The sequence below is a fragment of the Lasioglossum baleicum genome, chromosome 19 (assembly GCF_051020765.1).
Source record: "Lasioglossum baleicum chromosome 19, iyLasBale1, whole genome shotgun sequence".
Lineage (NCBI taxonomy): Eukaryota > Metazoa > Arthropoda > Insecta > Hymenoptera > Halictidae > Lasioglossum > Lasioglossum baleicum.
Genome location: NC_134947.1, coordinates 1043891 through 1115979, shown reverse-complemented (window position 1 = coordinate 1115979; position 72089 = coordinate 1043891). Strand labels below are relative to the sequence as shown.

At 38.2% G+C, this 72089-nt stretch overlaps 2 protein-coding genes and 1 long non-coding RNA gene across 4 annotated transcripts; 2 read left to right on the top strand and 1 right to left on the bottom strand.

Moving 5' to 3' along the window:
* Positions 1-12042: 12042 nt before the first annotated feature.
* LOC143218561 (uncharacterized) lies at positions 12043-36880 on the top strand. The gene is made up of 4 exons (XM_076443793.1): positions 12043-12048; positions 34505-34805; positions 35435-35525; positions 35600-36880. Exons 1-3 carry the CDS (start codon positions 12043-12045, stop codon positions 35512-35514), a joined length of 387 nt encoding a protein of 128 aa, XP_076299908.1. The 3' UTR covers positions 35515-35525; positions 35600-36880.
* Positions 36881-43987: 7107 nt separating this feature from the next.
* LOC143218382 (uncharacterized) lies at positions 43988-46306 on the top strand. Of its 2 annotated transcripts, XM_076443517.1 has the most exons (4): positions 43988-44509; positions 45045-45121; positions 45735-45825; positions 45900-46306. In XM_076443517.1, exons 1-4 carry the CDS (start codon positions 44423-44425, stop codon positions 46008-46010), a joined length of 366 nt encoding a protein of 121 aa, XP_076299632.1. In that variant the 5' UTR covers positions 43988-44422; the 3' UTR covers positions 46011-46306. The 2 variants fall into 2 exon arrangements, 1 of the variants encoding a protein (XP_076299632.1); XR_013011034.1 differs by lacking the exons at positions 43988-44509; positions 45900-46306 and adding an exon at positions 44531-44858 and having other exon boundaries at positions 44955-45121; positions 45735-45807.
* Positions 46307-61962: 15656 nt separating this feature from the next.
* On the bottom strand, positions 61963-63703 carry LOC143218381 (uncharacterized). The gene is made up of 3 exons (XR_013011033.1): positions 63178-63703; positions 62255-62345; positions 61963-62180 (listed from the first exon to the last, which is right to left on the bottom strand). It is a non-coding gene; the product is annotated as an uncharacterized LOC143218381 (long non-coding RNA).
* Between the last annotated feature and the right edge of the window lie 8386 nt (positions 63704-72089).

The window sequence follows — 72089 nt, the reverse complement described above, 5'->3', positions numbered from 1 at the left end:
AGCTTGCCAAGAAAAACCCCTCTGACTAAAATTTCAGCCTTCTAGCTTGCCCGTGAGGGTAGTTACAGGGAAAAATAGATTTTGCGGTTTTCGGCGCATTTTCCGGTCTAAAATGCGTTCTAAGATTCTGAAAAAAATGTGACACATTCTGGATCCCAAGGCGCATTTTTGAGAATTTTTTCAGATTTTTTTGTTTCAAACTGTGGTCGTAAAAAATGAAAAACCTCAAAAAAATCGGAAAAATATTTTTTTCTCAAAAATATGAAAACATGCTATTTTGCTGTTTGGTTCCCTGATAAAGTACTATAACAGGCAATGTTGTCAATTTTTTTTAGATTTTTTGTTCGGCTGCATCATTGTCAAAAACAATAAAAACCGAATTTTTTCGACGTTTTTGCTGTGAGGAGGAAAGTTACACTTGTTGGCTTTACCGTGTGCGTATATTAAGTAATTTTTAGCGTTATTACACTGAAACAAGCAATTATTTTACCTAAAAAATGTGATTTGAGAGAAAGAAAAAATTGTATTCTGTGCGATATATACCAGAATGTTCGCAACGCTTACAACATCGCCGGTTGGCACCGCGGTTAAGGCGTCCGTCTACGGAGCGGATACTCTGGAGTTCGAATCCTGTCGATAGTGGTTTTTTTTTCCATACGTCAAACTTTATTTTTTCAATTTCTTATTATGTATATGGTTTACTCATACGAGTTTAACAATATTTTTTTAATGTTTTAAAAATATTTAAGTAACATTTTTAAGCAAAATACGTACAAAAATAGTTTTGGATCATAAAAAGTATTATAAAACTCCAGCATAATGCATGTACCGTCGACGGTCAACTCCGGTCTCAGTGCCTATAAAAACCTGGAGTTGACCGTTTTCCCTGGCCTTCCATCCGAACGGGAAAGGACAATATGACAGTACATAGCAGGTACAGAGGTAGTTAATTTTTACCACGTTTATATTAATTTATGATTCTGGTCGCGCAATAATCAGCTACAACATTTTTAACATTAAAAATCATGAATATAGTTTCTAGGCCTTTCGGAATTTGCAGAAACAGGTAAAATAGAAAGAAGTATATATAGCAGCTGTTCTTCCGAGTTGTCATTGTTAGCCAATTAGCTGCTGTTTACAGAATTATTTATTTCTCATAAAAGTAAATATTTGTATGGAGTTGATAGAAATAGACTTATCTTTTATAATTGTGGGCAGAATGCGGGATTTTATAGGCACTGAGAACAGAGTTGACCGTCGACGGTACATGCATTATGCTGGAGTTTTATAATACTTTTATGATCCAAAACTATTTTTGTATGTATTTTGCTTAAAAATGTTACTTAAATATTTTTAAAACATTAAAAAACATTGTTAAACTCGTATGAGTAAACCATATACATAATAAGAAATTGAAAAAATAAAGTTTGACGTATGGAAAAAAAAACCACTATCGACAGAATTCGAACTCCAGAGTATCCGCTCCGTAGTCGGACGCCTTAACCGCTGTTTGCTGTTTAAAAATTGTTTATTTCAGGCATAAGAATGTTTGACAATGGTTGAATACTAAAAAAATAAACGAAAAGTATCTTATTGCTAAATAAATTTCTAATTATTACTAATGTAAAGGCACATTAGAGGTCTACTTGTGACGGTTTTGTACGTCGAGGAGCAGTGTAGTGTCCGCTGGGAAGGCGGAGATCACCAAAGACAAGGTAGTGCACTGGACAGGGGTATTTCACAGTATAGAAATGTATTTCGAGGACTCAGTCTTTACACTCTTATTACAACACGCGTAATCCGTTCTCCGCCCGTCTCCACACACTGTCGCACTCGCCGCAGCGCTGCTGTCGTCCCGCTGACGACACACACATACACACGCACACACACACGCACACATGCAACCAAACCGCATACCCAACACTTCCCCCTGTAAAAGTGAAGCCTTGAGAGCGTATGCTATCCTGAGAAGTTTCCTGGACTTCCATACCGCTCCGGCGGTCGGACCAGGCGTTTCGGCCTGCCGCTGGAAAGCGTTGCTTTGTCTGAGCTTGTGGGGTCTTCAATCGCTGACTGGTTCCCTAACTTTTCATTGACAATGATTGGCGGAACCGCCTCTACAGAATTTTTCCCGAGATCGGTTGAAGGGTCTACATATTCGCGGTTCTTTAATACCAGCTGTTCGCAACTGGGTACGCTGTATTCGAAATCCTGCTCTTCGTTCTTTCCGAGGTTCGCGGAGTCAATTTGGTCAGCATGTCGCACCCACACTCTTCCGTCGTCCAGCTGAACCTCGTAATGTAATTTCCCGGTGATTCTGAGTATTTTTCCAGGAAGCCACTTCTTCGTGCCAACGTAATTTCTGGCTATAATTCTTTGATTCAAGCTAAACTTTTTTACATTCAAGTGTGCATTTACGCTAACTTCGTTATTGGATGTTTCGTTAAGCTTGAGCAAATCTAATCTACCTCTGGTCTTCCTCCTTAAGAATAATTCAGCTGGCGACTTCCCCGTTGTACTGTGCGGCATGCTTCTATATTGAGCTAAGATTTTTCGAAGATCGCTTTTTACATTTTTCCTGTCGTTTAACTTTTTTAAGGCGTTTTTGATCGTTTGGACAAATCGTTCTGCCTGGCCATTTGTGGCGGGATGAAATGGTGCGGAGAGCTTGTGTTCAATACCGTTGTTGTATAAAAATTTCTGAAAGGTTTCGGAAACAAACGTCCTGCCATTGTCGGACACCAGAGTTTTGGGTAATCCGAACTGCGCGAACATTTCTTCGCATTTTTCGACGGTCGTTCCCGCGAGCATGTTTTTAACTATATGAATCTCCGGCCATTTCGAAAATGCGTCCACTAAGAGAAAGAAGGTTTCGCCCATAAAGGGACCCGCGAAATCAACGTGAACTCTCTGAAAAGGCTCAGATGCCGGTTCCCAAGAATGCGTGAGGACCCTTGCTGGGTTGTTTCTCATTGACGAGCACGGCTCACACGACTTGGTGATGTTTTCAATGTCTTTGTCAATCTCTGGCCACCAGCAATGGCCCCTCGCCAATCCCTTCATTTTTACGATTCCGAAATGACCCACGTGAAGATCGTCCAGGACGCGTTTTCGCAACTTTTCCGGAATTACTATTCTATGTAGCCTAACTAGCAATCCATTTTCGACAGTAAATTCTCTAGGATCTATGTTCCAGGTGTCCTGGCTGCGTAATCTTTTTCCTTGACTAATGCAACTGATAACTTTTTGTAGTTTTTCGTCATTCTGTATATGTTCGCGTAAGTGAAAGGTGTCTATAGAGAGTATGTTTGCCGTTTCCGTATAGAAAACATCGACCACGTCGCAGTTTTCATCGCTCACAGCGAGAGGAAGTCTCGAAAGGCAATCGGCGTTACCGTTCTGCTCTGATCTACGATATTTGATGTCGTAGTTAAATCCGCGTAAAAATAATGCGTAATGTTGCATGCGCATGGCGCTGTAAGTTGGAAGAGTCTTATTTGGACTGAAAATTTGTACCAGTGGACGATTGTCCGAAATGAGTGTAAACTTGTGACCGTATAGGTACTGATGTAACTTTTTTATGGCGAAAACTATAGCGTAAGCTTCTCTATCGATCTGACTGTATTTTTGTTGGATTTTGTTCAAGGTTTGCGAGACGAACTGTATAGGGCGTTCTGAGCCATCCTCATAGCTGTGAGATAAAACTGCGCCAACACCAACTGGACTAGCGTCGGTCGCTAAGGTTAAAGGTCTTTTGGGATCGAAAAAAACTAAAAAATTATCCAGTGTGAACGCTCTTTTCGCGGCTTCAAAAGCGTTCTGACATTCGCTACACCATACAAACTCGACGTTATCTCTTAATAATTTGTACAGCGGATGTAGAATTTTACTGATATTTTTCATGAATCGATTGTAATAGGTAATCATGCCGATGAACGAACGTAATTCGCTGACGTTTTTGGGTGGCGGCATGTTTGTTACAGCTTCGAATTTTGCCGGATCTTTGTGGATGCCCTTAGCGTCGATGACAAAGCCACAATACTGAATTTTCTCTTCGAAGAAGCTACACTTGTTCCAATTGATTTTAATATTGTGTTCATTTAATTTTTTTAGCACCCGATCAATCAGATTTAAGAATTCCCTGCACGTAATTGCCGCCAGCCGTAGATCGTCTTGGAAAACTCTTACGCCGTTGACAGACCTGAATAGTTTGTACATGATTTCCTGCCAAATTGCGGGCGCTGGTGCAACACCGAACATTAAACGCCATACCCTATACAATCCGCGTTGTGTATTAATCGTAAGCAAGTCCGCTGTTGCCTTGTCTACAGGCAATTGTAAATAGGCCTGAGAGCAATCGATTTTTGCGAAGAACTTACAGCCAGCTAGATCCGCAAACAATTCATCGATTGTTGGTAATGGAAATTCGTTAACAAGAAGCTGTGGATTAATCGTGACACTGTAGTCTCCACAGATGCGGACAGTGCCATTCTTTTTTAACACCGGAACAATTGGAGTTGCGTACAGTGACGAGTCGACTCGCTCCACTACGCCTTCCTTTTCTAACAAATTTAAGGCTGTATCGACTAAAGGAGCGAGACGGAAAGGCACGCTACGAGCCTTAAAAAAAACGGGCTTGGCGTCAGGCTTTAATGTCAGCGATGCTCCCAGGCCCGTGATTGGCGACAGATCTTGCCGAATCACTTTCTTGTATTTCGAAGATAAATTTCTTAAGAACGTCTTTTTATCGAATTTAACGTTTTCATTTGTGTCCACCCCTAATACGGAAGAGAATAGACTTTGAACACCGTTTCTTTTCATAAAACGTCGGATCCACTCTCTGCCTAATAAGGGTGGACGGTCAACTTCAGTCAAATACAGATTTAGAATGAATTCCGTGCTCTCGTACAGAACCGAAACGGTGACATAGCCATAAACGCGTAGATTAGTTTTGCAAAAGGTTACCAATCGTAATGATGAACGTTGAAGGCGCAGCTCGGGGAACAACTGCTTGGCTTGCTGCATGTACATGAGCGTCACTGCGGCTCCGCTGTCTACCTCGAAGTCGACTCTCTTGCCGTTCACCAACAACTCCTTGAGGAATCTTTCCCTATCCAGGACTTGTTCCTGGTGATCTTTGACCTGGAGGATGTCGGCGATCTCCAAACCGTAGAGATCCTCGTCCAGCTGGTTGATTGACCTAGCGGCTTTGAAACACACCTTCTCTAGATGTCCGCGTTGCTGACACGCATTGCAGACAGTGTCTCTGGGCAACCTGCATGAATTTGCCTGATAACTGTTGTTCCCACACCTGTAACAGCGAGACCTTGCAGGATTGTAGTCGTTGTACTGTTGTGGACCTGGCTTGCTTGAGTTGGCTTTCTTTTGTCTTGAACTCCTGTACGTTTTCTTTTGTCCGTGTAAATAATTGACGGTCGCTGGAGCGGCGCCCTCTCTCAGCTGATCTCTCTCCCGTTCGCACGTTTCCATCATGATTGCGGTCTGTAAAGCCTTCTCAAACGTTAAATCCTTCGTTTCCAAGAGTCTTCCTTGAATGCGTTGGTTTCCCAGACCGTAAACGAACTGATTTCGTAATGCCTTTTGAAGAAATTCTCCAAAAGCGCAGTGAGCACTGAGTTTGTTTAATGCAGTAGCAAAGTCTTGCACCGACTCTCCATCCAACTGTTTTCTGCAATTGAACTTGAAATTCTCTGAGATCTCGAGTGCCTCGGGAGCGTATAATTCCTTCAACTTTGCAGTTAATTCGCCGTATTTCTTCTTTTCTACGTTTGCAGTACCAAACGTATCGCACAATGCGTTGTATGCGATCTCACCTATGTAGTGTAGTAGGTATTTGCATTTCAAGTTTTCATCCGTGACCTTCATTATACCCAAGGCCCCTTCCATTCTTTGTAACCAGCGGTCCCATTGTGACTCACCCGGTATGAAAGGATTTATTTGTAAATTTGCACTCGTAGTGGCCATATTTGCGATCACTCTAGGCTTGTCCTCGCTATCGCTGTCGGGCTCTTCCTTGCACTCCAGAATGTTTACGGATTTGATCTTGAGTAGTAAGAGTACGTAACACGCTCTAGATTTGCGTAATGTAGACACTGTGTATAACCTCTCGTGACGCAGTAGTCTCTGCGGCGCACGTGACGTTTTGAGGTTATGTACTTAACCTGTACTCTCCGCGTGGCTTAATTTTCGTAAAAATGTTTCCCACAAATATGGAGCTGAGCTACTTATTTAGTATTTTTGCGTCTGTTTCGCAAAACGTGCCTTGGCTTCAGTATAGGATGCAAGTAAAACGATTTCTTGCGAACAACGTGGCGTAGTGTAAATCGCGACCACGTGTCCGGTGTAATCCGACGAAAACTTCGATTCACTTCCAAATTCCTTAATCCTCGTCGCCACTGTAGTGTCCGCTGGGAAGGCGGAGATCACCAAAGACAAGGTAGTGCACTGGACAGGGGTATTTCACAGTATAGAAATGTATTTCGAGGACTCAGTCTTTACACTCTTATTACAACACGCGTAATCCGTTCTCCGCCCGTCTCCACACACTGTCGCACTCGCCGCAGCGCTGCTGTCGTCCCGCTGACGACACACACACACACACGCACACACACACGCACACATGCAACCAAACCGCATACCCAACAAGCAGTTTATCTGAACTCCTCGTATTAATTACTAGGTATCACAGTAATATAAAAATTCGGTTCACAGCCGTATTTATTTTAACTTGCACTTATATTGCTCCCGAAAAACGCCTTATAAAACTAGGAGCTTACTTTTGGATGATAGTACAGGGTGAATGGTATGGGCGGTGAGGTGATGTATATTTACAAGTGAGATATGGGTGAAATAATGATATGATGCTATTTACAGGTGAGATAGTGATGCAATGAGCCTATTTACAGAGCGAGGAGAAAAAGAAGAAAAAGAACAAGAGATCATATAATATAATATATCCTAACTATGTTATCATAATATATCTTAATTTATATTAGTCGCAGTTGCGCGCTATAAGTCTTTGGTTATTACATCGTCAGTCTTTATATATTACAATGTTTTATATATTATAAGTCCGATGTCTAACTTATCTTATCTTAATTTAATATAATTATGAACCTGAAGTGTGTGGGTAAATATAATTTTTGAAACTTAACATTTAATACTGTGTAGTTAATTGCACTTTGGTGTTCCATGTAGGAGAGAGTATGAGCTACGGTGGTTTATATCTGTCGGTTAACCACCAGAATTTCTTATAATCTAACTCTTTAGTTTCGTAGCGATCTCTATCAGGGATTGAAGTGCTGTATCGAAAGCCGTATTCGGTTGTGATTTCGCCATGCTCCGGAGGAGTGAATGTGATGGATTTCCTGGATCTATGTCGCGGTGTGTGGTACAATAGGGGGATTGCATTCTTGTTTTGGATGAAACCATGTTCCTCTAGGAAAATAAAGGCTTCTGGTGGCAAAAAACCGGTATTTATGGATTTTCTAATGTAATTTTCGTCTGAAAAAGTTATAGGGAAAATTAGGCTATTTTCTCTGATTTGTTTTGTGTTGGCAAAGTAATTTCTAGTTAATTTGATTATGAAGTTATCAATTCTATTGATGTTGGCTTTATTGTATAGTGTTTCGTTGTTAACGTATTTTTTATAATCAGAGTGAGCGGATCTGTATAAGCTGAGACATGCTCTGAGGCAGCGTCTTTCAAAGATGCGGATCAATTCCATAATGGAGGCGCTAATATTGTACCACATCTCGCAGCCATGGGTCAGGATGGGCCTGATTAATAGCTGGTAGCAAATTAGTTTTGCTTCCTTACTTAGTGTTCCCGATCGAAATAGTTTTGTGCAGGCGAAGAATACCTTCTTCGCTTTCTGCAATTGGGTTAGTGGATGAGAGTTTAGTAGAAATCTATTGTCAATTGTTAGTCCTAGATATTTTACCGAATCTTTGTGCGGAATTTTGGAGTTTGCGATTGCGTCACCAATCAAATTGAATGTTTTATAATTTTTCGTAACGTAGAGTCTAGCCGTGTGACAGGAGGGTCGGAAAAGGATGGTCTCGCACTTGTCGGTGTTGACTTTTAGTTTCCACGATTTGTAATATGTGAAAATGCTGTTGATTGCACTCTGTAGAACTTCTTGTATTTTGCATGGGTTTTTACCGGCGTAGTATAAAATAAGGTCGTCGGCATAGGTAATTATTGAGCAGCCTGTTCTCTCGGGCCCAAAGAGATTCGGGATATCGCTTGTGTATATGTTAAAAAGTGCGGGTGAATTTATGGTGCCTTGCTGAAGTCCGTTTTTTATTATAAATACTCTAGAGATGGAGTTCTTGTCGCTGACTACTCGGAATGATCGGTTTGTCACCATGTTTATAATTAATTTGATTACTAATAATGGGAATCCTTTTCGTCTAAGTTTGCAAGTCAAGCCATCCAGCCAAACGGTATCAAACGCTTTTTCTAAATCCACGAGACAGGCGCCTACACAGTCGTTATTGTTCAGGGTCCAGTTGACGTCGGAGGATAATTTGTTAATCGCATGTACTGTGGAATGATATTTTCTAAATCCATATTGGTTTTCCGGAATAATGTCTTTGTGTTCGCAAATATCTGTTATTATATCGTTAATGATTCTTTCATATACTTTTCCTATGTTCGGGAGTAAGCTGATTGGGCGGTAACTGTTTGGATTTGTAGGATCTTTACCTTTTTTAGCTATAGAAATTACCTTGGCGGCCTTCCATTCTTCCGGGAATACGCCGTAATTTAGCAAATTGTTGAAAAGGATTGTGTACGCCCATATGATATTATTTGGGATCTTTTTGAGTACATAATTAGAGAGTTGGTCATTTCCGGCCGATTTCTTGTTATTGAGGTATTTGAATTTGTTTTTAACTATTGAGTATTTTGTAAAATATGGTGTTGTCATTGATTCCGGTTGTTTCGGAGCTATAGACGGGTTTGTGTCACTGAAGGTGCAGATGGTTTTCGGTAGTGTGGTGGCAATTTCGCGTTCTGTTGTTGCAGCTTCTTTTTCGATTAAGGTTCTAAAGCTGGGATGGTTAAGTGCTTTGTTCTGGTCACTAGCAATAGAATAATGGGCTGCGAGTATGTCCGTTTTTTGGGTGTTGTCTTTGATGATTAGGTTGTTGCCGTCTTTGTCAAGTGAGCTTGGGTCTAGGCCGGCTGTGTTAATCAAGTCTGTTCTGTCTTGGTTAATTTTGAATTCTGGTAAACTCTGTTTCCCTTTATTGCGAAATAGTTTGTTTATTTCGGTGAACATGCGGTTTGGGTTTCTTGGACTGATAGCTTTGACACGATTAAGCCAGTAGTTGCTAACCTGCTTTCCTACCTCTTGTTTCAGTTTTTTTCTAGTGGCGGCGATCATATGTTGAATATTATGGATGGCATGTTGTGTGTAAGAGTTTGTGTTAATTATTTTACGTAATTTTCTTAATTGAGTCATTAGGTTGTGTTCTGTACGTTGAAGACTTTTGATTTTCCTATTAATATATTTGTCTGTCGAGTTTGTTGGTTTATGTTTTGGTGTGGCTCGATTGACAGCGTTCAAAATTTCATTCTGGATAATAGTCAACTGCTCGTGAATTTGGTCTAATGTAAGGTTGCAGTTTGGTTGTATGTCCAGTCGGAGTTTATTTAGGATTTTTTGGAACTTTTGTACGTTAAGTTTAGTCAGTATGTTGTTATTGTGTATGTCTTGGTCAGGTGGCAATAAGTGTGTATTAGGCACTTTAATTGAGGCAAGGCATGCTTCGTGGTCGCTGGGAAATGTGATCGTTTTTATTTTCTTTTTCTGTGCACCCCTGAACGTTAATCTCGCGTCAGCTAAATAAAAGTCAATATACGATTTATTTTTAGGGAATGTGGGGGTTTTGGTATGGTAAAGTTTCATTTTGTATTCTATGTCGTGGTTGGAGAGCCATGTCTCAATTGCTATACCTCTCTCATCGTTTTTCCTATTACTCCACGACGTATGCTTAGCATTCCAATCTCCTGCTAAAATGTAGTAAACGTCGGTAGAGTCTATTTTTAGTTCTGTACATAGATTATTTAATTCGTTTATGAAAACTGAGTTTTTTCCCTTTCTGCCATAGATGGCAACCAGTACAAGGACTTTGTCATTTTTCAAATTTAGTTTTATTGCTGTATTTTCCAACCGTGAGTAATTGAATTTAGAGTCTATTGTTTCAAATTTGATGTTATTTTTAATAATGATGGCTGTTCCACCACCTTTACCGGAAAGTCTGTCGTTTCTTATGATTTGATAGTCTTTTAGGTAAATAACGTGGTTCGGTTTTAAGTGTGTTTCATTTAGTAACAGTATATCCGGGTTATGATCTTCTATTAATTTAACTAGAGCTATTCTTTTAAGGTTACTGACTATTGAGTTTGTATTTAAGGAGATGATCTTTAGATTTATTTCAGGAATGTTTCTGACCAGGTAATTATTTGCCATTTAAAAAGATTGTTATCAGTTGGTTCAGTTGTGAGCTGAACAATTCTAATTTCTTATTTATGTCAGATATAGATTTTTCAGGGTTACCTGTACGGTTTTCTAGTTGGTCTATTTGAGTTGGTTTGAATTGCGACTGTTCGTTTTTATTAGTGGGTTGTTGCTGAGTACTGTGTGTTCGCCTGTCCCTGGATTCTGCTGAGGCCATAGCGTAAGTGATTCCAGGCTGTAACAGGGCCTGGTTTATAATTTTTCTGGGCGCTCTGTCTTGGCTTGCAGTTTTAGAACTCAATTTCTGTTGTAGGAATTCTTTCAGTTTTGGGCAGCCTTTGTATGATGCTGGATGTCCAATTGTTTTACAATTTACACAGTAAGGTTTTGTATCTACTGGATTTTCAGGGTTCGCTGTCACTTTACACTCTCCCGGAGCATGGTCATCATCACATTTCACACACCGATAAGCTAAATTACAGTTTGCAGCTGTGTGATCAAAACGTTGGCAACGTCTACATTGCATTACCCCTTTCTTTTTTAATTTTTCCCATTTGATAGAGTGATGGAAGATATATCTGATGTTTTTTAATTCTGCGAGATCACTTCCTGCTTCAATTTGTACTAGGAAAAATGGCAGTATGCGGTTTTCTCGTTGTGCTATAGGAGTTGTAAAATTGCTTACTTTTATAAATTTGATTTTATTGTTTGAGGTCTTTTCTAGTTCTGTTAGAATTTCTGTGTTTTCAAATGATGGAGGAAGTCCTTTCAGTAAGAAGTTTTGGTGCTTTAGCCATTTTGGCGTGTATGTGTAAAATTCTGTGTTTGTAGAGTTTAATATATTTTTTACTTTATCGAAATCAGATATATCTTCCATTTGTACAATATGTTTGGTGTTATTAATTCTTTTAATGTGGAATTTTGGATTACCTGTTTCTTGTAATAGTTTAATTGAATCTTTGGGATCTTGGTGTAATATGTTTATTGGTGGGGGTCGTCTGCCTTTGGTGTTGTGGACTGCCGTAGTTGTTTCACTTGACGTGGCTGCATGTGATGCTGTCGTTGGATTTTTTGTGGATGTCGACGGGTTCGTTGCTGATGTTGTGGTGGACGTCAGAGCTGTCTGGGCCTTGGTCTCCAATTTTGCAGGGTCTTTGGGTTGGTTTATCCTTTTGAGGGTTTCTCTGTTTTCTAAGTTCTTTTTTCTGAGGTGTTGAACTATGGCGAAACCAGCTTCCGGTTGTTGGCTGGATTCTGCATCTATTTCCATGGTCCATGGAGTATTATCTGGGCTTAGTTCGTCAGTTGCAGTTGTGTTTCCAACTGTTTTGGGCGTTTTTAGAGCTACTATTGCTTCCTCATACAGTTGTTTAAGGTTTCTTATCGCCTCCTTCAGCTTTCTGTTTTCTTCCTTTAGGGTCTCTCTGTCGGAGCGATCCATCGCTTCAGGGTCTTTTGATGTAGAAGCTGTAGCCTTGTTGCAGTGCATTTTGGTTGTTTTCAGATCTTCTAATGAGAGCTGCTTGCGTTTCGCAATTTTATTTTGCGGTTTCATGACGGTAGAGCGTTTTGTTCTTCCCGAGAGTGGCGTATTGATGAGTTTTCTGAACTCTCTAATTTCTTCTGGTCTCCATGCGGTCGGTTTTGAGGTTATGTTAACTTCCCGAGACGAAATCTAGAACTTTATGTTGGAGAATTCGGCACTTTTGTGTTTTCTCCTTCAGTATTTTTGTCCTTTTTGGATTCTTGTTTGCTCACTGAGCAGATGTTTTGTCTTTGTCTTTGATTTGGAGTATTTTCGCTTCGTAATGTATATTGCGATGCTGCTCGTTCGGCTACTCCAGCGCCACTGGACGCCTTAACCGCGGTGCCAACCGGCGATGTTGTAAGCGTTGCGAACATTCTGGTATACCAGACAACCAACTGCTCCGTTCTGCAGCTGTACTGCGCCGCAGCTATGTCGCGTTTTGGATCCCTGCTGCCGCGCCACTGCACGGAGAACGGGGCTCGATTTTGCCTCGCCGTAAGAGGGCAACACGGTCGCGCCAGGTGTAGGGATTATGGCGCTCGTGTCGCCATTCCCCTAGGTCGCGCCTAGGGAGATCACCGATAGGGAGTTGGCGGTCCTACTCCCAACCGTCTCTCGTAGCGACCGTTACGCTAGGCATCCCTAGCAGTTCAAAATAGTCAGTTCGTAGAGTCAGACGTATTGAACACCAATATCCAGTCGTACTGTGTTTTGAGGCTTACCTCTTTTTGTAATATATTCTCCGTCGTACGGTTACGGCGGACGTCACTACCGGGTGAATAAAATATTATTAAATGGTTCTCGTTGAACTACAAATTCTGCAGTGAATTTTATCTCCAAGTCCTAACCACGTGTAGCAAGTAAAACGTAGAGTAGGCTACGTTCTTCGGTACCTTCCCCGAAGCTTCTGATTCGCTCCGAGAGTATCCATCTACATCCATCCTACACAGGTCGCATTAATGTAGGACGTGCTATGTGGTAGATGTCGCTAAAGTAAATGTCTATTATACAAATGTGTAGCAGCAGCAGTCTTTCTTTTTACTGACAAAATTAATACTTTTATTTAAATTACATACTACATACTATCAGGTCGTTCGGAAAGTAATTTCGTTTATCGTGTAGGGATGGCAATGCTTCCGTTTGTCATTACTAGACTGCGAATCTTTCTGCAAAGTAGAAATTGACTACATCGATTGCAAGAAATAGAAATCAAATTGAATGTTATTTCTTCAGCAAAGGAGAAAACGAAATGACTTTCCGAACGAGCTAATACATTAACATATTACAATAGGAGAGCTGCATAAAGTCTAAATAAAATCAATCTCATCATTTTCATACAAAGAAACATTTACCAGTTACTTTTAAGGTTCGGTAGGTGTAGAGGGTTGAAACGTCTTCGTGCAAAAAAAATGTGTCGTAGAAGGGAAAAGAAACTTAATTTATAATTTTCGGCTCGAGCGCGTTTCCAGCTACCCGAGTGCATCGGGCTGCCCGGGAGTGTCTCGATCTCGTCGGGCGGGTTCGGAAAGAATCGGACAAGTTCGGGCGAGCGAGTTTTCGCGCTACTCGAGATTCAATTCTGCGTTCGCACGAACTTGTCCGCTTCTGTCTGACGTCTGAACGCGCTCGACGAAGGCGAGCCACTCTCGGGCCACCGGGCCACCCGATGGTGTGTCACGGATAGACTGCGGATCTTTCTGCAAAATAAAAATTTACTATATCGATTGCAAGAAATAGAAATCAAATTGAATTGAATTGTTTCTTCAGCAAAGGAGAAAACGAAATGACTTTCCGAACGAGCTAATACATTAACATATTACAAGGAGAGCTGCATAAAGTCTAAATAAAATCAATCTCATCACTTTCATACAAAGAAACATTTACCAGTTACTTTTAAGGTTCGGTAGGTGTAGAGTGTTGAAATTTATAATTTTCGGCTCGAGCGCGTTTCAAGCTACCCGAGTGCATCGGGCTGCCAAGGGGTTTCGAGCTGCCCGGGAGTGTCTCGATCTCGTCGGGCGGGTTCGGAAAGAATCGGACAAGTTCGGGCGAGCGAGTTTTCGCGCTACTCGAGATTCAATTCTGCGTTCGCACGAACTTGTCCGCTTCTGTCTGACGTCTGAACGCGCTCGACGAAGTCGAGCCACTCTCGGGCCACTGGGCCACCTGATAGTGTGTCACGGATAGACTGCGGATCTTTATGCAAAATAAAAAATGTCAGCGTCGATTACAGGAAATAGAAACTAAATTGAATGTCATCTCTTCCCTTAATGATTTTAATAGAGGAGAAATCATATATTGACATCTTCAATTTAAAAAATTTTCCAACAACTATCAATTTCATCTACTCAAGTTTGCTATAAATGCATAAAGATCCGCAGTCTATTCGTGACATATCAAGCGGCCCGAGAGTGGCTCGACTTCGTCCAGTGATTTGAAAATTACAGTCAAAACGTGTTGGTCGAGGAAGTGTCGACTTCCAGCTCAATAGTAATGACCTGTCATAAATCTCTCTGTAGAGAACAGCCCCGGGAACGGCACTGAAAGAAATCGAGTCTACCGGGTTGGGTCTGCCTGGGTCTGCCTAGCCCGACCCCAGCCGCGAGCCCGTAGTCTCAATGTGTTGACTTCGATGGCGCACGCTGCGTAGTATGTCTGACCGCTGTAATAAGTATTTCAATACAGCCGAAAATGCGTGTGAAACGAGTCCTGCCTCCTCCACTCTGATCCAATCGTCCGCGCATTCGCACCTAGACACGTCACCGTAATCCTGCCTGGGAACCTTCTTCTCAGGCTTACACCAAGTACAATGTCACCAGTTCGAATCCATGCGTGTTGGCGTCTTGCCGCCATCCCCTACAATTGCGTAGTATGTAGTGGGCGGTAACGGTATCGTATCCTAACCCACTGCTGTTCCGCTATCGCTCGTACTTACGAGGCAGTGTATTGGATCACTTGTTGGACATAGACAAATCTAAAATGTTTTTTCACTACGTGAATGAAATATGCAATTTCAGGACCGACGCTGTCGATCCTTACGTCAGAAAATGTCTGTTCCAGGGTTGTTACCTTTCACTTAAAAAGGCATCGTTGGTCAAGACTGGTTGCTAATATTATTCTCGAGGTGTAAATGGGGTTATTTAGTCGTATACAGCGTCCGTTGCCAGCTCCTTGTGACGCCAATTTTTATATCTCCATTTCTTTTGAAGGGCTCATTTTACAGTGGAAACTCCAAGGAATATAAACATATTTTGTTCAAAATTTAAATCACTGACGCACAGTGGTCTGGATTGGAAAATCGTGTGCCATTTTGTTATAACTTTTGAACCAGTAGAGATACTGCAATGAAATTTTCACTAAAAATATTAAAAAAATAGTCATTTTTAACTATAGGTAATTAAATATTTTTTGCATTTGTTAAACAATAATTTTTTATAAATTTTCATTGATATTTTTGATTTAAAAAAAAATTTTTGGAATATAATCGTACATACTATTTTTTACTTTCTAAATATGTATTTTTTATATTTATGTTTCACACATGTGTAACGTTTTATGGAATACGTAAAATATAAATTTGAGAAGTCTTGTTGCAATCAACATACACAAAAAAAATTACCGTAAAGGTAAAAACGCATTACAAGCGTGTCAAAGATATTTTTTATAATAATTTATAATGATTAAAAAACGAAACGAGCCTACTACCTTATATCTTTATTTTACTAGAGGTGAGCGAAATATCAGAACGAAACAGAATTGAAAAACTTCTATTATATTTTAATACTAAAGAATTACCTCGGATGCAATATTTAACACTAAAATCTTACATTTTTCGCTATGTGAGGTCATCTGATAATAATTTGTACCAACAATATACCTCGCAAACATTCTATTACCAACTTTAATGGCTTTAAACAATAATAATTTGAGCGGGCGGAGAGGGGCGGAATTAATTTTTTCATGATTATTTAGAAGGAAGGTGTACTAAAAATATTCCAATTAATTAGAAAGCTAAACTCGGCTAAACTTTAAAGATATACCATCTTAAATGGAAAGGACTTCACAAATTTTTCTTACGGCATTGAGCATTATTATATAAATAGAGTATTTACGTTAATAAATAATAGAAAGATATGATTTTTATCACAAAAGTCTGCTCTTCAATATAAAAAAAAAAGCGAGAGATAATATTAAATAGGAACGTCAGGGCACCGCATCACAGAGAAGCAATTTTTCTCGTGAAAAATCCTCCTCTTAAAATGTCCTATTTTCAATGTTTATTGCAACTATTATATTTATTAAATTGTACTATTTTCTTCATTTCCGAGGTCTGTGAACATTTGGGAAGCAATGTTTATAGATATCGATACGAGAAAGTTCGTTTTTGGGCAGAAAGGCACACGATTTTCCAATCCAGACCACTGTGTGACGGCTCATCGAAAAAGACGTAAAAAACGAATTAGTTTAAATTTTTCGACTCCATACAGTTGATGGTCGAGGTTAAAAAAATAATTTTGCAATAGCCCAATCTTTTCCTAATAAAACCACCAAAAAAAAAAGTGTAGCTCAATCGGATTTCAACGAAAATATGATTTCATGATGTTTCGTTGACAAAAAATTCGATTTTTTGGAAAATCCTGAGGTGGTAGACAAATTCTGAGACCAGATTTGAAATAAGCGTGGAAGAATCCACGGGAAATGATGTACAGCATGTTGCAAAAAAGTTTTATTGAAATTGTGCAGGTTTAACGAATTTTGTCAAGGTTAAAAAACGTTCGTACCATCATTTCCCTACTTTCCGCATATTCTGCAAAGTTAGAGCTTTAATTTTTAAAAAAATTCATCGTTCTATCTCTTTTCTATCGAAAGTTATTCGACTTTAACACAGAAACTTGCGGCGACCCGTGCAGCGACCCTTGCAGCGACCCAATAGCTGCACGGGTCGCTGCAAGGGTCGCCGCCTGGATCGCGACGGAATGGCCAAAAAAGGTGTGTCACAGCTCTGACCGACCAGTCATGAACCGCTAGAGGACTCATCAGTAAGGCGGGCCCTGCCCGAGACGCTGCGATATCGGAAGGTGGTTTAAGACTGTATATATAGAGATCGGTGACGGATCAGGTAGCAGCGAGAAAGGTCTTTCTTTGACTATCTGTCCATCTTGTGGCAAATGTAGGAAATTAGCTGCCACAAAAGAGAGCGAGTTATTATTGTCCTCTTCTGTCCGAACGCGCCCGACGAGGTCGACCACGTTCGAGCCACCCGCCCGATGTGTTACGGATAGACAGCGGGTCTTTATGCAAAATAAAAAACGTCAGCGTTGATTACAAGAAATAGAAACTCAAAAGGATGTCATCCCTTTCCTTAATGATTTTAATAAAGGAGAAATCATATATTGACATTTTCAATTTTAATAATTTTCCAACAACTATCAATTTCATCTACTCAATTTTGCTATAAATGCATACAGATCCCAAGTCTATACGTTACACATAGGGCGGCTCGAGAGCGGCTTGACATCGGCGAGTAATTTGAGGAGTTGGTGACTTATGGATAGACCGTATGGCGATTAACTTCATCAATCGATTGAATCAATTCGATCAAATTTGTTGCCGGTCAAATCTGGAGTCGGTGAAATGTCGGCGAAAACCGTGTGCGCCGTCCGGCGCAATGTTCGTCGAAATGTCATAACATCTCCAAAAATTCAAGTCTTTTAGTCTCGAATCTAATGTCGTTAATGCTTCGTACAGAGCTGAACATTTCGCTTTGAAACTTTAATTCACTGTGTGAAATTAGGGACTTAATCCCGGTAAAATATTTATACATACCGGACAATACCGGTAACGGTACTATGCCAAGCGGCTGAAATAACACCGAAACCGTTAATATACTTTTTCGAGCAAAAGGTCCTGAAAAACGAAGTTTGGGCTTTTATTGTGCCATGGCCGAACTGCAATGTGCCACCAGCCGTACCCTTAGGAGTTAATAGCCGTAATAACCATAAAGACATTAAAGACCAAATCGGTCTAACCAGATTCCTTGGGGTTACCGTGCGCTCGCTACCCCCGCCATATAAAAGATTCTGTAGACTTTTTCAAATACAGTGATATCCAATATTAATACAGTATGATTGTTTAAACATGTTTAAACAACGGTTTTGGAAACAGCGGGACAAACGATTTTTTCGAATCCATATTTATTAAGCTTAAGATTTTTAAAACTAAGAAAATGAAAAAACACTATCCGATTACCCGAAATGTCATCGAAAACGGTCAACACATAAAACAGATATACATAGTAGGCATTGAAAGATGTAAAGAAAAGAATCTTTGAATTTTTCTGCTCACGATTGATCTAAATCGCAGTTTCTTATAATTGTTTTAATTTTTAATTGTTTTCGAGTATCCATATTTCCATGCGAAATAGAACTACTGTTTCGGATTTTGTTCAAATTTGGATATGTTGCAGTCTTTAGTGAAATATGAGAAAACGTATCTCAAACAATTCCTTGAAGTCTTGAAAATTGTTGGTTTTACGGACGTGTAATATGAGGTGTCACAAGTTTTTCCTTAAATTATAACGGCCAAACTAACTGTTTACCCCGACACGAGCGCTTCGTTTAAAATCAGGTATGAAGGGTTGGATCAGTCCGGTAGTGGAGAAAGTGTAAGTGGGTGAATTAAAACCACTGGTTTAAACAGGGAAGCCAGGTTTCTGCGACTTCGAGATCACTTTTAATAATAATTTTAAACACGCGGCACAAATAACTGACAATTGAGATGTCGTTTCGGGACTCACGGTTCTCGTTTCGGAGATCTCTCTCAGTCATCAATCTCGACTGTTGCGGATCGGGGTCCTCGCGTAATACGCGGGCATCCCCACCATACTCTCATACTGGGGAGCTCGTTAGAAATCGTTCAAATTGAACGCGAACGGTAAAGACAATAACACGGGACGAGACGGTAGCACAATGCTTTGAACGTATTTACAATCGCGTGTCAAACACTAACAAAACGATGAAAATTAGTTTTTGGTGCTCATATACAGGGTGCTCGACATAATAAAAAGAGACACCTTGCACATATTTTTAAATTTCTTATATTTAAAGGTGGAAAGTGTACACTCCGTTATGAATAAAACCACTAGAAACGGTCCTAATTTCGTCGAGTTTAGGCTTTTCTTAATCGGCAGAACACCACGAATTGGCTCGTGTGACTTTCGTGAGGGCAGCACGGAAAATAATTAAGTTCAGCATTCGCTCCTTAGCGGTTTCATGCCGAGCTACCTGGCTGGCCGGGGGATTGTCGGGCCGTGTTTATTGCACTACTATTGTGTTCTGGGCTCAGGCCTCAGGGCTCGACCCTCGGGCGTCGGTCGTGTTCATTGTAGCCTCGAGTTGGCCGAAAGTATTCATGGATTTATTCATTTTCGAGAAAATAGAATAAAAATAAAATCACTAACCAGTGTTGGGCAAAAATTCAATCGACGATTGACGACTAAATTTCTACTTCAATCGTTAATCGCGATTAACAATTAATATCCTCGTTTAGTCGTTAATTGTGGTTAACGAATAAATACCGATTGATCGTTATATTTGCGGATAAGATTAAATACTTATTAATCGTTAATTGCGGATAACGATTAAATTTCTACTTTAGTCGTTAATCGCGACTAACGATTATCAATCGTCAATCGGATGACCGATTAAATGCTCAACTCATCTGTCACCAACTCCTCAAATTACTCGCCGATGTCAAGCCGCTCTCGAGCCGCCCTATGTGTAACGTATAGACTTGGGATCTGTATGCATTTATAGCAAAATTGAGTAGATGAAATTGATAGTTGTTGGAAAATTTTTAAAATTGAAAATGTCAATATATGATTTCTCCTTTATTAAAATCATTAAGGAAAGGGATGACATCCTTTTGAGTTTCTATTTCTTGTAATCAACGCTGACGTTTTTTATTTTGCATAAAGACCCGCTGTCTATCCGTAACACATCGGGCGGGTGGCTCGAACGTGGTCGACCTCGTCGGGCGCGTTCGGACAGAAGAGGACAATAATAACTCGCTCTCTTTTGTGGCAGCTAATTTCCTACATTTGCCACAAGATGGACAGATAGTCAAAGAAAGACCTTTCTCGCTGCTACCTGATCCGTCACCGATCTCTATATATACAGTCTTAAACCACCTTCCGATATCGCAGCGTCTCGGGCAGGGCCCGCCTTACTGATGAGTCCTCTAGCGGTTCATGACTGGTCGGTCAGAGCTGTGACACACCTTTTTTGGCCATTCCGTCGCGATCCAGGCGGCGACCCTTGCAGCGACCCGTGCAGCTATTGGGTCGCTGCAAGGGTCGCTGCACGGGTCGCCGCAAGTTTCTGTGTTAAAGTCGAATAACTTTCGATAGAAAAGAGATAGAACGATGAATTTTTTTTTAAATTAAAGCTCTAACTTTGCAGAATATGCGGAAAGTAGGGAAATGATGGTACGAACGTTTTTTAACCTTGACAAAATTCGTTAAACCTGCACAATTTCAATAAAACCTTTTTGCAACATGCTGTACATCATTTCCCATACATTCTTCCACGCTTATTTCAAATCTGGTCTCAGAATTTGTCTACCACCTCAGGATTTTCCAAAAAATCGAATTTTTTGTCAACGAAACATCATGAAATCATATTTTCGTTGAAATCCGATTGAGCTACACTTTTTTTTTTGGTGGTTTTATTAGGAAAGGATTGGGCTATTGCAAAATTATTTTTTTAACCTCGACCATCAACTGTATGGAGTCGAAAAATTTAAACTAATTCGTTTTTTACGTCTTTTTCGATGAGCCGTCACACAGTGGTCTGGATTGGAAAATCGTGTGCCTTTCTGCCCAAAAACGAACTTTCTCGTATCGATATCTATAAACATTGCTTCCCAAATGTTCACAGACCTCGGAAATGAAGAAAATAGTACAATTTAATAAATATAATAGTTGCAATAAACATTGAAAATAGGACATTTTAAGAGGAGGATTTTTCACGAGAAAAATTGCTTCTCTGTGATGCGGTGCCCTGACGTTCCTATTTAATATTATCTCTCGCTTTTTTTTTTATATTGAAGAGCAGACTTTTGTGATAAAAATCATATCTTTCTATTATTTATTAACGTAAATACTCTATTTATATAATAATGCTCAATGCCGTAAGAAAAATTTGTGAAGTCCTTTCCATTTAAGATGGTATATCTTTAAAGTTTAGCCGAGTTTAGCTTTCTAATTAATTGGAATATTTTTAGTACACCTTCCTTCTAAATAATCATGAAAAAATTAATTCCGCCCCTCTCCGCCCGCTCAAATTATTATTGTTTAAAGCCATTAAAGTTGGTAATAGAATGTTTGCGAGGTATATTGTTGGTACAAATTATTATCAGATGACTTCACATAGCGAAAAATGTAAGACTTTAGTGTTAAATATTGCATCCGAGGTAATTCTTTAGTATTAAAATATAATAGAAGTTTTTCAATTCTGTTTCGTTCTGATATTTCGCTCACCTCTAGTAAAATAAAGATATAAGGTAGTAGGCTCGTTTCGTTTTTTAATCATTATAAATTATTATAAAAAATATCTTTGACACGCTTGTAATGCGTTTTTACCTTTACGGTAATTTTTTTTGTGTATGTTGATTGCAACAAGACTTCTCAAATTTATATTTTACGTATTCCATAAAACGTTACACATGTGTGAAACATAAATATAAAAAATACATATTTAGAAAGTAAAAAATAGTATGTACGATTATATTCCAAAAATTTTTTTTTAAATCAAAAATATCAATGAAAATTTATAAAAAATTATTGTTTAACAAATGCAAAAAATATTTAATTACCTATAGTTAAAAATGACTATTTTTTAAATATTTTTAGTGAAAATTTCATTGCAGTATCTCTACTGGTTCAAAAGTTATAACAAAATGGCACACGATTTTCCAATCCAGACCACTGTGCGTCAGTGATTTAAATTTTGAACAAAATATGTTTATATTCCTTGGAGTTTCCACTGTAAAATGAGCCCTTCAAAAGAAATGGAGATATAAAAATTGGCGTCACAAGGAGCTGGCAACGGACGCTGTATACGACTAAATAACCCCATTTACACCTCGAGAATAATATTAGCAACCAGTCTTGACCAACGATGCCTTTTTAAGTGAAAGGTAACAACCCTGGAACAGACATTTTCTGACGTAAGGATCGACAGCGTCGGTCCTGAAATTACATATTTCATTCACGTAGTCAAAAAACATTTTAGATTTGTCTATGTCCAACAAGTGATCCAATACACTGCCTCGTAAGTACGAGCGATAGCGGAACAGCAGTGGGTTAGGATACGATACCGTTACCGCCCACTACATACTACGCAATTGTAGGGGATGGCGGCAAGACGCCAACACGCATGGATTCGAACTGGTGACATTGTACTTGGTGTAAGCCTGAGAAGAAGGTTCCCAGGCAGGATTACGGTGACGTGTCTAGGTGCGAATGCGCGGACGAATGGATCAGAGTGGAGGAGGCAGGACTCGTTTCACACGCATTTTCGGCTGTATTGAAATACTTATTACAGCGGTCAGACATACTACGCAGCGTGCGCCATCGAAGTCAACACATTGAGACTACGGGCGCGCGGCTGGGGTCGGGCTAGGCAGACCCAGGCAGACCCAACCCGGTAGACTCGATTTCTTTCAGTGCCGTTCCCGGGGCTGTTCTCTACAGAGAGATTTATGACAGGTCATTACTATTGAGCTGGAAGTCGACACTTCCTCGACCAACACGTTTTGACTGTAATTTTCAAATCACTGGACGAAGTCGAGCCACTCTCGGGCCGCTTGATATGTCACGAATAGACTGCGGATCTTTATGCATTTATAGCAAACTTGAGTAGATGAAATTGATAGTTGTTGGAAAATTTTTTAAATTGAAGATGTCAATATATGATTTCTCCTCTATTAAAATCATTAAGGGAAGAGATGACATTCAATTTAGTTTCTATTTCCTGTAATCGACGCTGACATTTTTTATTTTGCATAAAGATCCGCAGTCTATCCGTGACACACTATCAGGTGGCCCAGTGGCCCGAGAGTGGCTCGACTTCGTCGAGCGCGTTCAGACGTCAGACAGAAGCGGACAAGTTCGTGCGAACGCAGAATTGAATCTCGAGTAGCGCGAAAACTCGCTCGCCCGAACTTGTCCGATTCTTTCCGAACCCGCCCGACGAGATCGAGACACTCCCGGGCAGCTCGAAACCCCTTGGCAGCCCGATGCACTCGGGTAGCTTGAAACGCGCTCGAGCCGAAAATTATAAATTTCAACACTCTACACCTACCGAACCTTAAAAGTAACTGGTAAATGTTTCTTTGTATGAAAGTGATGAGATTGATTTTATTTAGACTTTATGCAGCTCTCCTTGTAATATGTTAATGTATTAGCTCGTTCGGAAAGTCATTTCGTTTTCTCCTTTGCTGAAGAAACAATTCAATTCAATTTGATTTCTATTTCTTGCAATCGATATAGTAAATTTTTATTTTGCAGAAAGATCCGCAGTCTATCCGTGACACACCATCGGGTGGCCCGGTGGCCCGAGAGTGGCTCGCCTTCGTCGAGCGCGTTCAGACGTCAGACAGAAGCGGACAAGTTCGTGCGAACGCAGAATTGAATCTCGAGTAGCGCGAAAACTCGCTCGCCCGAACTTGTCCGATTCTTTCCGAACCCGCCCGACGAGATCGAGACACTCCCGGGCAGCCCGATGCACTCGGGTAGCTGGAAACGCGCTCGAGCCGAAAATTATAAATTTCAACACTCTACACCTACCGAACCTTAAAAGTAACTGGTAAATGTTTCTTTGTATGAAAGTGATGAGATTGATTTTATTTAGACTTTATGCAGCTCTCCTTGTAATATGTTAATGTATTAGCTCGTTCGGAAAGTCATTTCGTTTTCTCCTTTGCTGAAGAAACAATTCAATTCAATTTGATTTCTATTTCTTGCAATCGATATAGTAAATTTTTATTTTGCAGAAAGATCCGCAGTCTATCCGTGACACACCATCGGGTGGCCCGGTGGCCCGAGAGTGGCTCGCCTTCGTCGAGCGCGTTCAGACGTCAGACAGAAGCGGACAAGTTCGTGCGAACGCAGAATTGAATCTCGAGTAGCGCGAAAACTCGCTCGCCCGAACTTGTCCGATTCTTTCCGAACCCGCCCGACGAGATCGAGACACTCCCGGGCAGCCCGATGCACTCGGGTAGCTGGAAACGCGCTCGAGCCGAAAATTATAAATTAAGTTTCTTTTCCCTTCTGATGCAGCCGAACAAAAAATCTAAAAAAAATTGACAACATTGCCTGTTATAGTACTTTATCAGGGAACCAAACAGCAAAATAGCATGTTTTCATATTTTTGAGAAAAAAATATTTTTCCGATTTTTTTGAGGTTTTTCATTTTTTACGACCACAGTTTGAAACAAAAAAATCTGAAAAAATTCTCAACAATGCGCCTTGGGATCCAGAATGTGTCACATTTTTTCAGAATCTTAGAACGCATTTTAGACCGGAAAATGCGCCGAAAACCGCAAAATCTATTTTTCCCTGTAACTACCCTCACGGGCAAGCTAGAAGGCTGAAATTTTAGTCAGAGGGGTTTTTCTTGGCAAGCTTTCGAATGGTTCAATAGCCGTTGAAAAAGCTCTAAGGGCAGTTTTGACCATCTTAATCGGCTAGGCCCTTTGGTTGGATACTTCTGACCATCTCTTCCGACTATACCTTAAGAATCAACGAAAACATTATTTAAACTAGAGGGTTATTGTTGCTCGCTCGCTTCGCTTGCTCGCGAGTAGGGTTGTTTTTGCTCGGTCGCTTCGCGAGCTCGCGGATAGGACTGCTCTTGCGAAAGGGTTAGTGGTACGCATGGCTAGTAGTACCTATAGCTATTAATGTTTTTTTGATTTGGTTTGTGACTCTCCACGAGCCACACAAAGAACTTCCCGATTCGTTAGTTGCAGTATATTATTATCATTATTTTTAGTACGTTTTAAGAAGATTATACGTTTTCAGGGAAATTCAATAGTTTTCTACTTATCAAGATGTTTGCTATATGGCGTCGCCTTAAACGAACATCGTAGGCTCGTTGCTCGCTTGGTTCCTTGTTATAGCATACTAATGTTGCAAAATAAATTGTCTTAATTAGTTTTTCGCAAACGATACAACTCCTCATTATCCGGGTTTGCAGTATTGATCTTGGTTTTCTGCGATACTGTTAATTTAAATTGTCCCAAAATATATAAACCGCGCTCAATTTTGAAACTCTGCTCAGTGCTACATACAACATTTGTAAAGTTCGTTTTTCTGATGTTTTAAAATTCAAACATACTTTTCTCGTATGTTTGTCCCTGATTTTTATGAATCGTAATCGCTTCAGCAGGAACCACTGGAAATTGACTACGTGTGATTTGATATTTTTCCTCACTCGACATATTTACTTGATTCGATATTTTTATTATTGGTGTCAAATTTTGATGAATATTTGCATTTTTCATATAATGACGATAACGAGTTCTTACTTTCACTCCTACTCTGGCCAATTGAAAATCTAACCACAATATAGACGGAATTTTAGTATTTTCTTGAAAAGTAATAAATTTTAATATTCCGCATGTGTGCTCCATTAACCAATCCGTTTTCAACATTAATGTTATTAATAATTATCATATTGTTTATATTAATTTCCAATTTAATCTCAGTTAATACAATTCGTTTTGAACTGATTGTTTTTTTAAAGATTGTAATATAAATTTTTTTTGTACTTCCATCGATATTCTTTGAAAATGTATTCTCGGGAGTAGAGATGATTAACTCACTCTTGCATTGGGATAATTTTCGATTATTGTAAGCGGAAACATTAGCGTAAGGTACAAAAAAAAATTTTTTTTTTAATTAAAAAAATTTTTTTAAATTTAAGAAAAATGAAAAAAAAAATTTTTGTGTAATTACGTTTGTTTCTTCGGTGGAAACTTTCCGTTCTCTCGTATAAATTGCATTGTAGAATCAACTCCTTTCGAAAAAAACTAAAAATCTAAAAAACTACTTGACCAATGTGGACCAAAATCTAATCAGCTCTAAGTTACGACGGGGTACATCGATTGCATCATTCATCATTCTGATCGCGTTGTTACTTTTTCAGAAAACGTTAACGAAAAATTTGATACCATTGTTACGGATGACGAACAGGTGTTCAATATCATCTCTGGCAGGAACCGTCCTAGATAAACGAACAGAGTTTTTCCCTAGATAAATCTACATAATTGTTTAGGTTAGTTTAGGGCCCAAACGTACGCACGACCAACTGGTCGTTGAGAAAATACGAATGTTCACTTGAAGGGTACTGACAAGTACCACCCGTCATTGCAGGGCTATATAAGCCCTTACATTTCTACTCTCGTGGGCTAGTACTGTCGTAATCACGAATAGTGTCGCGTCGTGCTGCATCTCGGAAGTCAACTACCAGTGAGATCGGACGTTCGTTCCTTTTGAATCAAAGTTTAACCGTACAGATTCCGCGAGTTCGGTCTAAAATCTGTTAGGCAGTGACAAGGTTGCTCCGAGTCCCCCGCATTGCCAGTGCGTCAACACCGTGCGTCTTAGCTTAGGTAATATCACCTTTCAATTTCTTTCCTATTCTAAATTCAGTTCATTCGCGACACAAATACACTTGTAGAACGAAACTCTATAGTAAGAATATATTTGTCTTCTTTGATAATTAACTCAAATTCATTAAACCCATAATTATCGTCCAATATCCTAACCAAGTAATTGAACGTCCCCACATGATACAATCTTACCGCTCGGATTGTATCAATTAAATTATACTAGTTACGAGGCTTACTAATTATCCTAGCAATTCCCTGATTAACCATCAGGTTCTTTCGCGACATTCCAATTGTCCGAACAGAGATTTATCCAACCTAGCGGCTCCCCAGTTTCGCATTGGGTTCGTCCGCATCCTAACAGCTCCCTGATTTCGCATCAGGTTCGTCTGTGCTATTATACAACATCCTAGCAGCTCCCCGGTTTTGCATCGGGTTCGTCTGCGTTTGACTCCATTCCTAGAGGCTCCCTGACTTCGCGTCAGGTTCGTCCTCGCTGTCAGTAATCCTAGCGGCTCCCCAATTTTGCATTGGGTTCGTCCGCGTTCCTTAACTAACAAATTTATATCATATTCCTAGGGTAATAACCCTTCGCCGGCCACTCGTGCTACTCGCGGCCCTGGCTCGTAACAGAACTGGTGACAGCGGTGGGATTTATCAATTATTTTAGGATCACTTTAATTTTGGGTTTACTACGTTAAATTACTCGTAGCTGAGTATTGACAATATACTAGTTTTCCTAGTTACGTCTCAATATTATTAGCAATATACTAGTTTTCGCTAGTCACGCTTTTATACCAATAATATACTAGTTTTCCTAGTTAAAAGGTTTCTATATACTAGTTTTCCTAGTTGAAAGGTTTCGGTAATATACTAGTTTTCTCTAGTTACATTTTTAAAAAAAAATGCCGAATTCAGCTGCAAATACTTCTTCCGTTGACATAATGAACTTGACGGTTTCACTTGCAAATTCTATGTCGCTGTTGACGCAAAAGACATGCTTACAGAATATTACTTCGACAATTCCGACCTTTAACGGGGAAGACCCCTCTTTGATTCGTTTCGCGCAAACTTTAGAGGACGGGTTAACTTTGATTCCGGAGGGTACGGAAACCGAGTATCTGGCAATTGTTCTTACTAAGCTCGTCGGGCCAGCACGTAGATGCACATTAGAGCACAAGTTTACTACCGTAAAAGCGTTAATTCAACATTTGAAGAAACGGTTCGCTCCCGGCAAGAGCCTATCATATTATCAAGTGGAAATCGCGAAACTACATATTCGCGAAGGAGAGAGCCTACGACAATACATCGATAGGACAGGCCACTTGGTCTACTGTACGCGCGGAGCCATGAGGGAAAAATACGAGGCACATGCTGAAGGATTTATCAAATTGATGGAAAAGGACGTCATTGAAAACTTCATCGATGAATTACCGGATCGGATTTCCCTGAAGGTGTCGGCTATCTTGAAGGATATAAAAAATCTGGAGGATGCTTACGACGCCGTGCTACAGATAGATAAAAGATTAAGGAATCGACGACAGTCGCCTCGGAGTGAATCACCATCAAGGTGGTCCCGCCGAGATTCATATGACCAGGACTCTCGCTACCGCGATCGTGAAGTGTCATATCCCTTATCTCCAAGCAAATATGACCGACACAGGGATCAACGCACGAGACCATCTGGTTTTGAGGAGGAGAGAGAAGGACGAGCGTCTGCCTGGACCTTGCGTCACAGGAGCCCCTCCGGTTCCCCCTCCAACCGTTCGGATTCGTCAATTGTGAGAGACGGAGAGAAACGGTATACAATTTTAAAAAATTCCGATAGGAATCGCATGTCAAAATCGTATTGTTGGCATTGCGGAACATCCGGACACGATGGAAAATTCTGCAAGAATCGACCGCGTAGTCCGCGATTCCAAAGAGATTCGCGAGATTCGTCCGTGGAATCGAACAAATCTTTAAACTTCGATCGCGCTCACCGTACAGGCGACACGATGAGCGAAAACAAAGAAGTTCGCCAAAGAACTGTCCGCTTCGAGGAAAAACCCTCATCAAGGAAGCTCCAGCACCACGAATCAAAATCAAAATCCCAGAACTGGAATCAGGCACGGGAGAATTTCTAATTGATGGTGGAGCATCCGTAAATTTAGTCGTTCTTGACGTTTTAGGAGAAGGAGCAGAAATTGTTTCACGCGAAGAAATTGAAATAACTGGTCTTACTATAAATCCAATTCGCACTCTAGGAACTACGATACTTCACATACACGAAGCTCCTGCGTTTTTCTACGTAGTGAAGCGTCTTGCAATAGAAGCAGATGGACTTATAGGAAGCCCATTTTTAAAACAGGAAGAAGCAGAAATTTCTTATTACCATGGGACACTGGTATTAAAAAATAAGCCCATCAGGCCTATTCGATTTTCAAATTACCAGCAGGACTCAGATGTACGGACCAAACATCGCATCGATGCCCGAACATCTCAACAGATTGCCATAAGAATAGCTAATCCAAGGATAAAAGAAGGCTATTTACCACGCATAAAAACGCACAAACAACTCTACATAGGAGAAGCCGCCGTCCTGAACGACGGAGGAAAATGTCATGTTATGGCAACCAACACTAGCGAGGAAGCCATAGACGTAGAAATAGAGCCACAAATCGTGGAACCTTACGACATTTTGAGCACATCAGATGAAGATATTTATTCAGAGGTACGTCAACATTGTAATTTCAAAACTAGAGAAGATAGGATACAGGGAATCTCCGAAACGCTAAATTTGAGTCACCTGAACAAAGAAGAACGGTGTAGCATCACCGCATTGATAAAGGAATTTCCCGATCGATTTTATCTCCCCGGAGATAAATTAGGGAAGGCATCTGATTTCAAGCACTCCTTACATACAACTGATGAGATTCCGATTAACACGAGACAGTATCGCTACCCTCCTGTACACCAAGAGGAAATAAAAAAGCAAATCAATGGCTTATTATCCGATGGTATTATTACTCCGTCGAAATCTCCGTACAATTCACCCTTGTGGATTGTACCCAAAAAACCAGATGCGCAAGGAAACAAACGTTGGCGCATGGTAATAGATTTTCGTGCGCTTAACGAGAAGACCATTTCCGATAAATATCCACTGCCTCAAATTACGGAAATATTGGATCGTCTCGGAGGAGCCAAATACTTCTCCGTTTTCGATCTCGCCAGTGGGTTTCACCAAATAGAAATGGATCCGAAAGACAGACAGAAGACAGCTTTCACCACCCCTAATGGACATTATGAATTTTCACGAATGCCGTTTGGTTTGAAAAATGCACCACCTACTTTTCAACGCCTCATGGATCAGGTATTAACTGGACTCCAGGAAACGGACGTTTTCATTTACCTGGATGATATCGTGGTTTACGCTGCGTCATTACACGAACACAACATTAAAGTCAGGAAATTATTAAACCGTTTGCGAGAACATGGTTTAACTCTTCAAACCAATAAATGCGAATTCTTACGAAAAGAAGTTGCATACCTTGGACATATTATTTCAAGACAGGGAGTAAAACCTGATCCCCGAAAATTAAAGGCTGTCAAGGATTTCCCAACGCCTACCTCACAGAAAAATATACAACAGTTTTTGGGTTTAGTAGGATATTACCGAAGATTCGTACCAGATTTCACTACAAAAGCAAAATCTTTAATTGACCTTCTAGGAAAGGGCAAAAAATTCAAATGGACTGAAGAACAGGAAAACAGTTTTAAGCAGTTACGTGAAGAACTCTGTCGAGAGCCTATTTTACAATATCCAGATTTTAGCAAACCATTCGTCGTTACAACAGACGCCTCCGAATATGCCGTTGGAGCCGTGCTTAGTCAAGGCGAAATAGGAAATGATCTGCCGATCGCTTATGCATCGCGCAGCCTCAACAAAGCAGGGAGAAATTATTCAGCCACGGAAAAAGAATGTTTAGCAATGGTATACGCCGTCAAATATTTCCGACCGTATGTGTACGGAACAAAATTCACATTGGTTACAGATCATCGACCATTAGTTTGGCTGCATTCTGTGAAAGATCCGACATCAAGACTCATGAAATGGAAGCTCCGACTATTAGAATATGATTATCAGGTTGTCCATAAATCTGGAAAAACAAATAAGAATGCTGATGCATTATCACGTAATCCTACTTCCACCTGTTTACCACTCATCCCGAGGGAAGTCAAAGACCCCGATTTTAAAATCCAAATACCGAAAACAGCTGTCGACGCTGTTTCAATAGGACAACGCGTCAGACAACTACATCGAGACCGAGAAAAACGGCCGAAATATCAACAAACAAGCAGCAGTTCAGATGAGACGGAACAACCCGCCCTGGGGAAGGTTCAACGCTCACCAATTATTAACATAAATAGAACTCTTCCGAGTTTATCTAAAGAGATAGTGATGCCAGACGAAGATCAGGACAACGCACACCATTTTTTGCCCGCAGCAAACTCCACAGAAATTTTTTCTACGGATAAGAATACGACCTTATCTGGTGATTTAATTTCGTTTGAGGAGCCACTGGAAAACACCGTTATAGAGAATAGGAACAATTTACAGCAGGATGTACCCTACATACCGCAGGTACCATTTCCTGAAATAGGTGGAATTTTGCAACGCAACGTGATTCGATTTCCAAACAATATAATACGCGAAGCAAGGGCACGGCAACTGCCTGATCGCACAGCCGACCCTTACCCATTCTTTGACGCCGATACCGATGGTTCTTCTACCGAAACTGACCTGGAAGCGCCGCCGGAACCGAAACAGAGGATTAGCATTTCTTCAAACACCCTTACCGCAAAGGAAGACCATTATGTACATTTCATATCAGCTGATCGCAACCTAATAACCCCCGTAGGAAAACTGTTACTGGACACGGGATTGATAAATAAGCAAGAACTTTTAGCTGCACGACCGAAAAAGGGACAGGTCATAATTTCAAACAATGGGTTATTTAAAACCTTCAGCATTGTAATTTCCGATAACTTCTATGATAAACCAAAAGGATTGGATATAATTAATGGATTGAAAACTCTTCAATCTGCTTTAGAACAAAATAGGAGCAAATCTTTTCGAATATCCGCCACCGGAGATCATCATAAATCATCGCCTGATGAACTTTTCAAAGCATTAAAAGAAGTCTTTACAGATTCAACTTATCAAATTACAATATGTAACTGTGTTATTACTACACCTTCCGTAGAAGACAGGCAAGAAATCATCCATGAAGCACATGATAGCCTAATAGGAGGGCATAAAGGAGTTACAAAAACCTACAATCGCATTCGATCAAGATTTCATTGGCCGCACATGCGCAACGAAATTCAGGATTACATCCGAAAATGTAAAAGTTGTCAGGAGCAAAAATTAGTCAGAACGAAAACTCGACAACCTATGTTGATCACCGACACACCGTTGGACGCATTTGAAAAAATTTCATTAGATACCGTTGGACCATTACCAATTACACCTGGAGGGAACCGATACATTCTCACCATGCAGGACAATCTAACCAAATATTGTATTGCAGTAGCGATACCTAATATCCGAGCCACTACCATCGCAGATGCTTTTGCACGGCATTTTATTGCAATATATGGGACACCTCGAGCCATACTCACGGATAAGGGAACCAGCTTTATTGGAACTCTTATGACAAATCTGTCAGAAATATTCAAGATTAAACAAATCACCACCTCCGGATACCGACCACAAACTAATGGATCATTGGAGCGAAGCCATATTGTTCTTACAGAATACCTCAAACACTATATGGAGAACTACGAGGATTGGGATTTATTAATTCCGTTTGCAATGTTTTCTTATAACACGTCTGTTCATGAAGCTACCAACTTCACACCATATGAATTAATTTTTGGTAAACAGGCTCGAGAGCCAACCTCATTTCCAACCGGTACAATTTTGAAGACATATGGAGACTATTTATCGGAACTAATAACAAATATAGTCCGAATCCGTAATATAGCAGCAAATGGAAACCATGCATAACGATCTTCTAAGGAGCAGGACTACCTCCACCGACAGCAGTCTCTACCTGAGCACCACCTAGCAATAAGTACACTTACACCTACACTACACTCGTTAAAAATTTTTTCTCTTCAGTTTATTTTTTTTTCTCTCCACTTTTGTTTTTTCTTTTTTCTTAAAGTCTATTGTATCTAGGACGTTTCCTTCCTGATGAGAAAGCATCACGGGAACCGCGATGTTTCTTCTTGGTGGGGAGATGTTACGGATGACGAACAGGTGTTCAATATCATCTCTGGCAGGAACCGTCCTAGATAAACGAACAGAGTTTTTCTCCAGATAAACATACATAACTGTTTAGGTTAGTTTAGGGCCCAAACGTACGCACGACCAACTGGTCGTTGACAAAATACGAATGTTCACTTGAAGGGTACTGACAAGTACCACCCGTCATTGAAGGGCTATATAAGCCCTTACATTTCTACTCTCGTGGGCTAGTACTGTCGTAATCACGAATAGTGTCGCGTCGTGCTGCATCTCGGAAGTCAACTACCAGTGAGATCGGACGTTCGTTCCTTTTGAATCAAAGTTTAACCGTACAGATTCCGCGAGTTCGGTCTAAAATCTGTTAGGCAGTGACAAGGTTGCTCCGAGTCCCCCGCATTGCCAGTGCGTCAACACCGTGCGTCTTAGCTTAGGTAATATCACCTTTCAATTTCTTTTCTATTCTAAATTCAGTTCATTCGCGACACAAGTACACTTGTAGAACGAAACTCTATAGTAAGAATATATTTGTCTTCTTTAATAATTAACTCAAATTCATTAAACCCATAATTATCGTCCAATATCCTAACCAAGTAATTGAACGTCCCCACATGATACAATCTTACCGCTCGGATTGTATCAATTAAATTATACTAGTTACGAGGCTTACTAATTATCCTAGCAATTCCCTGATTAACCATCAGGTTCTTTCGCGACATTCCAATTGTCCGAACAGAGATTTATCCAACCTAGCGGCTCCCCAGTTTTGCATTGGGTTCGTCCGCATCCTAACAGCTCCCTGATTTCGCATCAGGTTCGTCTGTGCTATTATACAACCTCCTAGCAGCTCCCCGGTTTTGCATCGGGTTCGTCTGCGTTTGACTCCATTCCTAGAGGCTCCCTGACTTCGCGTCAGGTTCGTCCTCGCTGTCAGTAATCCTAGCGGCTCCCCAATTTTGCATTGGGTTCGTCCGCGTTCCTTAACTAACAAATTTATATCATATTCCTAGGGTAATAACCCTTTGCCGGCCACTCGTGCTACTCGCGGCCCTGGCTCGTAACACCATAGAAACAGACATACGCACACACACACACACACACACACACGCACGCACGAACATTTTGCTTAAAATAGTCTAGAATGACTGCAATGACCATGAAACGTGAAGATCTGCTAAAAAATCGATTTTCGATTTTCGGGGTCATTACAATAACTTCCCTATAAAATCGGGAAGTTAAAAATAGAAAATATATTTTTCTCTATTTACATCGTTAAAACCGATTTTTCAAAAAAAATTAGACCTAATTTCTGTTCGATATCTCTTTTAGATCGAAAGTTATAGCAAAATGTGCGTCGCGCCGCGTGCGGTGCCCGAGATTCAAATGCTTGCCGTCTCCAGATTCCGACTTTTCGCCTCATGCTTTCGAAATTTCGGTAACGTGAAAACCGGAGGAACGCGTCGGCGTAGATCAGTCGAGCAGGTAGTTCACACGGACAGAGTAGAGGTACGCTTGTGTGTAGCTCGCGTGCAATCGAACAGGCACCAACACGGGCAAGCGCGGTCGACACAGACACAGGTCGACACCTCACCGGCCGCTCACGGATACGACGATACGTCAGGGAAGGGGAAACTGCCGTTCAGTCGGTTCAGTGAGTTTTCAGCAGTTTTCACAGTTTTCATTAACAGTTCTCGTTACACTCGCGAGTGCGGTCTGCGTTGCGGCATTTGACTATTTGACTATTAGATTGACTTGCTTGGATTATGTGATTACGTGGATTACTTGGATTACGTGCACTACGTGGAAGGAAGGAAGAAAGGAAGGTATTTGTGTACATATTTATATTGGTTAATCGGTTTCATTTTGCTCAAATGTCTCCCAAAATCTTCGCGTGAAAAAGCGTGAGAACGCTTGTCGGCACACCACGCGACAGTGCCATGTGCCATCACGTATGAGGTGCTACGGGGCGAGTATGTTCACTTCAATGTAGAGTCCAAAATAGTAAATTGTTTATTTCTTTATCACTTTTTTTTATCACTTTATCACTCTCTTTTCATTATCATTATTATCATTTATCACTTTAGACAAATACAACACAATTCAGCTTTGACCCATTCAGATTAGAATTAGCTTAACAATATTCTAAATCGGCAAAATGATGGCTAAAACCAATTCAGTAAGGCAAGTATTTAATCTTCTTCACTTGCTTCTCATCATGGAATTTTTTCATTTCTGGTAGTACATTCTTTTGTTTGTCGTTCAACTTTAATCGATTTTTTATTAATATCATTGCAATATTTGAATCAGTTAGATATATTAGTTGATGAAAAACATCAGAAGACCTTTTGTAATTGTAGCACCAGAAATTAGAAAATTCGTTGAGATGAGAAATAAGCGAAGAAGATTAAATACTCACATTTACTCACTGTGTAATTGAAAATCTAATTTACAGAATGGAGGAAAAATATAATGTGCTATCCAGGGAAGGAGGAGAATGAAGCTGCGGCAACCGGGGAAGAGGAAGACCTCTAATTTTTCGCGTGGTACGTATATCTAATTATGCCATTCAACGCACATACATATATTGTACATTACTGATTTTCTTTGTATTTTTGAGGTATCCTGCCTATGCCAGAACGTGCTACGGGCCACAAGTTTGGGGAAGCAGAGGCAACAACGTGTAATAATCACAATATATACAGGGTGAGTCACCTAACGTTTGTACCTCAAATATCTTTGTTGTTTCTAAAGATACGTAAAATATGGTAAGGACAAAGTTGAATGGTACAATGGGCCTGACACGATGCCAAAAAAATTTTGTTTTATGTCATTTTTTTAGAGATATCAAGGTCATCTTGACTTTTTTAAATGGTATGAGGTATTTTTTAATACATCAATCGATCCAGCTGGACATTTGTTGAAAAAAAAGTACTAACCTATGTATGTCGAAAAGTTAGTAGTTCACGAGATATTTCAATTTAAATAACTCTGAAACACCATTACTGTCGTACTAAGACGTTAGCGTTTACATACTTGTGTAACGTTTACAAAATATTAAAAAATGATGTTTTGTCAACTTTTTTATCTGGGCATGTAACGATAATTTAAAAAATGCGTTTTATAGATTTCGGTAACTTATATGCATACTGAAAATTTCATCGAAATCGGTCAACATTGCAATGAGCTACAAACGTTTAAAGATGATCACGTAAGGGCGAAATGCCCTGACAAGGCTGAAAATCTGCGACTTTCACCCTTAAGCTCTCATCTTTAAACGTATGTAGCTCATTGCAATGTTGACCGATTTCGATGAAATTTTCAGTATGCATATAAGTTACCGAAATCTATAAAACGCATTTTTTAAATTATCGTTACAGGCCCAGATAAAAAAGTTGTCAAAACATCATTGTTTAATATTTTGTATAATTACTACCAATTGCAATCGTAATAAATTTTTGTTTACTTATTCTCTAGCGAACTAGTCGGTCTAACATCTTAAAAGAATTCAAGTCCTTTGGACCAATTTCTAAAAAGTTGTGCGATTTTTAAGGGTGTCCACTTATTATTGCCGCTGACTGTACATAGGTTAGTACTCTTTTATAACGAATGTCCAGCTGCATCGATTGATGTATTAAAAAATACCTCATTCCATTTAAAAAAGTCAAGATGACCTTGATATCTCTAAAAAAATGACATAAAAACAAAATTTTTTTAGCATCGTGTTAGCCCCATTGTAGCATTCAACTTTGTCTTTACCATATTTTACGTATCTTTCGAAACAACAAAGATATTTGAGGTGCAAACGTTAGGTGACTCACTCTGTAGATTTAGGTCCATGTAAAGATTGTAAATTTTTGTAATTTCCAATAATATAAAGCATAGTAATAATAAAAAATTATAATATTTATTATTCCTTGTGTCATTGTCCCTATCACAGTCCCTATGTCTTCACCAACTCCCCCTGCGGCGTATTGAAAAATAAAAAAATATAAATTTTCTTTTCCCTTATACGACGAGAATTTTTTTGCATAAAGACCCGTTAAGAGGGAAGAAGTAACATTCAATTTAGTTTCTATCTCTTGCAATCGATGCAGACAATTTTTATTTTGCATAAAGATCCGCAGTCTAGGAAAATACTACAAATACTACAATAAATAAAATCTATCATTTAATTTTCCCGCCTTGAATGCGTACAAAATAAGTAAAAAGGAAGAGTTAGTGCGGCTGTATTGCCCTCTTACAACGGCCCGATCGTTAAACCAGACACGATCGGCCCGGATTGTGGCAACGACATCATGTGCCAGGGAACACTACGAGCCCTCACGCGCATTTGTGGCCTGGACAGAATCAAGGATTTTGGCTGTCTGGGTAGTAACGAAATCAAATCAATAAATAAAAAGTTTAAACAAAGAGGTCGCTCCTAAGAAAAACAAATAGGAAAGAGTGGTCGTGGACGCAAAATTTGTTTTCTCCTTGAAGCGCCAGAAGCGTCAAGGCGGCGCGCAGGAGAAACATCCCGATGTTGAGGCGCCACAACTTTACCCAAATTCCTCGATTAGTCTCGCCTATCCGGTTTCGTCAAGAATCTCTGTGGGAACCTCCCGTTGTTCCCCTACTTATTCTAAGCCTAAGCTATCGTGCCCGAATAAAATATATGTATATGAAATACACGGTTTTGATCTAAACCATTCTAAACATTGCGCTTTATATTGCGGTAACGCTATCGTAACTACCCTGATAGCACAGTTTGGAACTGCCAGGAATAGTCCAGAGCGTGGAGTGAATTTGGAGGGCAGTATGGTTCCAGACGCCGCTTATTGGCTGCTCGGAGCAACGGTTGGAGTACATCTAGAAAGAGTGTGGAGTTGCATGCCAGTGGGCTTCCAAAAACGATTACAGGTGTACAAAGTCCGCCGTCACAGCATCTAGAGGGCAGTTTCTTCCGTCCAGATGGAAGGCAGCTCGTGGAGTCTGTGTGGAGCGGCGGATGCCGTTATACAGGGCAGCACCGTCGGTGAGGTTATGTCAGTAATGTTGGTAATGTCGGAGAAATGAATTTCTACACATTGTACAAATATGTAGCAGTCTTCCTTTTTAACGACAATTCCAAATACCGATACTGAATGAAAACGAAATAATAAACCCGATATAAAAAAATATTAAATTTTATTTATTTCTATTATATCTATATTATTTTTCCTAGACTGCGGATCTTTGTGCAAAATAAAAATTGTCTGCATCGATCGCAAGAGAGATGGAAACTATATGTACAAATTGAATGTTACGTTCTTCCCCCCTTGCCGTAATTTTCTTTACAGTTACATTAAGAGTAAACCTACACATAAATCAATAAACTAGTAATACATTAATTATCCCCTAATACGTACAGTTACACGAATTAATATTCGGACGATCTAAAGAAGATGATAACTTTTTAAATATTGTACTATACGATTTGAATTTTTTGGGGGAGCTGGAACAATTAGTTTACTGCAGGATGTGAAAAGAAATTTTTTCAAAAATTGCATTTGGTCGGAATTGCAGAGAAAATACTAAAAGTTACATTTTACAACTTTTTCGCGCGGGCCTATATTGAAAATTTAAAAAGTACGTTTTATAGGCCTGCGTAAATAATGTGCACTGTGAAAGTTTCATCGAAATCGGTTGATGCGGGAAAAAACGACAGGCCTTGAAAGATGTAAGAATTCTTCGATGTAGGCTGAAAATCTGCGATTTTTACCATCTTTAAACGTTTGTAGCTCATTGCAACGTCAACCGATTTTGACGAAATTTTCAAAATATGTTTAGTCGACACAGATCTACAAAGCGTATTTTTCAATTTTTCAATATGGGCTCACATAAAAAAGTTGTAAAATGCTCTTAGTATTTTTTCATACAATCCCGATCAATTGCAATTTTTGAAAAAATTTCTTTTCACATCCTGTAGTAAACTAATTGCTGTAGCTCCCCAAAAAAGTTCAAATCGTTTAGTACAGTATTAAAAAAGTTCTCGTCTTTTTTAGAACGTCCGAATATTAATTCGAGTAATTGCAGTTCCCGTATAGCCTTTTTCCAGGATTGCAAGGATGCGGGATTCGCCTCTTCTCATCTCTCGATAATAATACAAACACGGGGTTTCTCACTAGTTAAAAACGCTAGATAAAAGATCGATCTAGGGCCCCATCTCCCTCAAAGGTCCTATTTTCCGTTTACGAGGCGAAATTTGCATTAGTCGTCACCGTAATTTGCATTATTCGGGAGCATACAAGCTATTTTCATAGCTACATGCTGCCGAATAATGCCAATTACGCCTCGTAAACGAAAAAATAGAACTTTTGAGGCAGATAGTGTTCTAGATCGTTCTTTTATCTAGCGTTTTTGACTAGTGAAAAACCCCGTGTTTGTATTATTATCGAGAGATGAGAATAAGAGGCGAATCCCGCACCCTTGCAATCCTGAAAACGAGTCTACTTCCTTTTAATAAACTAAAGCAAGGATTTGAAACCAAGGAGTATGTTCGGTTGCAGGTAGCTACGGTATAAAGTTTAGTACATTAACGGTATAAAAGGTCCAAATACATCTGGCTACATCGGCTGTGCTTCTTTCGGCTGGCTAAAAATCACTTTGTTGGGAGGTACATCTGGAAGGTCTTTAGCTGAATGTTTTATGACGGCCTCGCCTGTGAATTCGGACTCGCGCTTGTTCCTTCGCGCGGAGGGTTTTACGACGGAACATTAAGTGGCCTGTAGTTCCTATTTCATTTGGAACAACCTAAGCATTGGAAAAACCGAAAGAATACCGGTATTATTTCGGTTTCGGTAGAAAATTGATTGTGCCGTTATTCGAAGACTTTGAATAAATCCACTATCCACAGTCCAAATTCTATCTTGAGATTAGTCTTTTTTTAATCGGAAGAACGCCACACGAAGCAGCTAGCGTCATTTACATGAAACAATTACGAAAAATAAACAAGGTCTGCAATTAACTTGTTAGTGGTTTCATGCCAATATGTCTGGCTGGCCGACGCGCGTCGGGTTACCTGGCCGTGTTTATTGCACCACTTGGCTACGGTGACCGAAGTCTTCGCCGCCCTGGCAGAAAATTATTCGAAGCTACACCGTTTCGATAGTTTCCAGATGGCTGGGAAACCCAAAGGTCTGGTCGCCACATGTGCGATCTTGCCGAATCCTAGGGCCCGCTTCAAGGTTCCGTTCACCCCCAAATGGGACTTTCACCAACATGTTCAGTCGCGTTTTTAACACTTTTTAATGGGTTGTTAACATTTTTTTATCTTATTAGGAATTTATTTTAGTTAGTGATCATATTCATCGATAAAAAAAGATGAGTATACGGTACTATTTATATTGAGTCCTACAAAATATTGCAATTAGAATTACGATTTCAATTATGTCTACTTGTTCTTTGAATACAGTAGAGACTCCCGTATCCGTACCCCCATTATCCGAATACATACCCTAATATAAGCAAAGAGGATTAGATTGAATATAAGGACGTCCTATTGTCCGTATGTTCTGTTATCGCCGCGTCGCTCGCTGTGCCGGGATTCAAATGCGCGCCGTCTCCAGATTCCGACTTTCTGACTCATGCTTCCGAAACTTCGGCAACGTAAAAATCGAAGGAACGCGTCGGCGTCGATCAGTCGAGCAGGTAGTTCACACAGACAGAGTAGAGGTACGCTTGTGTGTAGCGCGCAAGTAATTGAACAGGCACTCAGACGGGCTGAGTTTTCACGTTACCGAAGTTTCGAAAGCATGAGGCGAAAAGTCAGAGTCTGGAGACGGCGCACAGTGTGACCTTTCGTCCAAATCGGAGACAAAATCGAAGAACTTTTGATAGAAATAAGGTAGAGCGATGAAATTTTTTAAAAATTAAAGCTGAAACATTACAGAATATGGGAAAAATAGGGAGATTATGGTAAGAACGTTTTTTAACGTTGAGAAAATTCGTTAAACTTGCACAATTTCGAGAAAATTGTGGTTTTTCCAATACCACGCGCGGAAATTTTTTTTTTAATTTTTGCTATATATCATTTCCCGTAGATTTTTTCACGCCGATTTCAAATCTGGTCTCAAAATTTGTCTACGACCTCAGGATATTGCAAAATCGATTTCTTTAAATTCTACATGTTTAACGAATTTTCTCGGTTAAAAAACGTTCGTACCATAACTTCCCTATTTTTCCCATATTCTGCAAAGTTTCAGCTTTCATTTTAAAAAAATTTCATCGCTCTACCTCATTTCTATCGAAAGTTCTTTGATTTTGAATCGAGTCTGGTCCAAATTTTCCACTGTGCGCCGACGCGACGAAATCTCTCCGTATTTAATCATTGATTAAACACGTTTAATCAATCATAATGTATTAATATTGGATATCACTGTATTCGGGAAAGTCTACAGAATCTTTTGCCAGAAAGAACAATTCAATATCTTTTATAATAACATCACAATATTTGTTTGAATTTGAAAAATATGTTTTTTTTTCAAAGCCTTGTTCCTGAAAAACTGTGCGTATAGGAAAAAGATTGAAAACAGATTCGGAATCAGCGCGAAAAACTCAGGCCAATAAGTCCTGGGTAGTTACCAAAACAACTCTGGATTTTCTGCACGAAATTACCTGAACCTTTTCCCGGAATGTTCGTTTGACAAGCAAATTTTCACATAATCATCCATTTCATTTCCAAAGTACAGTACCAGGACCTCGACCAACCGGCTTGATCGAGAGACAAACAGCCTGGACAAATTAAGGCCCGATGGATAATTGAGACCCGAGGGAAACCACGTCTTACCCTGCCATAGTCCGGCCACTCTAAGCGACCGTAATTATCCTTACGGGCACCGTCGCGTCGGTTCTTCCACGCCATAATTAATCCTCCGGCAACTCTGCCTCTCTTCCCAGTTTTCCCCGAAATTCTATACTCTATACAATTGTACTTGCAGCTTGCAGCTATTCCTTCTGACGCGATAACGGTAACGTTAGCGTATCTGCTTTATAATATTTGTCATTGTTGTAATATCCTGCAATTTCTACCATCTTTAACCCTTAGCACTCCAGTGGTGACTCGAAATCACCACTAAAAATTGCTGTCCCATTATGCAAAATATTGTTTACATTGTTAAACATGTTGGTAGCTAATCAATTACTAAACCTTTAATTATTGTATGAGGTATTACAATCAATTTCATATCCATCAAATGAAAAGAATCGTATAGAACGAAATTATTCTACCTAGAACGAGATGTTTCATTTTCGAGTTAAAACAGCTCCGAAATTAAAACAGCTGCAAATGGTTAATTATTATAACTATCTTTTAAATTTTCAATATAGGCCCCACATAAAAAAGTTGTGAAATGCAACATTTAGTACCTATGTTCTCTACAATTCCGGCCAACTGCAATTTCTGGAAAAATATCTTTAGGATGACGGGTAATTCAGTGTCTATGATGTTTCGCGTGGTTAACAGACAACGATACAGATATTTATTAAAACAATAACACGTAACAATAACAAAACAAAACAAGATGTAATAATAATAACAATAACGAGAAAACTAGATTATAAACGTTAATGACTATCGAGTACTAACAAAGTACAGAGATATAAATTAACGTAGCGCGGGCAACTCTAGAGCGATGCGTTCTCAACGAGTGCCACAAGCTTTTTTTCCACTGGTAAAAATCCTTTTTGGTGGGAGGATTAGCAACGTGAGAAAGACCGTTAAAATAAGGGGAGGAATTCTCCGTTCCTCAAGAGTAAGGAGAAAGTTTCCTTCCCCAAAACAATTCAAAGTCGTCGCTGCCAAGGACATTGCAACGGTTGAGTCAGGGTTCTGGTAATCGTCACTTTTACGACCGAACCCTCAATGCAACCGTCCACAGCGCGCACTTGAGAAGGATGAAATTTCCGCGTCCGGAAAGTCCCTCTTTCCAACGCGCCATGTCCACTACATATCTTTTCACATCGTGCAGTAAACTAATTTCTCCAACTTCTCACGAAAAGTCCAAATCCATATAGTCCAACATTAAAAAAGTTACAGTTACTCGAATTAATACAACCCCTGGCAGAAAGTTTCCGATCCGGAGGCATTGATACGGATTTTACAGAAAACTATTACTTTATGGAGTTGAAACTGATGGGAAATTAAAAGGGGCTTATTAAAGAATGAAGAACAACAAATTAACATAAGCTTCCATTTATTATAACAAAGAAACGAGAAAATAAACAAAATGTTACACGGAAAAAAGTTAATAGACCCATTAATAGATCTGCTGGAAGAAAGTTTCCCATTTGATTTACAGTCTCCGCGACACCAAATTTCTTCAACAATTACTGTTGGATGATTCTTATAGAGTTTTTTGCGCTGATTCCGAATCTGCCCTTAATTTTTCTCCTAGATACAAATTTCGGATCACGAATAATAGATACAAAATTTGTAATTAGTTACTCGAAGATATAGATACACAGGGGACCACCTGTAGCGGTATTTTCGAATACCTCGAAACCATTCTGCACTTCGCAATCATAACTTAAATTGTGTTTCTTTTTTTTCAATTACAGAAAGTGGACAGCGAAAGTCGACAGCGCGAACTGCATCAATTCTTTAAGTTGAAAATAAATGTAGACAATTAAAAAATGTTTTTGGTTAAACTTTTCATTAAAACTCGAAGCAATAAGTATTTACCGAACAAAACGATTATAGATGCGGGATTCGATTCGGGGCCAGAAGATTCCCAGCCGTATATATGTACTTATTTTGTTAACGGCTACCCAACCTCTAAAAAATTATAAAAAAATTAAGAACGGTTGCTTCAATAATATCCAAGTACTGAATTCTTATAAAACTGGAGTCTCTAACACTTCAATACAAAACATGCATTTTCTTGGAATTTTTGGAGATTTTCAATTTTTTAAAACATGTTTCCGTAATCCGAAAAATCTGAAAAAATACACATTAATAATCAGGATGAGACACAACTAACGTAATAATATAAATGTGGTCAACTGAAGACTTTGATGTATGTATATACATAAAATCGGCAATTTTATGTTTTCCGATTTGTTTAAAAATCGATTTTGCAACCAAAAATTTTGAAAAAAATCTCAGTAGTGTATGCTATTCGGTAGAATATTCATGAATTTTTTCATAATTTTCTGTTGAACATGACGTGACTAAAAACAAATTTGGTTGGATACTTCTGACCATCTTTTCCGGCTATACCTTAAGAATCAACGAAAACATTATTTAAAAAATACAAAATATATTTCTTTTTACATCGTTAAAACCGATTTTTCAAAAAAAATTAGGCCTAATTTCTCTTCGATATCTCTTTTAGATCAAAAGTTATAGCAAAATGTGCGTCGCGCCGCGTGCTGTGCCCGAGATTCAAATGCGCGCCGTCTCCAGATTCCGACTTTTCGCCTCATGCTTCCGAAACTTCGGCAACGTGAAAATCGAAGGAACGCGTCGGCGTCGATCAGTCGAGCAGGTAGTCACACGGACATGGTAGAGGTACGTTTGCGTGTAGCGCGCGTGCAATCGAACATGCACCAACACGGGCAAGCGCGGTCGACACCGCTCACGGATACGACGATACGTCAGGGAAGGGGAAACTGCCGTTCAGTTTTCAGCAGTTTTCAGTTATTCTCTCAACTCTCAACAGTTCGCAAGTTCTCGTTCGCTTAGCTCGGTCGTAATATCTGTGGTTGTCAGGAGGACGCCGCCGCATGTCACATTGTACTTTCACCTTCGAGATATTGTCGTTTAAAGTTTTGATCACTAATGCTTTGACAAGGACATTGGTTATAAATTGTATTATTTTTTCGAGCCTTTTGAATTGATTTTCGTGACGTTTTTTCTGGTAAATACCTAATTCTACACTATAAAGTTCAATAAATGCATAAACTGAAATTTTTTGAAATTGTGACATGCAGCGTTTTTCTTGACACAATCACAGATATATTTACATAACTTCGCTCTGTGGTTACACGTTACACTCGCGAGTGCGGACTGCGTTGCGGCATTTGACTATTTGACTATTTATTAGATTGACTTGCTTGGATTATGTGATTACGTGGATTACTTGGATTACGTGCACTACGTGGAAGGCAGGAAGAACGGAAGGTATTTGTACATATTTATATTGGTTAATCGGTTTCATTTTGCTCAAATGTCTCCCAAAATCTTCGCGTGAAAAAGCGTGAGAACGCTTGTCGGCACACCACGCGACAGTGCCATTTGCCATCACGTATGAGGTGCTACGGGGCGAGTATGTTCACTTCAATGTAGAGTCCAAAATAGTAAATTGTTTGTTTCTTTATCACTTTATCACTCTCTTTTCATTATCATTATTATCATTTATCACTTTAAACAAATCCAACACAATTCTGCTTTGGCCCATTCAGATTAGAATTAGCTTAGCAATATTCTAAATCGGCAAAATGATGGCTTAAACCAATTCAGTAAGGCAAGTATTTAATCTTCTTCACTTGCTTCTCATCATCGAATTTTTTTATTTCTGGTAGTACATTCTTTTGTTTGTAGTTCAACTTTAATCGATTTTTTATAAATATCATTGCAATGTTTGAATCAGTTAGGTATATTAGTTGATGAAAAACGTCAGAAGACTTTTGTAATTGTAGCACCAGAAATTAGAAAATTCGTTGAGATGAGCAATAAGCGAAGAAGATTAAATACTCACCTTTACTCACTGTGTAATTGAAAATCTAATTTACAGAACGCAGGATAAATATAATGTGCTATCCAGGGAAGGAGGAGAAGGAAGCTGCGGCAACCGGGGAAGAGGAAGACCTCTAATTTTTCACGTGGTACGTATATCTAATTATGCCATTCAACACACATGCATATATTGTACATTACTGATTTTCTTTGTATTTTTTAGGTATCCCACCTATGCCAGAACGTGCTACGGGCCACAAGTTTTGGGAAGCAGAGGCAACAATGTGTAATAATCACAATATACAGGGTGTTCCGTTTAAATACGAACACCTAAATATCTCTTCAGGTTATTGTGATGCAAAAAATATTTGTTACGTAATGTGCATGGTGTCAATGGACCAAATATCTGGCACACCGTGCACATTACGTAACAAATATTCTTTGCATCACAATAACCTGAAGAGATATTTAGGTGTTCGTCCAATAATAAAGCATAGTAATAATAAAAAATTATAATATTTATTATATATATATATATATATATTCCTTGTGTCATTGTCCATGTGTCTTTACCAACTCCCTGCGGTGTATTAAAAAATAAGAAAAAGTAAATTTTCTTTTCCCTTATATGACACTTTGTCTTTTTTTGCATGGGGACATTTTAATCTTAGCTTCCATCTCTTGCAATCGATGCAGAGAATTTTTATTTTGCACAGATTATTTTTTTTTCTCTCCTTGCATGTGGCTGAATATTCATTCAAAAATCAGTATTGTCGGTAAAAAGGAAAACTGCTACATATTTGTACAATAGAAATTTACTTTATCGACATCTGCCACATTAGTGCGATCTGCCCTTACCGACGGCGCTGCCCTGTATAACGGCATTCGCCGCATTAATCAGTGCGACCGTGCTGCCATCTTGCGGGGAAGCGGAATCCAGGATAGAGTGGCGTTCCAGCTGGACTGCAGAAAGCTGCATTCCGCGTGGACTGGTTCCAGGTGGAGTCTACCTGTAATCGTTTTCGTCACTCCCCGTGGAGTCCGTTGTGCTATCAGGGTATGTTCGCGCGATCAACGGGTCACGCTCAGGCTCAGTAGTCTTCAGCAGAGAGTACCCTGATAGCACAACCACCGACGAGATACTATTAAAGACTGCCAGCCCCTGTGCTATTCCGCGAGCCCGGTAACCGGGCGCAACGGGCGCGGGGATAACGTGAAAGTTACAGTGATCTGATATACCACGTCGCTAAAAATTCGAAATAGTGCCACAATAATGCCAAAACATCGTCTGAAATATGGCGAAGAATGTAACATTTAATAATAATCGATATAGTTTCGTGATAATTCGCATTCTCGCCGATGCATCGCGACGAGAATCTCCTCAGTGGTCTTCTTCACCGACAAAATGCCGTCGTTGGCCTTCTGTTTCTCTGGATGGAGCCAGAATATATCCTAGAGGGCGTAAGAAACACCGAAAAATTCGGGCTCGCCAACTCCCATAAGGCTGGCAGTCTTTAATAGTATCTCGTCGGTGGCACAACGGACTCCATGGGGAGTGACGAAAACGCGCATAGGTTGACTCCACCTGGAACAACCTGGAACCGTCTGGATGCAGCCCACGGGGAATGCAGCTTTCTGCAGTCCAACTGGAACGCCACTCTATCCTGGATTCCGCTTCCCCGCAAGATGGCAGCACGGTCGCACTGATTAATGCGGCGAATGCCGTCACCGACGAGATACTATTAAAGACTGCCAGCCCCTGTGTTATTCCGCGGGACCGGTAAGTGGGCGCGAGTGGGCGCGGGGATAACGGGAAAGTTACAGTGATCTGATATACCACAGCGGTAAAAGTTCCACAATCGACGAGATATTCGTCAAGTTGAAGAAGAATGATATAGTAGAATGCTGACATTACCTATTCTGTAATTGCCTTATAATACTATATATAATTCACTTATTGCATTCTTATTTTCCTTATTATCACCATTGTAATAATTGTTTACAATATAATCGATAGTTTATAGATGTAGGAAAAATGGAAGTAATTACTACGTAATATTCTACAAATGTATTGGAATTTAAAAGTAATTTGAACATTATTGCGTTATATATAAAATAATGATTCTTAAAAAATATTTTGTTATGTTGTGTAATGACAAAATTCAATCGTTCTTATTAAGATCCTTAGTAGGAAACAGAAAATTAATTTTTTTACTTATTTATCCCATACTTGTAATGCTCGACAGCATTATTGACTGCAATTATTAAAGTAGAGGTAGTAACAAGATAAAAGTATTAACTAATTAAACTAATTTTCGACGGCTCCTATCCATACAATGTTATTTAGAGGCAGTATTTCGTACGAAGATATCTAAAAAAATAATTCTATTTGACTCTATACGAATATTTCTTGCACCATATATGACGCTATTTAAAAAGTGCTTGTAACATTATTTTATTTCATTCTGAACTGAACCACTTCCTGAAACATGATTCATTTATGAGTACATTGTGCGACGAGGCGAAGATCTAGCAGACGAAGTCGAAGTCGAAATCTTAAAAGAATAAGGACTCTCCGCGTCTCTTCTTTTCCCGACGCTGTCCTTCTTTGTGTCCGAAACTTGCGTCGCTCATTGCATAAGCAAATATCATCGGAATTATATAATTTTGGTATCATTTTCATAAAAAGAAACAAAATTCACCAAATATGTTAAGGAAAATCCTATAAAAAAGTAATGATAAATAATTAAGCTTTGTTGTTTGATTAGTAGTCTCACACCGATATACCCGACCCGACCCGTATCATGTTACAATGTTTCACTCCACTCCACGGCGACCGAAGCCCCCGAGCTTCACTTCCCTTTTCTCCGTTCGTCATCATAGAATAGTGTTTCCTGAAAATTGAATGTCTCTGGCCAGACTCGAGTTTTCGACATTTATAGCAAGCTTGCTATAATCTTATCTTATATGTCAAAATTTAGTTTTCTATTTAAAATATTTTGTTGTTAAAACTCATTAATAGTTTTAAATAGTACTTGAATATATTTAAAATGATATTGGAATATTGGAATATTACAATTTGGAATGAAGGGCCTAGCCGGACGAGATAGTCCTTCGAATTATTTAAACAGCCGTTGTGCCATTCAATTTTCGGTCCATTTTCCCCATTTACTTGCATTAATTTAATCATATAATTGCATTTAATTGAAATTGATATTTGAGATTTTTTCCCGATTTTTTGGTTCAAAATGTTAATTACACAAAGTGAAAAACACGCAAAAATTCGACAAATGCAGGTTTTTTAGAGAAATTGAAAAATAGCATTGATCATATTTTTAGACTATCAACATATGTACCAGAACTTTTTTTACGACAGCTCGTAAACGACAAACAGGGACTGAGGTACGAGGCAGCCGACACAGTTCAAAAGGCTGCGTACCGATTACATCAATGCACATAGGAAAGTTTTTTATTTTTCAATCTTTTTTTACGGAATTACCAACGTATTTGTGAGATTCTTCTAATTAAAATGAGCCTAAATACGGCACAATTTGAGCCATATTTACTTATTTAAAGTGTGATCATAATTACCTAATATAGGTTATTATAATATAGGTCATTTAATATAATATATTTATAATTATAAATAATTTAGGGATGTGCGGGCCGCTCGATGTTCGGGTTCGAATCGGGTCGGGTCGCAGAAAGTCCGGCGGCGGCCCTTCGATTCGACTTCGAATTCGTCGGGCGGGTACGAAAAGAATAGAACAAGTTCGGGCGGACGAGTTATTGCGTTATCCGAGATTCAAATACTCTGCGTTCTTATGACATAGATAATGGTAATAATGGTTTTCTTTCTTTACTTATAACGTGATTTTTAATATACTTGGTTTTTTTATAACTACATTAGGTATATTCGCCAAACGCGTGCTCTTTATTTGTATTAAAGCTTGAATAATGCACGTTTCATGTGAAAAACTTAAAAGACAATATTTCTAGCTTTTTAACGAATTTTCTCCGAATGAACTTAGATATGTATCGATAATATCATTAAAATGTCTTTACGGAAGTTATACAATACACCTAGAAGATTACAATATGGTAAAGTATGGCAATAATTAAAAACGAAATATAAATATAAACATTATACGTATTATATTTCGTGTTTATATTTTATTCTGTATTATCTATAGGCTCTATATAATTAACTTCCCGATTTTATAGGGAAGTTATTGTAATGACCCCGAAAATGGAAAATCGATTTTTTAGCAGATCTTCACGTTTCATGGTCATTGCAGTCATTTTAGACTATTTTCAGCAAAATGTTCGTATATGTGTGTGTGTGCGTGCGCGCGCGCGCGTATGGCCGTTTCTATGTACTCAAATTTTTCGTTAACGTTTTCAGAAATAGTAACAACGCGATCAGGATGATGAATGATGCAATCGATATGCCCCGCTGTAACTTAGAGCTGATTAGATTTTGGTCCATTTTGGTCAAGTAGTTTTTTAGTTTTTTTAGTTTTTTCGAAAGAAGTTCATTCAACAATGCAATTTATACGAGAGAACCGAAAGTTTCCACCGAAGAAACAAACGTAATTACACAAAAAATTTTTTTTCGATTTCTTTAAAATTAAAAAAAAAATTTTTTTAAATTTTTTTTTGTGCCTTACGATGATGTTTCCGCTTACAATAATCGAAAATTATCCCAATGCAAGAGTGAGTTAATCATCTCTACTCGCGAGAATACATTTTCAAAGAATATCGATGAAAGTACAAAAAAAAATTTATATTACAATCTTTAAAAAAACAATCAGTTCAAAACGAATTATTAACTGAGATTAAATTGAAAATTAATATAAACTATATGATAATTATTAATAACATTGATGTTGAAAACGGATTTATTAATGGAGCACACATGCGGAATATTAAAATTTATTACTTTTCAAGAAAATACTAAAATTCCGTCTATATTGTGGTTAGATTTTCAATTGGCCAGAGTAGGAGTGAAAGTAAGAACTCGTTATCGTGATTATATGAAAAATGCACAAATATTGATCAAAATTTTACACCAATAATAAAAATATCGAATCAAGTAAATATGTCGAGTGAGGAAAAATATCAAATCACACGTAGTCAATTTCCAGTGGTTCCTGCTGAAGCGATTACGATTCATAAAAGTCAGGGACAAACATACGAGAAAGTATGTTTGGATTTTAAAAAATCAGAAAGGCGAACTTTACAAATATTGTATGTAGCACTGAGCAGAGTTTCAAAATTGAGCGCAGTTTATATATTTTGGGACAATTTAAATTAACAGTATCGAAGAAAACCAAGATCACTACTGCAAACCCGGATAATGAGGAGTTGTATCGTTTGCGAAAAACTAATTAAGACAATTTATTTTGCAACATTAGTATGCTATAACAAGGAACCAAGCGAGCAACGAGCATACGATGTTGGTTTAATGTGACGCCATATAGCAAACATTTTGATAAGTAGAGAACTATTGAATTTCCCTGAAAACGTATAATCTTCTTAAAACGTACACTTAATCATGATAATAATATACTGCAACTAACGAATCGGGAAGTTCTTTGTGTGGCTCGTGGAGAGTCACACACCAAATAAAAAAAAAACATTAATAGCTATAGGTACTACTAGCCATGCGTACCACTAACCCTTTCGCAAGAGCAGTCCTATCCGCGAGCGAGCAAAGCGAGCGAGCAAAAACAACCCTACTCGCGAGCGAGCGAAGCGAGCGAGCAACAATAACCCTCTAGTTTTTTATTTTATATGATTTTATTTTAAGTTAATTTCTATTTTATTTTATATTGTATACTATATATTATCTTTTAAGAATTTGTGTAAGATTAATGATAGTTAAGTAGGTTACTTAACAGTTAATAAAAACATCACCCACTGAAAAGTTATCATAACTTATTACATACCACGTTGTAAATATTTTCTTATAATTTTTACACGTGTAACGTGCATTATTTCAAATTTTAATACAAATAACGATCATGCACATGTCTGCCGAATATACCTAATGTACTTATATAAAAATCACATTATGGACAAGTTACGAAAGAAATACGTACCAGTATTATTATTATCTATTTCATAAGAACGCACAGTTGATTCTCGGGTATCGCGATAACTCGTTCGCGCGATCTTGTTCTATTGTTTTAGAAGCCGCCCGACAAAGGTGAGTCATGAGTACACTGCGGATCTTTATGCAAAATAAAAAATGTTTGCATTGATTGCACGGCACATGAGCCAAATATAAATTGTATTCTTCTTTTAATTATCCTATTAAGCTGAAACTAATACGTTGATGTCCTTAAATATTTTTAACATGTCCACTGCTTTAAATTGAACGTGTACATTTTTGTCATACATGCATAAAATCCGCAGTCTAGTCATAAGCTTCCCGATGTGTCTGACGTATCGCGTACCCGACTCGAGCCCGATAGGCGAAAAACCAAAACAAGGTAATAAAAGTAGTGGTTTTTTCCCCCTCCCCAAGTTAGCACAGGGTCCTCGAGGTCGAAAACTGAGATTCGACACCCCAGAGTACCCCTAAATGACGTGTCAAAATTTCATTAAGTTCGGAATACTTTCCAGGTAGACGCCTTTTTTCGACCTGCCGACTGGACTATATGAAAAAGCTTGACGACACTGAGGAAAATGAAAAATTGAATAACTCCAAGAAAAATGGAAAACTTAATGACTCCGAGAAAAATAAAGAACTTACTGACTCTGAGGAAAATGAAAACTTTAATAACTCTCAGTTAATAAGCTGTCTTCAATGCCTCTTAAAAATGCAATTAATCGCATGTAGGGATTGATCAGGTGTTTCTCTCTCTATATTAAAAAATATTTAAAAATCCTTTGACAAATCTGTTTTGTGGCGTCAGGATACTGCTGTCGATATTCCATCACAGTTTGTATAGTATATATTATTTCTCCACTTTGTTTCTATATAAAATTTTAATATGATCCTCCATTAGTTTAACGCCCCGTTCAGCGGTATCATTGACCACCTTCAGTCTATGTTTCAGTCAGTCTACTTATTATTCATAATAACTTCTTTTTCCGATATTTTAACTGTTTTTCTTTTGTAGATTGGAGCGTATTAATGAATTTAGTCAAGGTAGTAGAGAGACTTCCAGGATTGCAAGATATTCATTTACTCATTTCTCGATAATACAAACACGGGGTTTTTCACTAGTCAAAAACGCTAGATAAAACATCGATCTAGGGCGCTATCTGCCTCAAAAGTCCTATTTTTTCGATTACGAGGCGTAATTTTCATTATTCGGCAGCATGTAGCTATGAAATTACGCCCCTTAATATCTCTGTCAGTTATGTATATATAAAAAAACTCTTCAAACAAAAGTTGTAGTATATAAGGAGGTGGATATAGTATCAGAGAAAAAATTTTTTTTCAAAGTAATTATTTCCAGTTTTCAAAGTCACGGATGTTTTTTCTATCAACAACTGTTTATGCTACATACGGATTCTTAAAGAGAAAAAAGACAAATTCAACGATATATCATAACGTCTATCTATGTAAAGATTTAAAAAATTCAAAATTTTCAAATTTGCTGCGCCTCATTTTCCCATGATCCAATCGGCCCCAAAATTTTTCCAGATCATTTTCTCAACATTTGTTACAATTCTGGTTTACGGGACAAAAAAATTTCATGGTCGAAAAATAAGGTCCACCCTAATGTCCATATACGTAAATTACGAGAAGCAGTAAAGGGTGCTTAACGTCGAAGAAGAAAATCCTGGTAATTAAAACTTAATATGTACTACATTCTACGTTATTAGAATAATTGTAGTTTAATTATGATACATTTTATATCAACATTTTTTATTTACACTTAGAAACGCACTGTCTCGGAAGGAAATGGACATTCGAGAGAAGCAATAAAATTAGAGCATCATCGCGAAAAAAGATGAGTTTGCAATAACCTCAATATTTTATGAAATTCTATTATAATTATAGTTATGACTGTGTTTTTTTATTATAGGAAGACAGAAGATCAAATAAACTTGTGTATGCTAGTATAAAATCAATTTATATATATTATACAATTTATTTTATTATTTGTTTGACAACTAATAAATCTACAAATTGTTTCATAAACTAAAAAATACTTCCTGCATTTTCGTATTCTCCAATCAGTCCAAATAAATACCATCAACGTGTTCTCGATCATATACCTATAGGTATAATGAGGTATTAATATATTTTTATTAATGCAATTATGACAGTAACAAAACGTTTCTATTTAAAATGAATACATATTTTGAACATAGTTTTAACATTTTTAATTTTTTGGAAGGTTAAAAAATGTAATTAAAAAAGTAATGAAAAATAAAAATAAAAAAAAAATCCTCGCTGCACGGGGACCCGAAGGCTAGCTCCAGATTGCGATTCATACGCTCGACGGCTCGACAGTCGAATTTCAGTTTCGTTTCCGTAAGCCGTAAAGCATGGCAACATGGCAAGTTCTAAAAATAGATTGTGGCTGGCACAAGCGCACAAGCAGCGCACACGGATATAGTAAAGGTACGCTGGTGAGTGTAGCGCGCGGGCGCGTTGCTAACACGATGCCAATACAGTTTGTCTTCTGCACCGACGAAATGCCGTCGTTGGCCTCCTGTTTCTCACTCCAGTCAGAATATATCCTAGAGGGCGTAAGAGAACACCGAAAAATTCGAGTCCCGCCAACTCCCGTAAGGCTGGCAGCACCGACGAGATACTGTTAAAGACTGCCAGCCTTACGGGAGTTGGCGGGACTCGAATTTTTCGGTGTTCTCTTACGCCCTCTAGGATATATTCTGACTGGAGTGAGAAACAGGAGGCCAACGACGGCATTTCGTCGGTGCAGAAGACACTGTATTGGTATCATGTTAGCAACGCGCCCGCGCGCTACACTCACCAGCGTACCTTTACTATATCCGTGTGCGCTGCTTGTGCGAGCCACAATCTATTTTTAGAACTTGCCATGTTGCCATGCTTTACGGCTTACGGAAACGAAACTGAAATTCGACTGTCGAGCCGTCGAGCGTATGAATCGCAATCTGGAGCTAGCCTTCGGGTCCCTGTGCAGCGAGGATTTTTTTTTAATTTTTATTTTTCAATACTTTTTTAATTACATTTTTTAACCTTCCAAAAAATTAAAAATGTTAAAACTATGTTCAAAATATGTATTCATTTTAAATAGAAACGTTTTGTTACTGTCATAATTGCATTAATAAAAATTAGTATATGATCGAGAACAGGTTGATGGTATTTATTTGGACTGATTGGAGAATACGAAAATGCAGGAAGTATTTTTTAGTTTATGAAACAATTTGTAGATTTATTAGTTGTCAAACAAATAATAAAATAAATTGTATAATATATATAAATTGATTTTATACTAGCATACACAAGTTTATTTGATCTTCTGTCTTCCTATAATAAAAAAACACAGTCATAACTATAATTATAATAGAATTTCATAAAATATTGAGGTTATTGCAAACTCATCTTTTTTCGCGATGATGCTCTAATTTTATTGCTTCTCTCGAATGTCCATTTCCTTCCGAGACAGTGCGTTTCTAAGTGTAAATAAAAAATGTTGATATAAAATGTATCATAATTAAACTACAATTATTCTAATAACGTAGAATGTAGTACATATTAAGTTTTAATTACCAGGATTTTCTTCTTCGACGTTAAGCACCCTTTACTGCTTCTCGTAATTTACGTATATGGACATTAGGGTGGACCTTATTTTTCGACCATGAAATTTTTTTGTCCCGTAAACCAGAATTGTAACAAATGTTGAGAAAATGATCTGGAAAAATTTTGGGGCCGATTGGATCATGGTAAAATGAGGCGCAGCAAATTTGAAAATTTTGAATTTTTTAAATCTTTACATAAATAGACGTTATGATATATCGTTGAATTTGTCTTTTTTCTCTTTAAGAATCCGTATGTAGCATAAACAGTTGTTGATAGAAAAAACATCCGTGACTTTGAAAACTTGAAATAATTACTTTGAAAAAAAATTTTTTCTCTGATACTATATCCACCTCCTTATATACTACAACTTTTGTTTGAAGAGTTTTTTTATATATACATAACTGACAGAGATATTAAGGGGCGTAATTTGCATTATTCGGAAGCATACAACTGCGCATATAGCTATTTTCATAGCTACATGCTGCCGAATAATGAAAATTACGCCTCGTAATCGAAAAAATAGGACTTTTGAGGTAGATAGCGCCCTAGATCGATGTTTTATCTAGCGTTTTTGACTAGTGAAAAACCCCGTGTTTGTATTATCGAGAAATGAGTAAATGAATATCTTGCAATCCTGGAAGTCTCTCTACTACCTTAACTAAATTTATTAATACGCTCCAATCTACAAAAGAAAAACAGTTAAAATATCGGAAAAAGAAGTTATTATGAATAATAAGTAGACTGACTGAAACATAGACTGAAGGTGGTCAATGATACCGCTGAACGGGGCGTTAAACTAATGGAGGATCATATTAAAATTTTATATAGAAACAAAGTGGAGAAATAATATATACTATACAAACTGTGATGGAATATCGACAGCAGTATCCTGACGCCACAAAACAGATTTGTCAAAGGATTTTTAAATATTTTTTAATATAGAGAGAGAAACACCTGATCAATCCCTACATGCGATTAATTGCATTTTTAAGAGGCATTGAAGACAGCTTATTAACTGAGAGTTATTAAAGTTTTCATTTTCCTCAGAGTCAGTAAGTTCTTTATTTTTCTCGGAGTCATTAAGTTTTCCATTTTTCTTGGAGTTATTCAATTTTTCATTTTCCTCAGTGTCGTCAAGCTTTTTCATATAGTCCAGTCGGCAGGTCGAAAAAAGGCGTCTACCTGGAAAGTATTCCGAACTTAATGAAATTTTGACACGTCATTTAGGGGTACTCTGGGGTGTCGAATCTCAGTTTTCGACCTCGAGGACCCTGTGCTAACTTGGGGAGGGGGAAAAAACCACTACTTTTATTACCTTGTTTTGGTTTTTCGCCTATCGGGCTCGAGTCGGGTACGCGATACGTCAGACACATCGGGAAGCTTATGACTAGACTGCGGATTTTATGCATGTATGACAAAAATGTACACGTTCAATTTAAAGCAGTGGACATGTTAAAAATATTTAAGGACATCAACGTATTAGTTTCAGCTTAATAGGATAATTAAAAGAAGAATACAATTTATATTTGGCTCATGTGCCGTGCAATCAATGCAAACATTTTTTATTTTGCATAAAGATCCGCAGTGTACTCATGACTCACCTTTGTCGGGCGGCTTCTAAAACAATAGAACAAGATCGCGCGAACGAGTTATCGCGATACCCGAGAATCAACTGTGCGTTCTTATGAAATAGATAATAATAATACTGGTACGTATTTCTTTCGTAACTTGTCCATAATGTGATTTTTATATAAGTACATTAGGTATATTCGGCAGACATGTGCATGATCGTTATTTGTATTAAAATTTGAAATAATGCACGTTACACGTGTAAAAATTATAAGAAAATATTTACAACGTGGTATGTAATAAGTTATGATAACTTTTCAGTGGGTGATGTTTTTATTAACTGTTAAGTAACCTACTTAACTATCATTAATCTTACACAAATTCTTAAAAGATAATATATAGTATACAATATAAAATAAAATAGAAATTAACTTAAAATAAAATCATATAAAATAAAAAACTAGAGGGTTATTGTTGCTCGCTCGCTTCGCTCGCTCGCGAGTAGGGTTGTTTTTGCTCGCTCGCTTTGCTCGCTCGCGGATAGGACTGCTCTTGCGAAAGGGTTAGTGGTACGCATGGCTAGTAGTACCTATAGCTATTAATGTTTTTTTTTTATTTGGTGTGTGACTCTCCACGAGCCACACAAAGAACTTCCCGATTCGTTAGTTGCAGTATATTATTATCATGATTAAGTGTACGTTTTAAGAAGATTATACGTTTTCAGGGAAATTCAATAGTTCTCTACTTATCAAAATGTTTGCTATATGGCGTCACATTAAACCAACATCGTATGCTCGTTGCTCGCTTGGTTCCTTGTTATAGCATACTAATGTTGCAAAATAAATTGTCTTAATTAGTTTTTCGCAAACGATACAACTCCTCATTATCCGGGTTTGCAGTAGTGATCTTGGTTTTCTTCGATACTGTTAATTTAAATTGTCCCAAAATATATAAACTGCGCTCAATTTTGAAACTCTGCTCAGTGCTACATACAATATTTGTAAAGTTCGCCTTTCTGATTTTTTAAAATCCAAACATACTTTCTCGTATGTTTGTCCCTGACTTTTATGAATCGTAATCGCTTCAGCAGGAACCACTGGAAATTGACTACGTCAATATTTTTATTATTGGTGTAAAATTTTGATCAATATTTGTGCATTTTTCATATAATCACGATAACGAGTTCTTACTTTCACTCCTACTCTGGCCAATTGAAAATCTAACCACAATATAGACGGAATTTTAGTATTTTCTTGAAAAGTAATAAATTTTAATATTCCGCATGTGTGCTCCATTAATCAATCCGTTTTCAACATCAATGTTATTAATAATTATCATATAGTTTATATTAATTTTCAATTTAATCTCAGTTAATAATTCGTTTTGAACTGATTGTTTTTTTAAAGATTGTAATATAAATTTTTTTTGTACTTTCATCGATATTCTTTGAAAATGTATTCTCGCGAGTAGAGATGATTAACTCACTCTTGCATTGGGATAATTTTCGATTATTGTAAGCGGAAACATCATCGTAAGGTACAAAAAAAAATTAAAAAAAAATTTTTTTTTTTAAATTTTAAAGAAATCGAAAAAAATTTTTTTGTGTAATTATGTTTGTTTCTTCGGTGGAAACTTTCCGTTCTCTCGTATAAATTGCATTGTTGAATGAACTTCTTTCGAAAAAACTAAAAAAACTAAAAAACTACTTGACCAAAATGGACCAAAATCTAATCAGCTCTAAGTTACAGCGGGGCATTTCGATTGCATCATTCATCATCCTGAATGCGTTGTTACTTTTTCTGAAAACGTTAACGAAAAATTTGTGTACATAGAAACGGCCATACGCGCGCGCACACACACACACACACACACACACACGAACATTTTGCTGAAAATAGCCTAAAATGACTGCAATGACCATGAAACGTGAAGATCTGCTAAAAAATCGATTTTCGATTTTCGGGGTCATTACAATAACTTCCCTATAAAATCGGGAAGTTAATTATATAGAGCCTATAGATAATACAGAATAAAATATAAACACGAAATATAATACGTATAATGTTTATATTTATATTTCGTTTTTAATTATTGCCATACTTTACCATATTGTAATCTTCTAGGTGTATTGTACAACTTCCGTAAAGACATTTTAATGATATTATCGATACATATCTAAGTTCATTCGGAGAAAATTCGTTAAAAAGCTAGAAATATTGTCTTTTAAGTTTTTCACATGAAACGTGCATTATTCAAGCTTTAATACAAATAAAGAGCAGGCACGCGTTTGGCGAATATACCTAATGTAGTTATAAAAACACCAAGTATATTAAAAATCACGTTATAAGTAAAGAAAGAAAACCATTATTACCATTATCTATGTCATAAGAACGCAGAGTATTTGAATCTCGGATAACGCAATAACTCGTCCGCCCGAACTTGTTCGATTCTTTTCGTACCCGCCCGACGAATTCGAAGTCGAATCGAAGGGCCGCCGCCGGACTTTCTGCGACCCGACCCGACTCGAACCCGAACATCGAGGGGCCCGCACATCCCTAAATTATTTATAATTATAAATATATTATATTAAATGACCTATATTATAATAACCTATATTAGGTAATTATTATCACACTTTAAATAAGTAAATATGGCTCAAATTATGCCGTATTTAGGCTCATTTTAATTAGAAGGATCTCACAAATACATTGGTAATTCCGTAAAAAAGATTGAAAAATAAAAAACTTTCCTATGTGCATCGATGTAATCGGTACGCAGCCTTTTGAACTGTGTCGGCTGCCTCGTACCTCAGTCCCTCTTTGTCGTTTACGAGCTGTCGTAAAAAAAGTTCTGGTACATATGTTGATAGTCTAAAAATATGATCAATGCTATTTTTCAATTTCTCTAAAAAACCTGCATTTGTCGAATTTTTGCGTGTTTTTCACTTTGTGTAATTAACATTTTGAACCAAAAAATCGGGAAAAAATCTCAAATATCAATTTCAATTAAATGCAATTATATGATTAAATTAATGCAAGTAAATGGGGAAAATGGACCGAAAATTGAATGGCACAACGGCTGTTTAAATAATTCGAAGGACTATCTCGTCCGGCTAGGCCCTTCATTCCAAATTGTAATATTCCAATATTCCAATATCATTTTAAATATATTCAAGTACTATTTAAAACTATTAATGAGTTTTAACAACAAAATATTTTAAATAGAAAACTAAATTTTGACATATAAGATAAGATTATAGCAAGCTTGCTATAAATGTCGAAAACTCGAGTCTGGCCAGAGACATTCAATTTTCAGGAAACACTATTCTATGATGACAAACGGAGAAAAGGGAAGTGAAGCTCGGGGGCTTCGGTCGCCGTGGAGTGGAGTGAAACATTGTAACATGATACGGGTCGGGTCGAGTATATCGGTGTGAGACTACTAATCAAACAACAAAGCTTAATTATTTATCATTATTTTTTTACAGGATTTTCCTTAACATATTTGGTGAATTTTGTTTCTTTTTATGAAAATGATACCAAAATTATATAATTCCGATGATATTTGCTTATGCAATGAGCGACGCAAGTTTCGGACACAAAGACGGACAGCGTCGGGAAAAAAAGAGACGCGGAGAGTCCTTATTCTTTTAAGATTTCGACTTCGACTTCGTCTGCTAGCTCTTCGTCTCGTCGCACAATGTACTCATAAATGAATCATGTTTCAGGAAGTGGTTCAGTTCAGAATGAAATAAAATAATGTTACACGCACTTTTTAAATAGCGTCATATATGGTGCAAGAAATATTCGTATAGAATCAAATAGAATGATTTTTTTAGATATCTTCGTACGAAATACTGCCTCTAAATAATATTGTATGGATAGGAGCCGTCGAAAATTAGTTTAATTAGTTAATACTTTTATCTTGTTACTACCTCTACTTTAATAATTGCAGTCAATAATGCTGTCGAGCATTACAAGTATGGGATAAATAAGAAAAAAAATTAATTTTCTGTTTCCTACTAAGGCACTTAATAAGAACGATTGAATTTTGTCATTACACAACATAACAAAATATTTTTTAAGAATCATTATTTTATATATAACGCAATAATGTTCAAATTACTTTTAAATTCCAATACATTTGTAGAATATTACGTAGTAATTACTTCCATTTTTCCTACATCTATAAACTATCGATTATATTGTAAACAATTATTACAATGGTGATAATAAGGAAAATAAGAATGCAATAAGAGAATTATATATAGTATTATAAGGCAATTACAGAATAGGTAATGTCAGCATTCTACTATATCATTCTTCTTCAACTTGACGAATATCTCGTCGATTGTGGAACTTTTACCGCTGTGGTATATCAGATCACTGTAACTTTCCCGTTATCCCCGCGCCCACTCGCGCCCACTTACCAGTCCCGCGGAATAACACAGGGGCTGGCAGTCTTTAATAGTATCTCGTCGGTGCTGGCAGTCTTTAACAGTATCTCGTCGGTGATGCCGTTATACAGGGCAGCGCCGTCGGTAAGGGCAGATCGCACTAATGTGGCAGATGTCGATAAAGTAGATTTCTATTGTACAAATATGTAGCAGTTTCCCTTTTTACCGACAATACTGATTTTTGAATGAATATTCAGTCACATGCAAGGAGAGAAAACGAAAAAAAAAATAATCTGTGCAAAATAAAAATTCTCTGCATCGATTGCAAGAGATGGAAGCTAAGATAAAAATGTCCCCATGCAAAAAAAGACAAAGTGTCATATAAGGGAAAAGAAAATTTACTTTTTCTTATTTTTTAATACGCCGCAGGGACTTGGTAAAGACACATGGACAATGACACAAGGAATATATATATATATATATATATAATAAATATTATAATTTTTTATTATTACTATGCTTTATTATTGGACGAACACCTAAATATCTCTTCAGGTTATTCTGATGCAAAAAATATTTGTTACGTAATGTGCACGGTGTGCCAGATATTTGGTCCATTGACACCATGCACATTACGTAACAAATATTTTTTGCATCACAATAACCTGAAGAGATATTTAGGTGTTCGTATTTAAACGGAACACCCTGTATATTGTGATTATTACACGTTGTTGCCTCTGCTTCCCAAAACTTGTGGCCCGTAGCACGTTCTGGCATAGGTGGGATACCTAAAAAATACAAAGAAAATCAGTAATGTACAATATATGCATGTGTGTTGAATGGCATAATTAGATATACGTACCACGTGAAAAATTAGAGGTCTTCCTCTTCCCCGGTTGCCGCAGCTTCCTTCTCCTCCTTCCCTGGATAGCACATTATATTTATCCTCCGTTCTGTAAATTAGATTTTCAATTACACAGTGAGTAAAGGTGAGTATTTAATCTTCTTCGCTTATTGCTCATCTCAACGAATTTTCTAATTTCTGGTGCTACAATTACAAAAGGTCTTCTGACGTTTTTCATCAACTTATATACCTAACTGATTCAAACATTGCAATGATATTTATAAAAAATCGATTAAAGTTGAACTACAAACAAAAGAATGTACTACCAGAAATAAAAAAATTCGATGATGAGAAGCAAGTGAAGAAGATTAAATATTAGGTTGTCCCAAAAGTTCCTTCCGCAATGCCTTTCTTTAATATTGCTAAATAAATATTAGGTTGTACCAAAAGTTGTTTTTCGATGTATGCACATAATGCAAATTCATATTAAGAAGTACTAAAATATTAACATAAAGATTATCGTATTGTTTGTATTTATTTAGCTACATTAAAGGAACACAATGCGGAAGAAACTTTTGGGACAACCTAATACTTGCCTTACTGAATTGGTTTAAGCCATCATTTTGCCGATTTAGAATATTGCTAAGCTAATTCTAATCTGAATGGGCCAAAGCTGAATTGTGTTGGATTTGTTTAAAGTGATAAATGATAATGATGATAAGGAAAAGAGAGTGATAAAGTGATAAAGAAACAAACAATTTACTATTTTGGACTCTACATTGAAGTGAACATACTCGCCCCGTAGCACCTCATACGTGATGGCACATGGCACTGTCGCGTGGTGTGCCGACAAGCGTTCTCACGCTTTTTCACGCGAAGATTTTGGGAGACATTTGAGCAAAATGAAACCGATTAACCAATATAAATATGTACACAAATACCTTCCTTTCTTCCTTCCTTCCACGTAGTGCACGTAAATAATCCAAGTAATCCACGTAATCACATAATCCAAGCAAGTCAATCTAATAAATAGTCAAATAGTCAAATGCCGCAACGCAGACCGCACTCGCGAGTGTAACGTGTAACCACAGAGCGAAGCTATGTAAATATATCTGTGATTGTGTCAAGAAAAACGCTGCATGTCACAATTTCAAAAAATTTCAGTTTATGCATTTATTGAACTTTATAGTGTAGGATTAGGTATTTACCAGAAAAAACGTAACGAAAATCAATTCAAAAGGCTCGAAAAAATAATACAATTTATAACCAATGTCCTTGTCAAAGCATTAGTGATCAAAACTTTAAACGACAATATCTCGAAAGTGAAAGTACAATGTGACATGCGGCGGCGTCCTCCTGACAACCACAGATATTACGACCGAGCTAAGCGAACGAGAACTTGAGAACTGTTGAAAGTTGAGAGAATAACTGACAACTGACAACTGCTGAAAACTGAACGGCAGTTTCCCCTTCCCTGACGTATCGTCGTATCCGTGAGCGGTGTCGACCGCGCTTGCCCGTGTTGGTGCATGTTCGATTGCACGCGCGCTACACAACAAACGTACTTCTACCATGTCCGTGTGACTACCTGCTCGACTGATCGACGCCGCGCGTTCCTTCGATTTTCACGTTGCCGAAGTTTCGGAAGCATGAGGCGAAAAGTCGGAATCTGGAGACGGCGCGCATTTGAATCTCGGGCACAGCACGCGGCGCGACGCACATTTTGCTATAACTTTTGATCTAAAAGAGATATCGAAGAGAAATTAGGCCTAATTTTTTTTGAAAAATCGGTTTTAACGATGTAAAAAGAAATATATTTTGTATTTTTTAAATAATGGTTTCGTTGATTCTTAAGGTATAGCCGGAAAAGATGGTCAGAAGTATCCAACCAAATTTGTTTTTAGTCACGTCATGTTCAACAGAAAATTATGAAAAAATTCATGAATATTCTACCGAATAGCATACACTACTGAGATTTTTTTCAAAATTTTTGGTTGCAAAATCGATTTTTAAACAAATCGGAAAACATAAAATTGCCGATTTTATGTATATACATACATCAAAGTCTTCAGTTGACCACATTTATATTATTACGTTAGTTGTGTCTCATCCTGATTATTAATGTGTATTTTTTCAGATTTTTCGGATTACGGAAACATGTTTTAAAAAATTGAAAACCTCCAAAAATTCAAAGAAAATGCATGTTTTGTATTGAAGTGTTAGAGACTCCAGTTTTATAAGAATTCAGTACTTGGATATTATTGAAGCAACCGTTCTTAATTTTTTTATAATTTTTTAGAGGTTGGGTAGTCGTTAACAAAACAAGTACATATATATATACGGCTGGGAATCTTCTGGCCCCGAATCGAATCCCGCATCTATAATCGTTTTGTTCGGTAAATACTTATTGCTTCGAGTTTTAATGAAAAGTTTAACCAAAAACATTTTTTAATTGTCTACATTTATTTTCAACTTAAAGAATTGATGCAGTTCGCGCTGTCGACTTTCGCTGTCCACTTTTTGTAATTGAAAAAAAAGAAACACAATTTAAGTTATGATTGCGAAGTGCAGAATGGTTTCGAGGTATTCGAAAATACCGCTACAGGTGGTCCCCTGTGTATCTATATCTTCGAGTAACTAATTACAAATTTTGTATCTATTATTCGTGATCCGAAATTTGTATCTAGGAGAAAAATTAAGGGCAAATTCGGAATCAGCGCAAAAAACTCTATAAGAATCATCCAACAGTAATTGTTGAAGAAATTTGGTGTTGCGGAGACTGTAAATCAAATGGGAAACTTTCTTCCAGCAGATCTATTAATGGGTCTATTAACTTTTTTCCGTGTAACATTTTGTTTATTTTCTCGTTTCTTTGTTATAATAAATGGAAGCTTATGTTAATTTGTTGTTCTTCATTCTTTAATAAGCCCCTTTTAATTTCCCATCAGTTTCAACTCCATAAAGTAATAGTTTTCTGTAAAATCCGTATCAATGCCTCCGGATCGGAACCTTTCTGCCAGGGGTTGTATTAATTCGAGTAACTGTAACTTTTTTAATGTTGGACTATATGGATTTGGACTTTTCGTGAGAAGTTGGAGAAATTAGTTTACTGCACGATGTGAAAAGATATGTAGTGGACATGGCGCGTTGGAAAGAGGGACTTTCCGGACGCGGAAATTTCATCCTTCTCAAGTGCGCGCTGTGGACGGTTGCATTGAGGGTTCGGTCGTAAAAGTGACGATTACCAGAACCCTGACTCAACCGTTGCAATGTCCTTGGCAGCGACGACTTTGAATTGTTTTGGGGAAGGAAACTTTCTCCTTACTCTTGAGGAACGGAGAATTCCTCCCCTTATTTTAACGGTCTTTCTCACGTTGCTAATCCTCCCACCAAAAAGGATTTTTACCAGTGGAAAAAAAGCTTGTGGCACTCGTTGAGAACGCATCGCTCTAGAGTTGCCCGCGCTACGTTAATTTATATCTCTGTACTTTGTTAGTACTCGATAGTCATTAACGTTTATAATCTAGTTTTCTCGTTATTGTTATTATTATTACATCTTGTTTTGTTTTGTTATTGTTACGTGTTATTGTTTTAATAAATATCTATATCGTTGTCTGTTAACCACGCGAAACATCATAGACACTGAATTACCCGTCATCCTAAAGATATTTTTCCAGAAATTGCAGTTGGCCGGAATTGTAGAGAACATAGGTACTAAATGTTGCATTTCACAACTTTTTTATGTGGGGCCTATATTGAAAATTTAAAAGATAGTTATAATAATTAACCATTTGCAGCTGTTTTAATTTCGGAGCTGTTTTAACTCGAAAATGAAACATCTCGTTCTAGGTAGAATAATTTCGTTCTATACGATTCTTTTCATTTGATGGATATGAAATTGATTGTAATACCTCATACAATAATTAAAGGTTTAGTAATTGATTAGCTACCAACATGTTTAACAATGTAAACAATATTTTGCATAATGGGACAGCAATTTTTAGTGGTGATTTCGAGTCACCACTGGAGTGCTAAGGGTTAAAGATGGTAGAAATTGCAGGATATTACAACAATGACAAATATTATAAAGCAGATACGCTAACGTTACCGTTATCGCGTCAGAAGGAATAGCTGCAAGCTGCAAGTACAATTGTATAGAGTATAGAATTTCGGGGAAAACTGGGAAGAGAGGGAGGGTTGCCGGAGGATTAATTATGGCGTGGAAGAACCGACGCGACGGTGCCCGTAAGGATAATCACGGTCGCTTAGAGTGGCCGGACTATGGCAGGGTAAGACGTGGTTTCCCTCGGGTCTCAATTATCCATCGGGCCTTAATTTGTCCAGGCTGTTTGTCTCTCGATCAAGCCGGTTGGTCGAGGTCCTGGTACTGTACTTTGGAAATGAAATGGATGATTATGTGAAAATTTGCTTGTCAAACAAACATTCCGGGAAAAGGTTCAGGTAATTTCGTGCAGAAAATCCAGAGTTGTTTTGGTAACTACCCAGGACTTATTGGCCTGAGTTTTTCGCGCTGATTCCGAATCTGTTTTCAATTTTTTTCCTATACGCACAGTTTTTCAGGAACAAGGCTTTGAAAAAAAAACATATTTTTCAACTTCAAACAAATATTGTGATGTTATTATAAAAGATATTGAATTGTTCTTTCTGGCAAAAGATTCTGTAGACTTTCCCGAATACAGTGATATCCAATATTAATACATTATGATTGATTAAACATGTTTAAACAATGATTAAATACGGAGAGATTTCGTCGCGTCGGCGCACAGTGGAAAATTTGGACCAGACTCGATTCAAAATCAAAGAACTTTCGATAGAAATGAGGTAGAGCGATGAAATTTTTTTTAAATGAAAGCTGAAACTTTGCAGAATATGGGAAAAATAGGGAAGTTATGGTACGAACGTTTTTTAACCGAGAAAATTCGTTAAACATGTAGAATTTAAAGAAATCGATTTTGCAATATCCTGAGGTCCTAGACAAATTTTGAGACCAGATTTGAAATCGGCGTGAAAAAATCTACGGGAAATGATATATAGCAAAAATTTAAAAAAAAATTTCCGCGCGTGGTATTGGAAAAACCACAATTTTCTCGAAATTGTGCAAGTTTAACGAATTTTCTCAACGTTAAAAAACGTTCTTACCATAATCTCCCTATTTTTCCCATATTCTGTAATGTTTCAGCTTTAATTTTTAAAAAATTTCATCGCTCTACCTTATTTCTATCAAAAGTTCTTCGATTTTGTCTCCGATTTGGACGAAAGGTCACACTGTGCGCCGTCTCCAGACTCTGACTTTTCGCCTCATGCTTTCGAAACTTCGGTAACGTGAAAACTCAGCCCGTCTGAGTGCCTGTTCAATTGCTTGCGCGCTACACACAAGCGTACCTCTACTCTGTCTGTGTGAACTACCTGCTCGACTGATCGACGCCGACGCGTTCCTTCGATTTTTACGTTGCCGAAGTTTCGGAAGCATGAGTCAGAAAGTCGGAATCTGGAGACGGCGCGCATTTGAATCCCGGCACAGCGAGCGACGCGGCGATAACAGAACATACGGACAATAGGACGTCCTTATATTCAATCTAATCCTCTTTGCTTATATTAGGGTATGTATTCGGATAATGGGGGTACGGATACGGGAGTCTCTACTGTATTCAAAGAACAAGTAGACATAATTGAAATCGTAATTCTAATGCAATATTTTGTACGACTCAATATAAATAGTACCGTATACTCATCTTTTTTTATCGATGAATATGATCACTAACTAAAATAAATTCCTAATAAGATAAAAAAATGTTAACAACCCATTAAAAAGTGTTAAAAACGCGACTGAACATGTTGGTGAAAGTCCCATTTGGGGGTGAACGGAACCTTGAAGCGGGCCCTAGGATTCGGCAAGATCGCACATGTGGCGACCAGACCTTTGGGTTTCCCAGCCATCTGGAAACTATCGAAACGGTGTAGCTTCGAATAATTTTCTGCCAGGGCGGCGAAGACTTCGGTCGCCGTGGCCAAGTGGTGCAATAAACACGGCCAGGTAACCCGATGCGCGTCGGCCAGCCAGACATATCGGCCTGAAACCACTAACAAGTTAATTGCAGACCTTGTTTATTTTACGTAATTGTTTCATGTAAATGACGCTAGCTGCTTCGTGTGGCGTTCTTCCGATTAAAAAAAGACTAATCTCAAGATAGAATTTGGACTGTGGATAGTGGATTTATTCAAAGTCTTCGAATAACGGCACAATCAATTTTCTACCGAAACCGAAATAATACCGGTATTCTTTCGGTTTTTCCAATGCTTAGGTTGTTCCAAATGAAAAAGGAACTACAGGCCACTTAATGTTCCGTCGTAAAACCCTCCGCGCGAAGGAACAAGCGCGAGTCCGAATTCACAGGCGAGGCCGTCATAAAACATTCAGCTAAAGACCTTCCAGATGTACCTCCCAACAAAGTGATTTTTAGCCAGCCGAAAGAAGCACAGCCGATGTAGCCAGATGTATTTGGACCTTTTATACCGTTAAGGTACTAAACTTTATACCGTAGCTACCTGCAACCGAACATACTCCTTGGTTTCAAATCCTTGCTTTAGTTTATTAAAAGGAAGTAGACTCGTTTTCAGGATTGCAAGGGTGCGGGATTCGCCTCTTATTCTCATCTCTCGATAATAATACAAACACGGGGTTTTTCACTAGTCAAAAACGCTAGATAAAAGATCGATCTAGGACACTATCTGCCTCAAAAGTTCTATTTTTTCGTTTACGAGGCGTAATTGGCATTATTTGGCAGCATGTAGCTATGAAAATAGCTTGTATGCTTCCGAATAATGCAAATTACGGTGACGACTAATGCAAATTTCGCCTCGTAAACGGAAAAAGGACCTTTGAGGGAGATGGGGCCCTAGATCGATCTTTTATCTAGCGTTTTTAACTAGTGAGAAACCCCGTGTTTGTATTATTATCGAGAGATGAGAAGAGGCGAATCCCGCATCCTTGCAATCCTGGAAAAAGGCTATACGGGAACTGCAATTACTCGAATTAATATTCGGACGTTCTAAAAAAGACGAGAACTTTTTTAATACTGTACTAAACGATTTGAACTTTTTTGGGGAGCTACAGCAATTAGTTTACTACAGGATGTGAAAAGAAATTTTTTCAAAAATTGCAATTGATCGGGATTGTATGAAAAAATACTAAGAGCATTTTACAACTTTTTTATGTGAGCCCATATTGAAAAATTGAAAAATACGCTTTGTAGATCTGTGTCGACTAAACATATTTTGAAAATTTCGTCAAAATCGGTTGACGTTGCAATGAGCTACAAACGTTTAAAGATGGTAAAAATCGCAGATTTTCAGCCTACATCGAAGAATTCTTACATCTTTCAAGGCCTGTCGTTTTTTCCCGCATCAACCGATTTCGATGAAACTTTCACAGTGCACATTATTTACGCAGGCCTATAAAACGTACTTTTTAAATTTTCAATATAGGCCCGCGCGAAAAAGTTGTAAAATGTAACTTTTAGTATTTTCTCTGCAATTCCGACCAAATGCATTTTTTGAAAAAATTTCTTTTCACATCCTGCAGTAAACTAATTGTTCCAGCTCCCCCAAAAAATTCAAATCGTATACTACAATATTAAAAAAGTTATCATCTTCTTTAGATCGTCCGAATATTAATTCGTGTAACTGTACGTATTAGGGGATAATTAATGTATTACTAGTTTATTGATTTATGTGTAGGTTTACTCTTAATGTAACTGTAAAGAAAATTACGGCAAGGGGGGAAGAACGTAACATTCAATTTGTACATATAGTTTCCATCTCTCTTGCGATCGATGCAGACAATTTTTATTTTGCACAAAGATCCGCAGTCTAGGAAAAATAATATAGATATAATAGAAATAAATAAAATTTAATATTTTTTTATATCGGGTTTATTATTTCGTTTTCATTCAGTATCGGTATTTGGAATTGTCGTTAAAAAGGAAGACTGCTACATATTTGTACAATGTGTAGAAATTCATTTCTCCGACATTACCAACATTACTGACATAACCTCACCGACGGTGCTGCCCTGTATAACGGCATCCGCCGCTCCACACAGACTCCACGAGCTGCCTTCCATCTGGACGGAAGAAACTGCCCTCTAGATGCTGTGACGGCGGGCTTTGTACACCTGTAATCGTTTTTGGAAGCCCACTGGCATGCAACTCCACACTCTTTCTAGATGTACTCCAACCGTTGCTCCGAGCAGCCAATAAGCGGCGTCTGGAACGATACTGCCCTCCAAATTCACTCCACGCTCTGGACTATTCCTGGCAGTTCCAAACTGTGCTATCAGGGTATTGGCTTTTATCTAGCGTTTTTGACTAGTGAAAAACCCCGTGTTTGTATTATTATCGAGAGATGAGAATAAGAGGCGAATCCCGCACCCTTGCAATCCTGAAAACGAGTCTACTTCCTTTTAATAAACTAAAGCAAGGATTTGAAACCAAGGAGTATGTTCGGTTGCAGGTAGCTACGGTATAAAGTTTAGTACCTTAACGGTATAAAAGGTCCAAATACATCTGGCTACATCGGCTGTGCTTCTTTCGGCTGGCTAAAAATCACTTTGTTGGGAGGTACATCTGGAAGGTCTTTAGCTGAATGTTTTATGACGGCCTCGCCTGTGAATTCGGACTCGCGCTTGTTCCTTCGCGCGGAGGGTTTTACGACGGAACATTAAGTGGCCTGTAGTTCCTTTTTCATTTGGAACAACCTAAGCATTGGAAAAACCGAAAGAATACCGGTATTATTTCGGTTTCGGTAGAAAATTGATTGTGCCGTTATTCGAAGCTTTGAATAAATCCACTATCCACAGTCCAAATTCTATCTTGAGATTAGTCTTTTTTTAATCGGAAGAACGCCACACGAAGCAGCTAGCGTCATTTACATGAAACAATTACGAAAAATAAACAAGGTCTGCAATTAACTTGTTAGTGGTTTCATGCCGATATGTCTGGCTGGCCGACGCGCGTCGGGTTACCTGGCCGTGTTTATTGCACCACTTGGCCACGGCGACCGAAGTCTTCGCCGCCCTGGCAGAAAATTATTCGAAGCTACACCGTTTCGATAGTTTCCAGATGGCTGGAAAACCCCAAGGTTTGGTTGCCACATCTGCGGTCTTGCCGAATCCCAGGGTCCGCTTCAAGCACTAGCTTAAAAGTGCCGTTCACCCCCAAATGGGACTCTCACCAACATGTTCAGTCGCGTTTTTAACACTTTTTAATGGGTTGTTAACATTTTTTTTCTTATTAGGAATTTATTAACTTCCCGATTTTATAGGGAAGTTATTGTAATGACCCCGAAAATCGAAAATCGATTTTTTAGCAGATCTTCACGTTTCATGGTCATTGCAGTCATTCTAGACTATTTTAAGCAAAATGTTCGTATGTGTGTGTGTGTGTGTGTGTGTGTGTGTGTGTGTGTGTGTGTGTGTGTGTGCGTATGTCTGTTTCTATGGTATCAAATTTTTCGTTAACGTTTTCTGAAAAAGTAACAACGCGATCAGAATGATGAATGATGCAATCGATGTGCCCCGTCGTAACTTAGAGCTGATTAGATTTTGGTCCATATTGGTCAAGTAGTTTTTTAGATTTTTAGTTTTTTTCGAACGGAGTTGATTCTACAATGCAATTTATACGAGAGAATGGAAAGTTTCCACCGAAGAAACAAACGTAATTACACAAAAAAATTTTTTTTTCATTTTTCTTAAATTAAAAAAAATTTTTTTAATTTAAAAAAAAATTTTTTTTTTGTACCTTACGCTAATGTTTCCGCTTACAATAATCGAAAA

Excerpts from the sequence above, each read along its gene's own strand:
- LOC143218561 (XM_076443793.1), top strand. Across the intron at positions 34,806-35,434 it reads GAAGGAAGGAAGAAAGGAAG|AATGGAGGAAAAATATAATG; the intron begins GTATTTGTGTAC and ends TCTAATTTACAG.
- LOC143218382 (XM_076443517.1), top strand. The coding sequence starts at position 44,423 with ATGCTTCCGAAACTTCGGCAACGTGAAAATCGAAGGAACGCGTCGGCG. Across the intron at positions 45,122-45,734 it reads GAAGGCAGGAAGAACGGAAG|AACGCAGGATAAATATAATG; the intron begins GTATTTGTACAT and ends TCTAATTTACAG. Across the intron at positions 45,826-45,899 it reads GACCTCTAATTTTTCACGTG|GTATCCCACCTATGCCAGAA; the intron begins GTACGTATATCT and ends TGTATTTTTTAG.